The following is a 67,840-nucleotide window of genomic DNA, read 5'->3' on the forward strand; positions in this document are numbered from 1 at the left end:
TATAGATCTATCTATATCTATGGCAGGATGGCTCTTTATCAGGAGAGCTTTGATTGTTTTCTTGCTCTGGTGAAGGGAGTTGGTCTGGATGGCCATAAGGCAGGATTTCTCAACCTGGGGGTTGAGACCCCTGGGGGATCATGAGGGGGTGTCAGAAGGGTCGCCAAAGACCACCGGAAAACAGTGTTTTCTGTTGGTCATGGGGGATTCAATGTGGGAAGTTTGGCCCCATTCTATCTTTAGTGGGGTTCAGAATGTTCTTTGATTATAAGTGAACTATAAATTCCAGTAACTTCAACTCGCAAATGTCAAGATCTATTTCCCCCCAAACTTCACCAGTGTTCACATTTGGGCACATGGAGTATTTGTGCCAAGTTTGGTCTAAATCCTTCATTGTTTGAGTGCACAGTGCTCTCTGGGTGTAGGTGAACTACAACTCCAAAACTCAAGGTCAATGCCCACCAAACCCTTTCAGCATTTTCTGTTGGCCATGGGAGTCCTGTGTGCCAAATTTAGTTCAATTCCATCATTGGTGGAGTTCAGAATGCTCGTTGATTCTAGTTAACTATAATCACAGCAACTACAATTCCCAAATGACCCTGGAAGGAGGGCCAAAATTGGCCCAGGCCTGTGTATGTATATGTATGTGTGTGTGTATACGTATACACACACACACACATACACACACATGGAGCAGCACAGGAGTGAGGAGGAGGCTGCTGCCAAAGAGGGCCTCAGCGGCGGCAGCTTCCCCCTCACCCCTCTGTTGCTCCGTCATCCTTCCTCCCCAGGCTGGGCGCCAGGCTTGGGAGCCCAGCCTGGTGAGGAAAAGACCCTTTTCTCCATAGAGTAGCAGAGGGGCGAGGAGGAGGCTGCTGCTGAAGAGGGCCTCAGCGGCGGCAGCTTCCCCCTCACCCCTCTGCTGCTCCGTGCGCCTTCCTCCCCAGGCTGGGCGCCAGGCTTGGGAGACCAGCATGGCGAGGAAGGGACCCTTTTAGACACGGAGCAGCAAAGGGGCGAGGAGGAGGCTGCTGCCGAAGAGGGCCTCAGCGGCGGCAGCTTCCCCCTCGCCCCTCTGCTGCTCCATGCTCCTTCCTCCCCAGGCTGGGCGCCAGGCTTGGCAGCCCAGCCTAGCGAGGAAGGGACCCTTTGAGCCAGGGAGCAGCAGAGGGGCGAGGAGGAGGCTGCTGTCGAAGAGGGCCTCAGCAGCAGCAGCTTCCCCCTCACCCCTCTGTTGCTCTGTCCTCCTTCCTCCCCAGGCTGGGCGCCAGGCTTGGGAGACCAGCCTGGCGAGGAAGGGACTCTTTTAGACACGGAGCAACAGAGGGGCAAGGAGGAGGCTGCTGCCGAAGAGCGCCCCTGGGGGAAATGAAGTGTTCCGCAACGGCTTACTTTGCGTAACGGTTGAGCCGCCCCTGGCGAAAGAGAAAGATATTTGCCTTAAAACGGTTTGTAAAAGGATTACAGTGTTTTGGGTAAAACTTCTTCGATGCATATGGCATCATACATGTAAATAGTTCTTGATACATTACTGAGATCTATCACAATAGACAGTTTACTTCTCTGTGTATAATTTGGTAGTTTTGTCTCAAATAGTTCTATTATATAATTTTGTTAGAAATCACAAAGTTGTGCTGATATCCTAGAGTAGGAGTGTCAAACTCATTTTCATTGAGGGCCACATCTGTGGAGAGGGCCAGCTATATATATTTTACATAGTGGCCAGTACTCTTTAGTTTTTACCCAATTGATGTCCCTGGGTGTTATTGAACAACAGCTCCCATCACTTTTGATTATCTACCATGCAGACTGGGAATAATGGGAACTGCAGCCCAATAGCACTTGTGGCTCTGAGTTTAAAGAACATTTTGGAGTCAGACATCATATCCACAAGCCTTGTATCTAAATTCAAACCCTACTTTCCTGACTAAACTGAAGCCTTCCAGATATTACTGTATCACAACTCCTATCAACTCTAGCCATGATGTTTAATAGTTACAGAATCATAGAGCTGGAAGAGACCACATCTAGTCCAATCTCCTGCCATTCATGAAAAGCACAATCATCCCCAAGAGATAGCCATCTAGCTTCTATTAAAAACCTCCAAAGAAGGTGCTGCCACCAAACTCTTAGGCACAGAGTTCCACTGTTGGGCAGCTAATATGGTCAGGAAGTTCTTCCTGATGTTCAGGTGGAATCTCCTTTCTAGTAACTGGAGCCCATTGCTCTGAGTCCTAGTCTCCAGGCAGCAGAAAACAAGCCTGCTCCCCTGCTCCCCTACTCCCCCTTCAGGAGTTGTAGTCCAGAATATAGAACAGGCATGGGCAAATATTTTTGTCCTGCGACCACATTGCATGCCAGGCCGGGCCAGGAGGGAGGATGGGGTGCGCCTGGGAGGGGCAGCGCGGGGCTGGGAGGAGGCAAGGCATGGGATGGGGCCAGGGGCAGGACGGGGCAGGAGTGGATCCCCTTTTCGCTTTCCTCTCAGCATAAGGATGAGGTTGCTTGCCTCATCATTATGCTGGGAGGAGGGTGAGGTTTTGGAGCTCCCTTGGCCCCTGCTTGCCTCTTCCTTCTGCCAGCACCAGGATGAGGCACACTGACTCTAGGAGAAGGGAGACAGGTGGGGGCTGAGGGGGTTGGCATCAGGACAGGCCTGCAACTCTTCCTGATGCTGGGAGAAGGCAGAGGTAGGCGGGAGCTGAAGGGGATTTGGAGCTCCTTCAGCCCCTGCCTGCCTCCTCTTCTGGGCCAGGCTTTTCCCAGCATCAGGACGGGGCCACACTTTGTCTTGACGCCGGGAGAAGGGAGAGACAGGTAGGGGACAAGGGAGCTTTTGAGCTGCCTAGCCCACCATCTGGTTCTTCTCCCAGGCCGGGCTTCTTCCAGCATCCAGAGCTGCTTATTCTTCTTCCAGAGCTGCTTATCCCATCTTTTTGCCAGAAGGAGGGCCCAACAAAGGCATGTGGTGGGCTGACAGGACTCCAGAGGGTTCCCAGCTGCCACATGCCACATAAGGATGAGGTGGGCCGCCACTTCCTTATCCCAGAGGACAGGGAAAATTTGGAGTGCTGGGCATAAGCATCCAGAAGCCAGTGTCCATCTCACAGGCTTTAGTTTGCCCATGCCTGATCTAGAGAGCCACATAAAATGACATGGCAGGCTGGATTAGTTTGATACATGCATCCCAGAGAGTCCATGTATTTGAAATGCATTTGCATTATATCTATTGTACACTGCCAAGATCCATTCGAATGCCACATCACATGGGTTTGATCTCCAGGAAATGAAGCCCAGAACATTTTATAATAGGGGAACCATATCTTCACTCATTGAGATTATATTCCTGTCTGCAACAGTTATGTCAAAAAGAAAAGCTTTATCTCCTTCTCCAAGGATAGGGGAATTTTGGCCCTCTAGTTATTTTATGGCCTTCTAGTCCCACAACTCGTGATTACTAACCCTAATGAGAGTTCTACGCAAAAACATGTGGAGGGCTAAATCACAATTAAGCTGAAGACAAAATTAGCCATTTATAACCTCAGAACAGTGTCCCCTTTGAGAACTTTGATTTTTTTTTCCTCCAGGTCCTCTAGGGCTGTATCTATACTGCAGAATTATAGTGGTTTGATAGCACATTAACTGGCATGGATATGGAATTATGAGATTTTAGTTTTGTGAGATATTTCTTCTTCTCTGTCAAAGGTAGGATATAAATGCAATAAATGAATAAGACAGCAAATAAGATAATACATAAATGAGTGAGATCCTGCATCAGCCCATCCAGTTCCATGTAGTTCTCCCATCTCTCCTGACAACTGTCAAGCCCCAGGCGGGTCGGCAGCGGCTGCTGCTGTGTACAGGCAGAGAGGGGAGGCAGATATCAGGAAATACTTGGCTTATACCTATTTCACATACCTATATACCTGAGATTACATAAAAATCTCTTGTGGTCTCAAGTGGAAAAAAGAGTGGTCTCAAGTGGAAAAAATTAGAAGCCATGCTCTAGACAATTAACACTGCTTACAACCAGTGAGCCTGTTTCAGAGGGCGCCTACATGCTGCACCTACATTCTGCACACAACATAAGGCCCCTTAAAAGCTTTCATGATTGACAAGGGCTATAGGCTTCCTTAGAAATCATCTGTCACCTGAACAGTTTTACAAAGAACTGATTGTGGCTTTCCCATTTGGCTGCTCTATAATAGCTCAGTCTCGGTGAAACACAAAATATGGTATTCAATCTATCATCATTTCAGCAAACTGCTTCAAAGAGTCATCATCCCTTCCAGTGCAAAAGGATGAGATCATTTCCCAATATCGTCCCTAGGAAACACTTAAGTTTTAAGGCAGAACTTCTTTTTTACTCCTTTCCATTTCTATGTTCATCAGGGGGGGGGGGGGGATGCTTATTTCAAAAGTGCATTGTGGGCTTTATCCACAAGAGGGCAGATGTCCACCATCTTTCACTTTGCTTTTAATAACAAAACAAGTCACTAGCCAATCTAGCTCCATTCACTTTTGCTGAGTTGTATGGATAGTATTGTGTGATCCATTCTAGTATATGGAAAGTCAGCAATATGTGTGTTGAATGGCAGCCAAGGACTATAATATTAATGCCCTAATAATAAAGGGCATTAGTAAAAGCTCTACCATGAAATCCAGTAGACACCGTACTTTCAAGGCCATGTAGTTCTATATAAAGGGCAGAGATTTGGAAGGTGAAAGACAGTTTTCTGGAGTCTCTCAAAATTTCAAGACTAATTTGACCACATTAGGACATAATCACCAGGGCCCCATCTACAGTGACATTTCCATGCAGTTAGAAGCTACCAAGCTTCAAACTATGACCGCCAACCAACAAACTTACATAAAAAGTGAGTGAAAGAAAACCTTTATGCATTTGTGGTTTGTGTAATCGCCATCTGACTCTTAATCTGGTTTCAAGATTTCCTATGTAACCAACTGCACAACGAAACAATTTTCTTCCATTCCAGTTCCAAACTGCATTAAATGCTCAGTTTAGATGGAATTTTAGTCCTGTATCATTAACATTTAACTGAATTACCTGAGGAGCCCCCAGTGGTGCAGTGGGTTAAATGCTTGTGCCAGCAGGACTGCTGACCAGCAGGTCAGTGGTTCAAGTCCAGGGAGAGTGGGCTGAGTTCCTTCTGTCAGCTCCAACTCCCCATGTGTGGACATGAGAGAAGCCTCCCACAAGGATAGTAAAAAATTATAAACATCCAGGTGTCCCCTGGGCAATGTCCTTGCAGACAGCCAATTCTCTCACACCAGAAGCAGTTTGCAGTCTCTCAAGTCAATCCTGACACACAAAAAACCTGAATGGCATACACAGCTTGAAAATACTTAAGGTATATATGATATTTCACAAAATAAAGGTATTTAGTATCAGAATGAAATGGAGAACCTCATAAATAACAGAACAGATTATTTTATCTGTGTCAAAGATGTTGAGTGCTTTTGTTTCCTAGGGGAAAAAGGGTTTCTGAAGTGAAACAAAGTAGAATCGGAAACTTTCAAGAACTTGAAAGGATTGCTACCTGGCCCAATTGTCTCCATTTCAGTCTGGTTTGCTTTATAACTCCCTTCCTCTCTTATTACCTGTTACTAGGAGGGGCTGACAGGATATCCAGCTTGTTCCTAGCAGGCTCATTCTGAGAGTCTATGCAAACTATATTCACACAGCAGAGGTGTAGTAATGGGAGTGGGAATGGAAAAACAAAATGAAGACATTGCCTTCAAATGAAAATTCTATGTCCTTCATGAGATTTTCTTAAGTACCCACATTTCTAACTTTATGGAGACTAAAACACTGAAAATTGTTCACATCCACAACTCATATTTCATCTGTTATCAGTACCTTTGTATGTTTGCATGTCCCTTTTCTTTGGATGCTTTAACTGTATTTCCAAATGTTCTTTTGGCATTTCAAACGTATTGCAATGCTCGCAATGTAGGGTATTTATAAATGTAGAAATGACATCTACTTCCCAGTGCTCCAAGTGGCAAGTGGTTGCAGATTTCCTGGCCTCTAAGTGTAATGGTGAACATGCACCTCCCTTCCTGGTAGCACTAAGCACAGCCCCTGAGAGCTTGAAGGCCAAACCTTGTCAAGTTTAATTACCACGGAGATGACAAAGTTCAAAGGCCAAATTCTGCTGGCCTGGGCCAGGACAAGACATTTTGGACTCCCAAATTGCACCAGGTTCAGTTGTCAGTTTTGCTAAAAAGAGCTAAGGAGCAGGGAAAATGTTTGCATTTGGGGAAAAAATATTCTTTCCGGGTTGAGCTATTTCTTAGTGGTTCCAAACTGAGACACAAAACAATATATAGATAAAGTGCCAATTTATTCAGCAAGTCTGGCCCTTTTTTGCCTTGCTCACAAGGATGGAAAGACCACAATCAAGATGAAGCAGTGGCAGATTCTCATGGCATGGAATAAACTTTGGTGAGTCCAGGCCATTTAATTAAAGGCATCAGATTTAACCCATGGCTACCTTGATGTGGAATACAAATCATGGTCCTTCTCCCTACATCTGATATTTTATACACAAAGCCTTGCAAAAAAAAAAACCCCAACTTCATGAGAAAACAGTCACCTGAAAGGCTGCGATTTAAAAGGCAGTGCACTGATACGAAGAACTTTTTTGCTGGCAACTGCTAAGCATAAACACACCTGCATCCTTTTACCTGAGCTACATGCATGTTTTTGCTACACACACAGTTATGACAGAAGGCCAAAGCATTGGAGTTATTCTGGATTTTATTTTGTTGCTTCTTAGTCCACACAGTTGGTATAAAATCAGAAAAGCAAAGCAAAATAATTGCATAATAATGTCTGGAGTCTTAGCATCAGAAGGCACCGCTTGCACATCTAATATGCGGCTGCCAGTACATTTCATTGCCAGACACACTTCTGGAAGCACAGAAAAGGTTTACAGAGCATTGGGGTAGAATCCTATAGGGGTCTAGAAGGTTTGGTTACTTCCCTCCTGTCTGTGAGAAGAGGAAGGGTGAAGGGGTAGAGAGAAATACCTTGGTTATAAATGCTTTGTTAAAAAAATAATAGTAATAATATCGATAGCAACTTTCCTAAGTACAAAAGCAGTTATAAGCTATATATATATTACACAGAATTATTTATCATTCCTATTCCTTGGTTTATTTCAAAATCATTATTTGACTTTCCAGTGAGTAAAGGTTAAATGGCTTAGCAATACAAGGAATGGTAAACAGATAGCACCATTTCACAGATTTGGTATTCTATTGTGTTGAGGGAAGGGGGAGAAGGACTAGAAAGGGGGAGCAGGAAAGTGTAAGTGAGGAACTAAGAAGGCTTCATTCGTTTATTCTACTTTAGCTTATTTTCAAGGAACGTAAGGAGAAACTCTTTTTATAAAGGCTTTTGGCTACCATTTCCCAACTGCAGGAATTCTTGGCTTGTTATATAAACCAATTAGACAAACTTCTTTTCCCTCATCCCACCTAAGTGTTTCTTCCTTCTTCCTTAGCTTCAGCTTAAAATGACCTTGGCCATTTTTAAAAAAAGTGTGAACATCAGTCAGGAACCATTCACCATATGCAAATGAGCTTTAGAGCTTCCAGGTATTGACTTCTGAGAAAGACTGGTGATTAACAAATGTTGCTGCTCCTCTAAGGAGCACAAACGGGATTTTACACAGGGAATCGGCGGCAACAGTATCCAGCCTTAAGATGCACAGATGGAACTGCACTTTACATATTTAACACCATCTTGGTCATCATGCCAAGAGAATTAGAAGCTTTATACTGTATCTTGTTTTGATAGACATCCTTCTCCTTTCTACATTTTGTCATCGCCATGGGCAACCTAATGTGGGTATTCAAGAGTACTGGCTAACATCAGTGCAATGCATGCCGCATCATATTTTTTCTGCCACCCATCTGTATTTGGCTTAGGGTTCAAAGTGGAAAACTTTGGAGGAGGGGTCCATCAGCTTATGTGGCAGAAGGGGTGGTGCATGTGTATGTGTTGGGTGGTTGGGTAGAACGCAAGACCTTAATTAAGTTGTTAGAATTTAAAAGTTCTTAGGCACTTTCTTTAGGCTTTAAACATGGCGGCAGGTCAACAAACAAAAGCAAACAGTACTATGTACATATATGTAAAAAGTGTTATAAATAGGTTTTTTTAAACCATAGATACTATATACATCTTCAATAAACACAGTAACCCTTCTTTCAGTTTGGTTTTTTCTTTCCTTTCTTACTTCCTCATTGGGTTTAGGGTGGATGTGGATGTGGATATGGGTGGGGTGTGGGTGATTGAAGGGATGGATTTGATGCGTCTGGTGTGGTGGCTTTTTTTTTGTTCTTTTTGGTTAACTTCCTTCTTGTTTCTACTTCCATTTTCTATCTTCTCAGTGCCCCCTTGTCCCAAGTGCCGCTGGGTTCAGTGGCTTCAACTCCAACACTTCATTCACGCTTCCTCAAGATGACATAGATCACCCCACTGACGACAGCCAGTGGGAAGGCCACCCAGGACAGGAAGTATGTGAAACCGTAAGAGGTGTTCACTGTGTCAGGCTGCCATTCTGGATACCTCACTGTGTAGATGGCAGCTCCACTCATCACGCATAGGCCTGCGAAGTGTAGAGAAAAAGAAAATAATCATTTTGTGAGAATGAATGAACCCACCAAGACATGTCACTTCTAAAACACTCCCATCTCACTCTCAGGCACATATCTTAACAAGTTCTATCAAATTAAGAGCCAGTTATAAGCAGAACCTAGGAACGTTTCTTTTTGGGACAACAACAATCTCCCTTAGCTGATATGGAAAGGCATTAGTTTAGCTGGGGAATGTTGAATTTGTAATTTATTTTTTTTAAAAAAACAAACAAACAAAGACAATTTCCAAACCCTGTCCTTCAGACCTGGATACCCTTTGGATTTTTGCAGCATTACAATTTAGGTTCAAAAAGCCAACCAAGGATAGGACCAACATTCCATCAAAGACAACCTAGCCCTTATTTCCCCGAAACCTCAGACGTCCTGTGCTATCAAAATCATTCCCCACTCCCAGTTCTGCACAATGAGCTTTTACCTGTCACCCCAACAGTTCTCCTCAAATGGGAGGAATATGGCCCCCAGTTTGTGTGAAGAATTTATAGTCCCCCACACCCAAACAGGGGAAATTAGATAAGCACTGTCTTAATTACAGAGGCACACTAAGATAATTAAAATTCAGGGACTCCAGTTCACTTGGAAACCTGTTCCATAACTTACTCTATATAATAATTCAAGCAAAGTCTATCTTCCCTCCCTCCCTCTCTCCCCCTTCCCCCGCCCCATCCTGTTACCCTCTGTTTCCAAAGCCCTGCGATAAAGTTATGAACAGGTCAAACCAGGCCCCTTCTCTGCATTAATGCCACTAGGTTCAGCTTTCTTTCTGTATCGCTGTATCAGCAATACCAGTTTCTAAAACTATACCCACACATGCGCACACACTAAAAGCCCAGCATCAGGGCCTGCCAGGACTACACAATGACTCTTCTATTCACTGCCCAGAACAAGGCATTTTCGTTGATCCCAGCATATTCTCCAACCTGCTCAAATGTGCCACCACAGTCATCTGCGTTCCAAATCCCTGCGACGTGCCTCAGGACCACCTACACCTAACCACAGTGATATTTGAGCTGTACTTTCCTCTCCACACTGCCCCCTTTGTTTGCTGAAAAGTGCAGGAGTGGGAATGTGTTGAATACACCAAGCTGCTGATGTAGCTCACATTCTATGGGCCATGGAGAGGACACCCACGGCAACAGAAGGATCCCAACAGTAACTGCAACTTAAAACAACTGTCCCTTGATTTGGGCTAGATTTCAGAGGGTGTTGGGGGGGGGGGCAGAAGAATGGCCATGTTACTGTTCACCTTAATTCATGAGAAAGAAGAGCATGAATGGTGCTTGTGAAGATCACTAGACAGAAGCTGGGAGACTGGGGAAATTCTACTTCTACTTGTGGTTTCAGAAATGTTTTTGCAAGCCTCAATGTCAGGAGGAGCAGGAAAACTGCTTCCCAGTGCAGGGTGGAGAATTAATATACATGCTTCTTGTATTCCCTTTCTGGCATAAAGAACCCTCCTCCCCCTGCCCCCCAAAAATAACTAAAGCCAGTTCCTATTGCAAAATTATCTGCTGCACTTCCCAAGGGGGTAGTACTCAGCAGCAATATGCCACCTGGCACAACTTGACGCCCATGGCGTGAGCTGAGATTCACTTCCTTTGTGCACACTTCTATTTAATGAGGACACTGCAAAGTTGGGAGCACTATCCTAAGTGCACACAGTGACCCACTGTTGAAACACATATAACACAGATGTATCACTGAAGAAATCTCATTGCAGGAGAAAAAATGAGAGTACAAATGGGAATATACATTCCCTCAATGCCCTGTTTGACCTTCAGAACATATTTTATCATAAAGCTTATGGAGTCAACCACCCATCCAAAAATGTACATACTTAGATCAATCTTTTATATATATCATAAATATACAGCTGTATATGGAAGTGTTCAAACTAAGGAGGAGTTTTCATTCCGAGACTTAAATGCCTGCCACCTGTTTATCTACTGAAGGAGTCATATGTGGTCCTTCAGATGCTATTGGACTATGAATCCTATCAACCACAGAAAATGTAGTGAATGCTGAAAACAGTGGAGAGTTACAACTCAATATATGAAGGATGATAACTGCGCACCCCCAACTGGAGAGAGAGAGAGGTGCATATTGGAGACAGGTGTAGTTAGAGACAATTATATGTAGACAGAGATATAAATCATCTCAATCATAGAGAGCTAATTACACTGGATTCCCTGACCATTTCCCATCTCAAATAAGTTTGGTTTGTCCCCAGATGGGAAATTGTCAGAACCTGATACTCTTAGACTATGCAGATTTTAAGTTGATTTTCCTGCTGATGGGAAACTTCCACTGAGAAAGAGAACAAAAACAAACAACCCTGTTCCTTTTAGTATTGTGGTAGATGAGGCAGCAAAAACAGCACCATTTATACCACAGCTCATCTTGGCAGGAGCCATGCTGAGTCACACAGGGCAGAAGGTTGCCTAGGGGTAATATGTGTCTTCCAAAGAAAGATGAGTAACAGCTTGAGAAGTTACTCCTTCAGTGACTTCGGCAGAAGTGGGTGCCTGTGGGCTCCACCCAGCAAAAATGAGATTCCATTTGCTTACCTTCCTCCCTCCCCACCCTGTTTCTGCCAAGGATACTTTTCACAGGTAAGGCGTGAACAAGGGCCACCCTTATGCTGGCTTCTGACTTTCCACTGCTTCCAAGTATGGATCTATATCCACAAAAGCCCCAGGAATGTGATGAGGAAACGCAACACTGACTTTTTAAAAAAAGGAAACCTTCAGACACACCTCCAGGAATGCATGCTGATTTCAGCAGGAGCCAAGGCAGCTCTCACTCAGGAAGCTTTTAAACAGAGTCTCCTCTCTTTAGGGACTCGGTTGGGGAAGACACACCAATGGCTAGGCTGCTGGCAAAGAAGGATTTAAAGACACAAGGACTATTTAGGAGTCCACGGAAGTTCCCTTTGCAGCTATAACAGGCAAGAGTTGTGGACTGGTCAATTAATGGTGGTTGATGGTGCTCCAGTCCTAGGAGAGCTTGTGGCCAGCCACTGATAAATGTGTCACAGGTGAAAGTCAAATTATGAGTCCAGCTGCTTTTGCAGAATATGTTCCAATACCCTAGTGCCAAACTTCTTGGTGAGAATCATCTAAGCTGGTGGAAAGACAGGAGGCTAGACCTGATTCTGCCAGATCCATGGAATCTCTTCTCCTTTAAGTATGCCAGTCTTTGTTGCCATCTGCTACAGATAGTGTATTCAAATATTTCAAGTAATTCTTTCAATGTTTATTTACTGCTCAGTAACTGAAACCTTTCCCACACTAAATTCAGTGGTCCAGACTTCAGATCTGTGGCATGCATAGCCCAGCTTATCCACAGATTTCCTTCCAGCATTCTGTTCTACACTAATGTGAGAAGCCAGAGCTCATGGCAAATTAAGTCGTGGCCAAATTTGGAAGGTAAATCTAATATTCAGTTGGGGGAAAAACCTCACTCCCTGATTTAGCAAGTGAACCTCTTTCCTGCATAGCAAAAAGTGGTGGTAGGAAATCTTCACCTGCTAAATTGCTTTACACCAGAGAGGCCCCAAAAGTGATGTCAAGCTACATAGTGGTATTTTCATTGGAGGAAGTTGTGGGGCAGAGTGAGAGGGACTTTTGGATAACAGCAACAATTTAGTTCAGGATGATCCACGTGATTTGCATTTGCTTCTCCAATTTTGCCTGCCTCTGTGTGTAATAAATGTATAACTCAAAGGTTTGGGCAGATTTTGTTTTTGAAGAAGGCTATTACATTATTTGTCACTTTTCTGTTACTTTGCTTTTTAAAAAAAAAACCCTTAAGGTCAATAAGAAAATTATAACCACGCTGGGAAAAAAATCAACTTAAGATACATGTGAAATTATCCTCTCAAATAACAAGGAAGTAGCTAGAAAATGTATTTGTGCACCAAAAAATCCCCCAACTCACTATTTGGGAATTTTATTGGTTCCACCAAAAATCTGAAGTTATAGTCTCAACCCATTATTTTACTCCTGAAATACAGCTAAAAACATAACCAGTTACAGACAACAGGATCTGTGATCAGTTACCTCCAAGCTTGTGTATTTATGTATATATGTATCCCATATCTAGGAATTCCAAAGGTCAACACAATTCTGAAATGTTAGGAGTTTTATTCAGAAGTGTTATTCACTTTTCCTAAGTTCAAAGCACACAGTATATATAAAAGAAAACACTAGGATTCTCTCCCTCCCTTTCAAGAATGTGGGAAATATCTATGCCTATTACCCACACCAAGCTGATGAGTGGGATTTTAAAACCTATGTCCATCTAAGTGGTAAACTCCTCACTATTCTTCTTTTATCCTACATGTTATCATTAGGGCTTACTCTAACTTGGAAAATTTCCCTGTGCAATATTCCAAGATCTGCATTTCCACTCCCCTCTACTTACCAGCAAGGATCTGGAAAATGCCAGTAAGGTAGAATCGTCCACCCTTAGTGAGAGTGAACAGTTGGCAGAAGAACAGGAACAGAGACAAAACACTGAAGATGATGGAAAGGATCATCAAGGCTTGGACAGACTGCAGCCATTCTGGAAAGAAAAGCACAGCACAAAATGGTCATTAAGTATTGAATTCTGAATGTGATCTGGCAATACAGCCCTTAGATAAAAGTAGTTTGATATGAGGAAGCCAACTTTTCCTTCAGCTGTTTGGTACCTGTATTATCCTGATGGTCTGTATTAGTAATGGCCAAACACATTAAATGGTTAGATTGGGAGTAGCCCTCTTCAAGCATAACTTTAGCCACAAGCACACATATTTGTCCTAGAACTCAGAAAAGTTATTTCTGGACTACATCCAGTTGGGAGACTAAAAGTTGCAATCCAAATACACAGACACACTAGGTTTATATCTGGCTCATGCAAGAAATTTCTTTTGGCAGAAGGTGCAAGTTTTGTCCTTCTGGACCATGTGCTATTTCACCCCATGGCATGCAGGCATGCTCTCATTCATTCCATCTGACATTATAATTCAAGTGTTGTGTCCCGTCCCCACCCGATATGTCTAGTGCATATCTTTTAAACAAAACACAGAAGTTCCCATCTTCACAACACCTTATTATACATGTATCTGCAAAGACAGGTGTTCTAAAATCCAAAAATAATTCCAGCTTTGGGGTTTTATTTTTTACAACTACTTAAAAATATTTTAGCACTGACACTTTCCTGTAACAAAAATGAAGACATTCCAATACTATCGGAAACATCTAAAATTTCTAATTTTAATTTTCTGTAGCCAATCTACAAAACAGAAACAACATTTTTGTTCAATAGACCTTTCAGATCTCTCAATGCATAAGCATTTCAAGGACTATCTTCTCCTCTTGCTCTTTAATACATGTTTTGTTTCCAAAATAAAAACTTATCTAACATTTAGAATGTAAACCCACAGATGTTTGCTTGGAAGCCAACACATCTGAAAACCATATTCCCCACTTACTTTTAGGGGAACTGATTGGGACAAAAGACATTGTAAATTTGTGGTAGTAGGAAAAGAACATGTTTTGGTGGTTGTATCCATAAGGTTCCACAAACGACAACAGTTTATTTTATATTACTGCATATCAATAGTATATAATGTTTATTAGATGTGTGATGTTTCACCAAACTCAACTTCCAACACAGTTAATAAGTAGATTAATAGGATCAGGATTATCCAAACTGTACACACTATATTATACTCGGTGTTCATTATTTGTTATTGATCATGCTGGTAAGGCTATAAATAGAACTATGTGATTTCAATGAAGGATTTCTAAGCAAGGATTTCCTCCTCCTTCTGCTGATGTGGTTTGCAAAAATCAAAGCTATATTGTTGTTCCAGTACCCTAATTAGATAAGCAGCAGGGCACATATCAATGTATTTCTTGTGTCTCTACTACAAACTCACTTTGATTATCTAATAGGAACCAAATATCTGTAAAAAGGAGACAGTTTGCACTAAAATGAACAGAAGCTGACTCATAACATCAAAAAATGCAATTTTTCTAACATTCTGTCCTTTTCTAATATCAGACAAATTAAACATACAAGATATTCAAGTACATTTGAAATATTAAAGTTTTATTTATGACACTTGTGCAATTATCTAAGTACATTTTGAAGGATAAGAATTATTGTAGCTACTCCCACATGGGACAATTTCAGAAAGTATGGTATAATGAAATTCCTCCAATGGAAATCAAAGGCTCCTATTTTTTTAAAAAAACGAATCAAGAAATGTTTGCTTTGAATCAAATGCTAGTCAGAGGAAGTTTTATTAGAGGATGAAAAAAGACTGAATGGTGGTGCTTTCAGAGAGAGCTGTGAGAGGATAGGTTCACACACAGCTACATAGAAGGCAAGTTGTGCTGGAAGGGTACAACAGTGTGAGTGGAGCAGGCTGCCTGGAGACTCCCTTTGCAATCCCTACCATATATACACATACATATATACAATCTCCAGTTGGAAGCAAAGCCTTAGAAGAAGTAGCCTAGAAAACTGGGTGTGTCTAGCTTAGAAAAGGGAAGGTTATGACATGTTAACATATTTGAAAGGACATCATATTGTTTTCTGCTACTCTGGAGAGTAGACTCAAGCTTTAGGAAGAGAACTTCCATATAAACATGAACTTCCTGGTGGAATATGCTGCCTAAGAGTGTTGTGGAGTCTCCTTTTTTGGAGGTTTTAAAACAGAGACTGGATGACCATCTGCCAGGAATACTCAAGATCAGTAAGATCAGTAAAACTTGTCCAGATAAATCCATGGTCTGGTTCCATATAATACAACCTGTTATCTGAAAACACTTTGCAAAGAAAGTGCACAAAAATGAGGAATTGAATGAGATTTGAAATTAATCAGCATTATAAATACATCTGAATAGACCCCTTAGAAAGCCATCTTATTCATTTGTTTGAACCAAGCAGAGAAAGTAAAATATTTACTTTCGCGCAACGACACATCTGGCATTCTAACACAAAACTCAAAAAAGGTGCCAACTCATATTGACCATGATAAGCAGAAATATAAGTTTTTTCCAAATATTGAGAGGCAGAACAGACTACCAGAGCAAAAATACTGGCTTCAAAAATATATGTGACATCCTGATAAGATAAAAGAAAATATAGCATTGAAGTCATAGGTGGAAAGAATGTATTACAGCTTAGATTGGTGCCGACGTCAGTGGACTTGGTTAACAATGGAAATAATGCTATGTGTGGAATGAAAATAAGTAATAGAACTGGCATAAGCTACTTTTGGTAGCATAAACAGAGTGCATTGGGGCGCTGTATTTTTTAAAAAGATACACGCAGTAGGCTGGATCAAGATATTTGCCAATGAAGTGGGCAGAATAATTCTTCAACTTTGTCATCCTCTAGATGCCCCTCCATGCTTCCAACAAGAAGGGTAGAGAACTCTACTGGGAGTGGTAAGATCCTGTGGTATAGTGTCTGATCAGAAACAGTAAACATAGAAACACTGGGCTGATTTTCTGTGCTCTGTTTCTTCTGCTGCTCTGTGCAATAATCAGCAGAGTCCTCTGGCCAACATGGGGAGCTTTTTGGCTCTCCTCATACTATGGGTGCATTCAACTCAGTATATGGCACCAAATTCTGCTCAACTAGTCAACATGAAAAGTGAAAAGCTAATCTTATTTTTTTCTTGACAATATCTAAATTTCTTTTTAACAGGGATAGAATACTGAAGCCTCATCTACACTGCCATATAATCCAGTTTCTGAATCCAGATTATCTGTTTTGAACTAGATCATATGCAGTGTAGACTTATATAATCCAATTCAAAGCAGATAATCTAGATTCAGAAACTGGATTATATGGCAGTGTAGATATGGCCTGAAGGCCAGTGGGGTGTAGTGGAGTAAGTGTTGGAGACCACTTAATCCATTTAGAAATGCAGGAGACTAAATCCTTACTGTGTCATAGAAACCCACTGGATCACCTTGGGGAACTCTTTCAGATGAAGGCAATGGAAGGCCTCCTCTGAAGAAATCCTGCCCAATAAACAAACAAACAGGTTTGGTTTGCCCAAATCTGAATCAAACTGAGGGCCCACTATACCAACAGGTGGGAATGGTGTAACTATCAGAGATAGAGTTGTTGATCTGCACATAATTTCTCACCACTGGCGGTGATTCCTTGGATTGATGGGAATTGCAATTCAAAATCATCTGTAAGATTCACTCAATACACTTATCAAGCAGGCAGTCCCACTCTGCTTTCTAAAGGAGCAACAAGTAAAATGGTTTCTTCTCTCATTGTTGTTTTTCTTTAAGAGGTTTCTTTAGGGCTTGACTAACATGATAATTTACTAGACATGAGGATAATTCTGATCAGTAATTCTCAGGAGGCAGGAGGAAATTAACTGTATGCATCACTCACATTTGTGGTATGCCTCTCAACTTTGAGGGTTACCTGTTCAAGACCATAAGGCAGACAATCACTAAAAGAACATACAGGTAAATCTTCTGCTCACAACATGTATTGGATGATCAAATCCTGACTTAATAAACTAGATTTGTATGGCCTCCAAACAAGTGTATGAAGGGTTTTCAACATAGCCCGCCGTGTAGCTATATACAGACCATTGGGTCCCATGTAGATAAAGAATTAAATGAGCCAAAAGACTGCAGGTGACCAGAGTTCCTCATTTCGTGCCCTGGTTACCAAAGAAGTCAGAATGCAGAAGCCATTTTTTTAGACCCAGAAGTTGTATTCTGTCTTGCATGGGAATAATTGCTCAATAGTTCTTAGTTGTCTATGGCGTAGAAAGCAACCACTGACTACTGCTTCCTGGCTTCTCTATTCATACAAAAAGGTGAACCAGCAACTAAGGGATTAGAGCAGGGTCATTAAATCCCTGAATCCCATTGTGTAACTGCAACTAAGGGCAAAGATAAGCCACTGAAATACTACTATTTGATCTCCTATTTATCCTACCTTGATTTCTCTTTCCTGCCTCTGTCATCTTCCCTATATATATTGAATGGTAAATTATGAACCTACTGGAATCTTTATTCTGGTAAAATCAATTGATGAAGTCAAGTCACCGAAATTAAAGGATTATTTCCCCACAACTAATTTGTCTTGACTCACTTGTATAATCTCATTGTGGTTTGTGAGATATTATGTGACTTAACAGAACACTGCCACTTATATACCAACTTGTTTAAAGTTTTGCAAAGATGCTCTCATACCCACATAACAACAATATCCTTGAATTTCTATCACATGTCTCATTCTACTTTGGCTTATTCCACGAGTAATGCCAAATTTCTGGCAAGGTTGGCTTATTCCAACAATAATGCAAAACTTTTGTTATCTAAACAGGCAAAACAATATGAATGGATGATAATTACATTTCCAGTTTTTGATCTACATCTTTAAGAATGGCTTGCTAGATTTTCATTGTTACCCTGAGTTTCAATCCAAAACATGCATAGCATTTGATGCACATGTATGAGGGAAGTATAAAATGACTGCTCTGTGTTCTTATTCTAAAGGTAAAGGTTTTCTCCTGACATTAAGTCCAGTCGTGTCCAACTCTGGGGGTTGGTACTCATCTCCATTTCTAAGCCGAAGAGCCAGCATTGTCCATAGACACCTTCAAGGTCATGTGGTCAGCAGGACTGCATGGAAGCACTGTTACCTTCCCGTCAGAGCAGTATCTATTGATCTACTGAAATTTGCATGTTTTCAAACTGCTAGGTTGGCAGAAGCTGGGGCTAACAGTGGAAGCTCATGCCACTTTCCGCATTTGAACCTGTGACCTTTCAGTCAACAAGCCTATAAGCATATTGTTCTATATGCTTTCAATGCAGTGCCTGTCTAGTAGATTTCATATATATCCTTTAACCCCCAAACTTGCTCACTACCTCCTGGCAGTTCCCTGAAGATTTTTTTTAGTAGAAGTGAAAGCAGCTGTAAAATATAAAGAATGCAAACAATGCACTTGGAAACCCTTCTTCATATCTCTATGTACCAGCAAAATATCTACAAGATTTCAAACAGATTGCAGTTGGATGGCTCACTCTCCTTCATGGGTTTTTCTACCTGGCGACTTCTCCTTAAGAGAAAGAGGAGAGTGCCCTAAGAAGAGGCCTGGCACACTCAAGTCTTTCTGATTAGGGATGCATCTACACTGTAGAGTTAATACAGTTTGACATCACTTGAACTGCCAGAACACTTATTGGGATGAAACAAAACAATCCCTTCTAAAGACTGGAAAAGGCCCCACTGCAACAAAATATGGTCTTGCCAACTTTTTTCAACTGGCAGCAATTAGGCAGCCGAAGAAACACTTCTTGGCATGGAAGGTGTATGTGGCCAGAGGTCTTTGTGCTACTGTAAAAGAAATAGCAAAATAAAGAAAGGCCAACTTAAAGTCATTCAAATTATTCTGTTGCTTCTGCCAACATGATGCCTTCCAAGTACCCAATGCAAGATGGCCACAAGTCAGATAGGACTGGATTGGTAACTTACAATATCTGGAGAGCACAGAAGGTTTTACAACATGCAAAATTCTCTGCTGGAGACCTCTAGTGCCGAAGCTCAGGGGAGATAGCTAAAGCCCTCAAATAATTATGGGTACCTTAACAAACTGCACAACTCTATATCATAATTACAGAATTCCCAGCAAATTCCAGAATACGGTTACGAAGTTAATGTGTTAACTGTACAGTGCACACCTCATGACCATCCCCCAGATATTTTTTAAATACTGGCTATATGCTTGAATACAGTGTATTTTCTGACTTTAATAAGCATTCCAATGTATTCCATGGTATAAATATGCATAATATCCAATGGACCCAAAGCCAGAAACATGTTCATGTGAGGCAAAACACTTGTCCTGTCTAGCTGTTGGTATTCTTTGTCTATAAAATAAACCTATACTTACTAGCTGGTTGAAACTTACTAAGCAGTGTCTGGGATCTTGTATTAGTACTATGATAAATAACTATGATGAGAGAGCTTCATGACTGACACAATATACGCTAGCCAACCACAGTGCTGCACAACAGGGCATCACATAGTATGGGACTGTTGTGCAACAAGAGATGTTACAAGTTACACAAGATCTATGATACTCACTACAAAGGTCCCAATGGCATAGCATCATCTCCACTCCCCTCATGAGAATATGAATGCTGCACAACTCAATTCAACTTCATAGCATCTTAAATCGGTTTCAATGACATAACTTCTCAACAAGGATGCCAGCCCTTACTTATAATAGCTCATGTGACAACACCATAACACTTTTCCCAGGAGGTTTGGAGCCATGTGAGTTTTGCAATGGAATGTGCCCAGGGAGATCAAAACTACTTGGGTGGTGCACAATTGTGGAAATCCCTACTTCACGGCAAAACATGCTGAAGCCATAAAAGGCCTCTGCCAAAGAGGTCATGAAATATGTTCCCAGATGGGTTCTCCTGACACCATTCTTATGTGGTCTGCTCAGCTCAAGATAAAAGGTAAAATTCATGCAGGCAATTCAAATAACTCCATTAGACAAGACGTTTCACTTTCTTTGATTCAGGATGGTTCTTCTTATTTATGATTTCTGCTGTATTACTGCTGCCTTTTTTGTTTTGTTTTGTTTTTTAAAAAAATATGCTTATTTATCATAAGTCACTGCTAGAACTCTCTGTTCTGAGAACACCAAACCAATATCATAAATAAGTAAAGAATTGAGGGAATACAGCTGCTATATTTTGGAAATAACAAGAAGTTCTGGAAAACCTTGATTCTCTGAGAACATGAAGAATAATTGAAAAACCACCCAGAATACACAGAAGGAGGGCTCTAGTGTACTAAAACAAAGAACTCTGATACTCCCATTAGCCAACCAGATTCTTGGGAGAAAACCAGCACAGGACATATTGTAGGCCATAAAGAGCACCAACTAAAAACAACAGAATGTTGAAGACAATGGCAATAATAAGGTATCTGGTATTCTGAGAAGAAGGAACTGGTCAAACCACCTCTAAGTATTACTTGCCTTTAAAAAAAACCCATTAAAACCACGAGGCCACCATAACTAGCAAGTTGATTTAAAGGCAGATGCATATGCACACTCACATATATTCTGAGGCACCTATACACAATTCTCATGACTTGCAGTCACAATAATCTGTATCCCATTTAGACATTCCGAAAATGAACTATCATCCTGTCTTTGGGCAGCAGATTCCATAATCTGGTTATGCATTGTGAGAATAAATATTTCTTCTGGACTGTTCATATTAAGATATAAAAGCAAATGACTGCTCTCTTTTACTCCACCCTTTCCCCTGTAGAATAGTCAAAGAATTACAATAAATAAAATGCTTTATAATATTATAATACTAGGCTGGGTTTAGAAATCCTGGATATGGACTTGAAGCTGAATTCCTGCATCTAGTTCCTGGTTCCAGGACACATACACCTCCCCACTGATACTAGTATCTCTAGATGCTGAAGTCCCACTATATACAACAGTGTAGTAAAATGCCATTCATTATAAACCAAAGTTTCCATTTTAGGGGGGAAATAATATTTTCAAGACGTGGATAGTGTAATCTGTGGATGCTGAATCTGTGGATTAAGAAGGCCCTACTTTTTGGGGGAGATATAAGGAGGTTCTGAAATAGTTGGCCTCAACAGATGATTACAGCAAGCATATTATCAATAGAAAATAGATGCAGACAGGAGTTGACAATCTCATGTTTTTTGTAATAGTGGTAGGAGTGTCAGATCCACAAGGCAAAGCCCTTCCTAACACTCAATTGTGTAGGAAGACTTAATGGCTGATTTCTTCCAATTGTGAAACTGATAAAAACACAGGAGCCCTATGTCCTCTTTCCACTGAAAGTTATTGCACAGAGTTTGCATTAGTGTTGCAATGATATTTACTGGCTTTGCTCCTAGACTTCAAATACAATCTGATCCATGGAAAATTGCTGAATGAAACTTTGCTGCTACTGATCTTCCACCTTCTGTATCAAAGCTGGGAATCATGTGACCTTTCAAATGATGCCAGATTGCAAGTCCAGGTAACCTGGGGGAAAGCTGGGAGTTGCAGTCCAAAAATATCTGGAGGACCACACATTACTCAGTCCTGTGTTAAAAGAGTAGGGGCAACGAGAAAAGGTAAGGATTCGGCCATTTTAAGAGTATGCAGGACTTCAGGTTCAGCTTTTCCGAATTAAACACATGCATGGTAGAGCATCAAAAATATAAAGTAGAGGAAGGGGGGAAGCAGGGATGCACTTCAGCCTCCAGCAATGCCATTCAAAGAATGTTATCTAGTCCTGATGAAGAGCTTGCAATTCCATGGGGTCTCTGGCACCCGTCCACCAGCTCTTGCCTGGTGCTGCTTCCATGGGGAATCTGACCAATAACCTTTTCATGCACAAGTGGGATTCAGTCCTGAATTCCAGAGATAAGTCTGCACAAGGAATGTCTGGCAGGACAAACCAAACTATGAGAACAGCGTTTGTACTTGTAATTGTGGCATTCTGATCAGTTAATTGAGGAGTGATTCTAACGGGTAAGAATGTACTCAGTCCAAACAAGTATGTTCCAGACGTGAAGCCTAAGGGAGGGGGGCATTTCACTTTTAGTGAGCCATTTTTGATGCCAGAACACAACAGCAGCATTTCCCCACCCCAGTTTGCAGAAGTCAAGTCTCCTCAAGAATGCTGAATTACTGAAAAGCAGAATTACAATAAGTCAACTGTAACCAGAAAATCAATTTCTGTGGTTTCGCTTACCTGTGCTCAGGGGGGAAATTGTCTCCCAGGTTATTTTATGATAGATATTTCTCTTTCCCCCTCCCCGGGGTAAGTTACCAGAGTTGCTGTGGAGAAGCTATTAAATTCCAAGAAATGACACCTTTAGAATATGCTATATTATACTAAGTGAGGTAGTGGTGTTCATTCATATCCATGGTTTCACATAAGCATGGCCTGTCTGGAAATCTACCCTACAGATATGTGGCATTTTGTTGCATAAATTCTTAAAAGGTTTAATATGAAGAGGTTTTTTTTCAAATACTGGTCTTAATATAAATAAACATAATGCCAAATGCTTACCTAAATTCAAGAGGCCTTACGCCCCAGCTAGGTTCCACCAGAGCACAGCTCTAGATCTACATCAAAATCTTCAAAGGAAGACAACACTTTTCTCACAATACTGAAAATGCTGTTGTTATTGTGTGCCTTCAAGTTGTTTCCTATACCTTGTGACCTCAAAGCAACTCTATCATCGTATTTTCTTGGCATGGTTTGCTCTGAGAGGGTGTGGCACTGAAACCCTCTGAGGCTGAGAGAGTTTGACTTGCCCAAGGTCACATTGTGGGTTTCCATTGCTGAACTGGGATTCAAACCCTATAGCCCAACTCTCAAACCACTATGCTGTGCTCTTTGTGTTTTGTTGATTCTAAATCATTAAGATTCAAAGACTTATCAAACTTCATCAACAAATCTCAAAGATTCTAATACCTATTCTTACACAAAACAATAAAATGATTTTATTTAAATCTATTCAAGATATGTTTACACAACATAGAGCTTGAATAAAGTGCTAAAACATATGACTGGCTTTTCTCTGAGAAAGAATATTTATTTCAAATATGTATTTGCCTCCCTCAGACATTCACTTTTTGACAAAATAAACAAACAAACAAAATGTGTTTTTCAATCACCAGTTGTCTGAACCTTATGTTAACTTGCATGCATGCTCTTCACTAGTCAGCCCTCTACATTTGCAGGTTTTGCATATTTATTTGCAAATGTGATTAATAAATTCTCTCTAGAAATCTCTAGGTCCTCCAGAGTGACTCAATGGCTCACTTCCACTAGAAGTCGCACTGGAGGATTTAGATTTCTAAAAAGAGCATTTCTCTGTCATTTGCAGGTTCTCCAATGAGATTCTGTATTCAACTTCAGATGAAAATTAACCTTTGGCCTGTACTGGAGGACCCTGAGATCCCTTGCTAGGTGTTCTCTTAGCTTAAAAAACTGTGGGTTTTAATCATGGTTTTTCACTTTCACAGGAACCCTGTGCCCCTGACCCCAGCAAATATGGAGGGCTGGCTGTACTCTAACTCCGGGCACTTCAGTATCTCCCTCTAAGTATCATGATGATAAAGTTACAAACTTTATTCAAACACAATTCTGTGAATGAAAAGCACCATTAAGGAACACTAACTACCTAATGCATTCTTAGAAACACATGCCAGTATTACAGCTGGCTTCTGAAATCTCAGCCTCTTCCCAGTAGCAGTTCTTCAAACTAAAAACAGCTCCCAATTTACAGCAGCTTCTTGGAAAAGGGCAGCATAGCAGAAAGTATTCAGATGCTACAGTGAATCAATTGTCCGTAGAAATGCTGCCAACCTTGCATTAGCTTACCTTGGTTTTGACAGCATCGGTTCTATATTTTTAAGTGCTATATTTACTTACACTGAGCAGGAGCCTTTGAAAGGCATAAGCATTCTTCACAAAACCTACTGTATACTCATCTTCTTCTGCAGTTGGTGTCAGCTCTGAACTGAATCATATCCAATCACTGGAGGCTCTTCTGAACCTCAGTCTGGGGACCCCTTCTGCTCCAAGTCTCCTATCCATCAGGAGTAGTACCACATCCAGTGCCCTGGGGCAAAGATGGGGCATAATGCTCTATACCCAGAATGGTCAACTACATCCACAATAATTATGGGAGCTGTATTTCAGGAATACAAAGAATGCCACTGTGGTAAACTCTTTGCCTGGTGCACAGATGTTGGACTCAAAGCTTGTGAGTATGACATTTGACTTTAAAATGCCCTTTAATCTTTCCCCAACCTCATAGTGGCAAGTGCTGTTTATTTGGAATCTCCATTATCCCTAGTCCACATGGCAGATAATCCAAAGTGATGGTAGTTGTCATTCAATAACATCTGGAGACCCAAACTGGATAAAAACTAAAGAGCACTGACCACTACGTTAAAATATTATACAAGTAGTTCACCCTCTATATCCGTGGATTCCATGACCTTTTGAAGGCAACCATAAGGCTGATGTAGGTAGCCCTTGATTAAAATGGGTTAGACACTCCTGTCCTAATGGGTTCATGATGTGTGTTAAGTGGTGATCTTGGCATATCAGAATGCTGAGGATAGGGTAAGGAGTGACCGGTAACAATACCAGAGTACAGCCAATTCATTTACAGTGCACACACAAGCAGAAAACATTTAGCTATTTGAGACTTGCAATACTGTAGCTTTTGTTAGACTCCTAAGATTCAAAAGCCTTTCTGTGTTCACCACATGGTGGTAAGTCTGATAGTAGCAGTAAAGAATACCACTTCCTGACAATCAAGTTCCTGGAGTAATAACAGAAAGAAGGAGTGGGTAGGGTAAAGGCCCACTTTTGCAGTCTTCTTCTGGTTCTCATGATTTTAACTTCCACAAATGATTACTTCAAATGAACCTAATAAGACAGCTGTGCTAGATTTAGTGGCAGAGGAGTACTAAATAGAAATCAGCCTCTTCAGCATCAGAGAGAGTAATGAAATTATGTAAAATGGGCTGTATTACCACACCTACTTTTTTGGGAGTAAATCCTATTTAATAGAGGAAAGCTTGCTTTTAAGTGGGCATGCTGAGGATCAGGGCATTAGCTCCATAACCTTTTCAGTCCATTTTTAAATTAACTGTTTAGTGTTAAAACAGATTGCCCATTGTTTCTTGAGAAAATGCTCCACTAGCAAAATCCAGACATAAGTAGGACTAGCTTAATAATTACATACATGTTATCCCACAGCATGACTCAAGTGATGCTGGAATTCACAATGTGGTCCAGTTCTTGGAAAAGCCCTAATGTGTGCTTCTCTTACTCCTTGCACAGGTTCGATTGGGATGAGAATAATATGTACATACTTATACTTACAATCAATAGAGCCTCACTGACTTAAGACTTATTTCCATGTGGCCATGTAAAAGAGAAAGCAAAGTACAAGTCCTTTAAATCAGTTCCAAAAGATCCCAAAATATATCTACACAATAAAATCTAAATGGGAGATACAAATTAGAAAACAAACAAGTAGACAAGCCTAGCAATGCTGCAAAGAATAATAAAATGGTATTGATTCATCTACCAAAAATCTGAGCAAATTGAACAGCTGCTCATAACAAGAGTATGCACCAGATATCTATAGGTGTGTCTGTATGTCCAGAACTGGGAGTCAATAGAAGCACAAAAAATATGTTCACCTCAGATGTTTCCTGGATAATTTCTGCAGCTAAGCATTCCCAGTTGAATTCACACAGCTTCCACACAGGGTTCAAAACTCCATTAAAACTGGTGCTATTCAACTGAGAACATTGATCTATTCTTTGAACAAAATGATGAGCAAAACATTTTTGAATTCAAAACTGAGCTTAGAAAAGTTACTTTCTAATGCCTCCAATTCTTTCTGCTTCCATCAAATACTGTTTGTAAAGCCTTTACGCATCAAAGATTGAGTATTTCATGGTGGTTTTTTCTGAGATAAGACATATACTACTTCTCTATATATATGTGAAGTTTGGGTCTTTTCAATTTCACTTCTCAAAGCAATCCTAACCTCTCTTTTCTGGTGCAAACAAGTTCCACAATTCACAGAACAACAATTATGAACAGCATCTATAATGTGAAATACAAGCACAGCCAAATTTGTCCATGCATGAATGACTCTGAAATGGCCTGTCTACCCCTGCATTTATAGTCAGTACCTAAACTAATACCACTAAATGCTGATTAAGGACATAGCTGCCAACATATAAATCTGCTGTATTGTTAAAAAGATATATCCAGGCTCTTGCATACTGGGGAGCTACCGCTAGGGGCCAGCAAAGAGTCACAAAAGAGCACAGGCTGTACACACCCAAGTTCCCTTTTCCTGAAAAAAAATGGGAGCTATGGACTTTTCAGCATTTGTCATAGCTGAAATTTCCCAAAATAGCAGAATCTGCTCAACATGGGGCACTCATGGTTTGATTACTGAACTGTCTAATTAGGAGCCTTTGGAACCTAAACTATTGTAGGTCTCACATATATTGAATTAAGTTTGTTTTACCCAATTATCTCAAGTTCCTTTAGAAATTTTTGGATTTAAAAACAAAATATTGCAGTTTAGGGTATTCCATTATCTGGATGGAGGCCAAAAGGAGGCAGTAAACAGAGAAAGACAGTTCATTTTACAGGGAGAGGAGGATTTGAAGGAGGAAAACCATTCCCCAGTTTTCACTGGTTATTTCCCCTCCCCACTTCCCATTTCATAAATGAGGGTTGTTTCCATGATGGGGACATGGATGAGGGGGTTAACAGGAAAATGGAGAAATTGTTTTACTCCTTCAAATCCCCCTCCCCCTGTAAAATGGACTGCCCTTCTCTGTCTAGCGTCCCCTTTTGGTCTCCACCCTGATAATGGAACGGTAACCAATTCAGGAATTACTCTCTACTGGCCACCTTCATACCCAGGAGGCAAGAATCTATGCAACTAAAAAATGTTCCCAATTATACTTTTTACAGACAATACTAAGTAAGTTTAGGCAGACAACATGAGTCAAGAGGAGGCTCAAGTTACACTGAGATATACATGAATTAAATAAGCAATGACCAGTAGTTCCAAAATATCCTAAGTGACAGCACTGCCCACTATTTCAGATTGGTTCCTGATTGTCATCTTGGATATGGCAACAACTGGTTCAATGGGAATGTACTGAAATGCCCTTAGCCCTTTTAGGACCACAGATTTTTCTCATTCCCTAGAAGTCCAATACCTTTTGCTGGATGAAACGAAAAATAAAATGGCACACTCTTTCCATTCCATGTCAAAAAGTTGACTGAACTGAGAGTTTAATTTTTCTACTACACCAGAAATGGGAAAGCCTCCTTTCAGGCACTCAAACAGGAGAAGCAAGTTCCAAGAACACACAACAGGCATTGTGTCCCACAGCAATGTCCTCCCAACTCCTTACTGCCACCTCCTAGTATCCATCACTTGAAGCTGTCACTTCATTCAACCAAATGGTTGGGTAAATCTAATCTCCTTCCTGCCCCCCCCCCCCCACACACACACACACAAATATGGTACTATGACTGAATTCCAAGTCATTGTGAGTCTCAGCTGGGAGAAAAGCAGTGTACAAAGGAAATAAATGGCCAAACAGAGTTTTATGGAGCAGAAGAGGTTCCTAGATGAATTCTGACTGGCAAATCCAACAAATGTTGTCACTAGCCTTCATTTAATGTACAAGAGCAGGGTATTATTTACAGATTAAACAGAAAGCTACCCTATGTTATAGCATGTGAGTCTACAAAACTATTATGTAATGAAGAACATAAGAAATGGCATGACCACGTCTACTTCTTCCCAAAAAAATGGGTATTTTTAAGCTTCCAAGCTTAACTCTCTGCTTGGAACAGTACTACGAGCAAACAAGATCAAGGGGATGTGAAGATACAGTGAAATCTTGATGGGTTAATTAATTCATTAAATCAACTACAAATGTTCCTTCCAAATTCAGTTTATAGGTATTAAGAATGTAGAACTCCAGTGAAAGTGACAAATTGAATAAAGAAATGTCATTTTTTTAATTGAGAGAATACATCTCTAGGAATTTCCCAAATAGGAAGGAGAATAACTTTTGCACTGGCCCAAAATACAGGCAAGAATCCCGTGACTTCTCTTAATGTGAAAATGCTTAATGCTGGACACCACATAGTCCATTCCCTACCACCACAACTGCACCCCTGGGCCAATTCATATGGCCCATGTAGAGGGGCCCTGTGTCTCTTGTTAAGAGTGCTTAGTAGTGCAGTCCTATTTGGTCATACAAGTTGAATATCTCTGATCCAAAATACCTGAGACCAGAAGTATTTTGAATTTTGGATTCCCCCCCCCCCCCCAATGGATTTTGGAATACTTATGCCTGAATATACATACATAATTAGACATCTTGGAGATGAAGTTCAAGGCTTAAAACGGAACACTTTTATGTTACATGTACACATTTTGCACATAACCTTAAGGTAATTTTATATATTTTAAAATAATTTTGTCCATGACATAAAGTTTGTATACACAGAACCATCAAAATATAGAGTTGTCACAATAGCTGGCACCTATATGGGCAGTTTTGGATTTTGGAGTATTTCAGATTTTGGAGTGCTCAACTTGTAATAAGAAACCAAGTTATATTTGTTGTTTAGCTCCTCCCACTGATGGATCATTGTGACCATCTGCAACATTTTACTTCCTGATAATTCTTTAATCCAAAACTTCCAGATGTTACTCATTACACAAGGCGGGGGATGTGCTGATAAATGTGGAACTGAATTCTTTCAAGGACATTAATTTCACATTGAGCATTTTGGTAGAGCTTTTCAAAATATGCAGCATTCTAGTGGAACAGAGCCTTTAACTCAACTTTTAGCTGTGAATAAACCTGAAGGGCTTATTGAAGAGATTCAAAGGAAATGCCTTAGGCTTACATTTCATGATGACTCAAGCTGAGGTCATTCAATGAAGTTACTAGTTTAGATAATTTAAAACTGCGGGGATTCCATCTTCAGTATAGTGATGATGAAGAAAAGAATGTTATATTCAAGTGAAAGCCTTAGAGACATCATCTCAGAAACAGGAACAAGGAGAGGAAACAATGCTTATGGTGCCGGTGTGGACCTGGATATATTTCTTTAATGGCATCTTCAAGGCATCAAATAAATACAAGGAGAAAGGTGGGTGACAGCTGACAATATACTTAATGTGTTGATATGCCACACATTGTTATGTTCTTGTTCTCTATTGACAATGGCTGGCAAAGATGTAGAAGGGCCACCTCCTTACCAATGTTTTGCCCCTTCCCCTCCCCATCACAATTGTTTATGCTGTAGCCCTGGATATGGCTTATTTCCCCTACTCACACACTCCCTCTCCAACCTCCCCCAAACCTGCATCTTCTTTGGTGAACAGTAGGAACTAGGCCTGGGTAACAACGGAAAAATTTGTTTCTAAAATCGATTTGTATTTGGGGGTTTTTTTGTTTCGATATTTAAAATAATTACAAAATTTTCCTTTTAAAAAGTTTGATATTTACGAAATTTCGTAAATGGTAAAAAATTAACAAATCGATTTCCGAAACAATAACGAATCGTTTCGTTAATGGCGGACGCGACCGCGAAATATGCTAAAAAACCTCCAAAACCTTCTGAAGCTTCCCTCTCCCTCTGTTGTTGACTGTTGGTGTGATATTATAATTTTTTTCACTAATTAAACCATAAAACTGGCCCAGACATGCGGAAATAATAACGAAACGACCTCAAAACAATAACGAAACGAATACAATATCGAAATACGAAGCATTTACAAAACGTTTTTGAAAATTCGTTTTTTTTAATAATTGCTCCAGAATGGTTCGTTATTGTTTTGTAATTGAAAAAAATAACGAATTATTAACGAATTACGAATTAACGAAACGAAACCGCCCAGCCCTAGTAGGAACATATGCTAACATTTTCTCCATGAACAATTCATCTAAACCAGTTACCAAGAAATGTAAGAATTTGAGTTGGGTGGAGTATATAACTGCTGACAGAAGAACCACCTAAGGTCAGTGGGTATTTGTAAAGAACAAATTGAAAACAGTTAAGTACAGGTCACAGCTCGGATGTTTATTTCCTCTCTTCCTCCTTTCATGGTCAGCATACTGCTTTCAGCTACATGCCTGTCTCATCTTGATATAAGATCCTAACTTATGGCTATGCTTTCTATTTTGTACCGTACCATTTTAAGTTATACAAATGAGGAACAACAGCCTTACTAAATCAGAACAAATATCTGTCTAGTTTTCTTATCAGCATTTTCCAGCAAGGTGACATCAGTAAACTTATATCTCCATTTGAAATAATATGGCCCATGAATTACAGGGTTCCATTCTTAGCCATTATGGCTAAAACAGAAAGGAGCTCATGTGATTCCTCCTCCATTACATTTGTATTTCCCAAACTGCTATCATAACCCCAATACAAGAGACCTGAAACTCTTCAGCATTTGGGCAGCACTTCAGGGTTCCTGGTCAAGCTGGTTAGAGCCTTCAACATGAGCTTCATGTCAGTGCAGATACATTGTAACAATTTGTGTCAAGCCCTTGAAATGGCTAACAGGAATTGATACATTTGTCTTCCACGGAAATGATGAATGTAGCAAAAAATATCACAGCACTGGATGTACTGAAGGAATCCATGTTTTAGTAAAGCTTGATAACAGAAAGACTATTCTACCAGAACTGGACCTATTTTCATGCAAAGGAAGATGGCAATCCAAGGCAGAAGATACTTGAGAGCAAAGAAATGCCAGGATACAGGGCTATGAGCATGCCATATAGCCTGACTGTTAGCTTTAGGTGCTGGCATGCTACCAGTATTGATCTGCTAGCCCTCATAATTTCTGAATGTAAAATAGGAGGCATTATCCTTTGTTGCAAATCTACAAATATTCAGCTTTCCATAACTAATACATATTCATCGGGTTTTACTTGTAGGCTATTTTGGAAATCTAACCCATGTACTAATCTACTCAATATGGATTACAATTCCTTCAGAATTATAGAAACAAAGTGATTTTGATAATGTATGGAGAAAATTTATTGAAAAAGGATTAAAAAATAAAGAAGGAAAGTTACCTCCACAAGAAGAATTGAAATTTTGGACAGATGACATGTAAAAGCTGTGACTTGAGAGGGGGAAGGGGAGCACAGTGGTGAGGGACAGAAAATATGTATAAGCAGAAAAAAATAACACTAGATGCCAAAAGTATGGCAGGTTGTATCAAATAATATGTATCTGCTGTAAAACAATGTATAACAAATGTATTAAACCATGATAAAATAATAAAAATATTTTTTAAAAAACAATTCCTTCAGAATTTTAGTTACCCTTTTTGGTATCTTCTCTATCCTGATATTTTTGCATTGGGATGACCAAAACCAATGGAGGAAAATGTCACACTGAGTCTAATCTGCCATTGGAATTTTTCAGCCTTTTGGGGGAATTCTGCTACCATGAACTTACAACAGTTTTCTAAATACATGCTTACCTCATAGTTCACTTCTCCCTTGTCTCGTGAATTAAAGTAAGTCAATATAGTTAATGAAGCAACAGATAGGGAGGAGAAGCTAGAAACATCTTTCTTGGTAGAGAAAATTATATGATTTATTCACATCACATGTGTCATATCTTCTGAATAAGCACTAGTCTTTTGCCCCATGGATACAAAACTCATTTAGGGAAAGTCAATGAAAAGCTGTCTAGCCCTTCCTAAAATTAAAGAAGGAAACACAAAGTAATAAAAACATACCACACAAAGAAAAATACTGGTATCATCTCATGAGAAATCTTTTAGCCCCTTATATTTGTCAATATCAGCTAAAATACGAAGTTTTTGAGAAGAGAATATTTTTTGTTACTAAACAGGAAAGACTAATTTAAAAGGACCAGTTCCTAAGTTGTCAAAACAAAATGCTGGCATTCTCCAACCTCTAATCTCAGATGTTGGTGGCCGAGAATTGAAATTGTGAGTAAATATACACAGGACTGGAATCTTGATTTGCCAAATACTACAATTCTCAGTCATTTGTCTGCAAAACACCAGCAGTGATCCAAGCTATAGAATATTAAGACTCAAGAACATTATTTTTCCTTTATACCATTAGAAATATTCTGCCCATAAAGATACCACAATCTTCCTTCTGTTGTCAAGATTTGGAATGCAGTAACCAAGTTCAGAATGTGCTAATAGTTAAAAGAAATATCAATTGTTTTTAAAAGCCATGGACAGCTATTGAGGTAAAGCAGAAGGCATCAGCCAAAGCAGACCAGATATAAATTCATGATTCAAGCAACCATTTCTGAATTAACCACTCCCTTCATGTGTAACACTTCACTTTCTTCCATCAGCAAATCAGATCCCAAAGGGTCCCATGGTCTTTAATAGATGGCATGCAGCCACTTCTTTTGGCAAGTGAAAAGAGCATATGCCAATAAAACCCAGAGGTTCACAGTGCAAATCCAATCACCAGGTTTGCTGCAAGGGTTGTAAATGCAGATGACCTGCGAGTAGTGGTTTTTTTTAAAGAGTGAGGATAATACTACAAAGTGCACATTGTTGTGGGAATGTCTGCAAACTACATGGAGACAGAATGATGTAGTGGTTTGAGTGCTGGATTAGGATTCTGGGGGACCAGTGTTCAAATCCTTCCTCAGCCATGGAAACATATTGGATGACCTTAGATATGCCATATTCCCACAGCTTCAGAAGAAGCAAACCTTGCATAGAAAACCTCATGATAGGCTCACTTTTGGATTGCTCTAAATTAGAAAATAATTTGAAGATATATAGTAACAACAAATACAAACAGCATTTTAAAATACTAGCTTATTGTCACATCAGTCTGGAGGAATCATAGTACAAGAAAGAAGGGTAGTGAGAAGGGTTTTTCATCACACAATAAATCAGAACAACTGCAACTGAAATTCTTACCATTTGGAGATGATGTGTTACAATGAAATGAACTCAGGGCCGTCTGTGTGGTGCAGTTCTGCCAAAGATCTGCCACGTGACCACTTCCTACAAGCCATTGCTGAAAGAGAAGCACAGTATCATGAGAATTGGGAAGGTCCAGAGCCAATCAAAGCACAATGGAAACTTTGCACTACATAGATGTATTTCTCTCCAGAGGAGGCTTCCATGCAAATTCAGCTTGACTTAATTCCCTGATGTATTAAGGAATGAAATAGATTAATCCAGGGACAAAAACACTTATAAAAAGTTTTTTAAGCATCTATATGCATAGCTAAAGTTCCTTTCCCAAAGTGAGCACATAGTTGTACACATTCCTCCTTTCACTGACCACAAGGAGAATATGTCACTCCTTCATTCCTTTGACCCCAGTAGGGGAGCAAAATATTAACACCACCACTTTGAGAAGAGGAAATCCCATTCCCTTGAACTACCTTTTCCAAAAGCAAAGCTCTGGGAACTCTTTTGTAGAAATGCTCCTAGTACCTCCATTATGAAATTTATATGCATGTGCAAGACATTTTTTTGAAAATCATTTAAACAAAAGTTGCTAAAGTTGCTGATTGCACAACAAAATACAATTGGATATGGATCCAAATCCACTGCCATATCTCTGCATAAAGCAACAGAATGATTGCTTCTAATTTTAAAAGAAGACCATGGATATAAAATCTCCATCAGTCTTGGAAACTTTTTTTCTGATGCTATACAATGACTAAGAAAAGTAACTTGGTATAAGAGGAAAACACTTTTCACATCCTCAAACTCTAGCTCAAATTAATCAAATATTTTCAAAAAAAATAAAGTATTACATTTAGTGTCAATTACCAAAAGATGAGTAATATCTGAAAAATCAGACTTATCTTTGGTCAATTATTTAACAGACAATATAGCTATCTTAACTGCAACAGCCTCATTCTTTTTTTATAAACTAACAGGGCTTATAAACCAATCAATTCCTTACTAAGCAAGACAGCCCAATCCTACACTTCTTGAATGAAGTTTCCTTCCAAACCAACTAAATTTAATCCCTACCAGCAGATACAGGACTGAAGTTTTTAAAATATTTACATTGAAACAAGCTCCTATGTTTGAAAATAGTTTCATGGAATCTTTATCAGCTTTCCATGACTATTAAACCCTAGAAGCAATCTGGGAGAAGTAAAAATAAACCAAGAGTGCTATTTGTACTTACGCTGACAATTGTAGAAACGAAGAGAAGGACAAGCACGGCGACATGGAGCACAATGATTACCAACAACAAGAGGAGCATTTTGACAGAATGGTTGGGTTGATCTAGGAGAAGAGAAACACCTTTGAGTAGAAGAAAAGAAGTCTGTTACCTGTGGTAAGCTATGCTATATGAACACAGACAAGCCTATCCCTCAGAAGCGAACAGTAGAGGGTGCCTCTGAGGCAAAATAAACTGAGCTCAACGGTTCACTGTAAAAAGACTAAAGCATTCAACCAAATTATACATTCACTTTATGAAAGGAAGGTGGCTTAAGACTATGTGTGGAAAGTGATTGAACGTTTTTACTTCTTAAAAGAAATAGTTGAGGAAAGGATGGGGGGGGGGGGGGGGCTTTGAAAGATTCAACCAATCTGGCAGGTTTGAAAGGGAAGGGGGAGTTAAATTAAACCCAACCCAGGAAAATGGGGCACACTCACAGCACCATTAACCAGAATTTACAAAGTTTTGAATAAAAAAAACCCCACACCTGCCCACTCCCTAAAATATATCACCTTTGCTTATTTCCCTTCCCAGAACTGCATTCTATTCCTCCCTCCCCCACCCACTCAAATTTGAAAAAGTTTATGATGATTCCTGGAATATGGAGGAAAGCAAACATTCTCACATTCCTCAAAGTTTCCATCTGGGGAAAGGGAAGGCGCTCTCTTCTGAAAAAAGTAACGGACACATTTTAAAAGTTCCTCAAAGGTGTGCTCAAGAAAGGAATTTTCAGTCAAAAGCTAGCGAGGCATAAATGAAGTAGAAAAACAGAGTGGCCAGCCATGGGCTCTAGGGACCTGGGAGGCGGGAGTGGAAACCGTTATGCCACAAAGCCACCATTCTCCTCCCCTGAATATCCATCAAGAGTCCACTAGCTTGGCCTGCCCCACTCTTCCCCCTTAAGGCTAGGGACAAACAGAAAAATACACACAAAAGGTTGAGGTGGAGGGGGACACTTTTTAAAAGGAGACCAGTTTAGGTTACGTAGGACTAGTTTGGAAGGGGCACACAAGCCCCAAACATTCAGAACTATCACAGCAGGAGATGTTTGCAATATCCTAGGAAATGCGCAAGAGCAAAAATAAAGAGTGCACCTACACTGTAGAACTAATGCAGTAAATTCTTGGGAGTTGTGGTTTTACAAACCTATTCTGCTTCACCAGCTCCTGTCGTGCATCTACTACACTATAGAAGGAATGCAATTTGATACCACTTTAACTGCCATTGTTGAATGCTATGGAGTCATGAGTAGCAAGAAAGGGCCTTCCACACGGCCATATAACCCAGAATATCAAGGCAGAAAATATTACAATGTCTGCTTAGAACTGAGCTGTCTGAGTCCACACTGCTATATATTCCAGTTCAAAGCAGAAAATGTGGGATTTTATTCAACTGTGTAGAAAGGGCTTAGGTTGTAACCCTTCTTCTTCCCATGAACCTTGAGCCCCTAGCTCTTAAACATAAAGCAACTACATTTATTCTAAAGTGTAGATGCACCCAAAGCAAGGAGGAGTGTCTTTCTAAGGCCCCTTCTACACAGCTGTACAAAATCCAGATGACCTGCATTGAACTGGCAGTATAGACTCAGATAATCAAGTTCAAAGCAGATAATCCAGATTATCTGCCTTGATATTCTGGATTCTATGGCAGTGAAGAAGGGCGCTAAGACTGGAGGAAAGGCCCAAAGAGAAGAGCTCTGGTCTTTCAAGAAATACAACAGAAGTAAATGCACACACCCAATGGGCCAAGAGCATTCCATGCAAAGGGATGCCTGGGGAAGCTAACGCTCCCTCATTCTGTCTCTGGGCCCTTCCACATACCCAGAATATCAAGGCAGAATAACCCACATTATCTGCTTTGAACAGGGTTATCTGAGGGCCCTTCCACACAGCCCTATATCCCAGAATATCAAGGCAGAAAATCCCACAATATCTGCTTTGAACTCAGATAATATGGGACTTCATACCTTTATATTATGGGATACAGGGTTGTGCAGAAGGGCCCTCAATCCACACTGCCATATATCCCAGTTCAAAGAAGATAATGTGGGATTTTGTATTGTGGAAAGCTTTCATGGATGAAATCACTGGGTTGTTGTGACCTCACAACCTCTGAGGATGCTTGCCACAGATTCAGGCGAAAACATCAGGAGAGAATGCTTCTAGAACATGACCATACAGCCCGAAAAACCTACAGGGGAAGGGGACCTATATGCCTGGATCTAATTCCAGGTTTTCTGCATTAAACTGGATTATGTGAGTCCTCACTGCCAGATAATCTGGGATGAACAGAAAACCTGGAACCATATCTTGGAATATAGGGCCTGTCTGGAAGGGCCTTCCAAAGTGCGACAGGCTCCCTTTGGAGGCTGCTATCCCGGTCTAGCATGGCCATGGGGCTTCTCCTTCGACACAGACGCACACCCCTCGCAGGGCGGCCCCAGGCCCTTCCTCAGAGGCGGGCTTCCAAGTCTGCCAAGTGCCGGGATGGAGGAACTGAACTCCAGGGAGAGAGAGGGAGGGAGGGGAGGGGAGGGGAGGGAGGGAGGGGAGGGGGGAGACCTACGTGCTCAAATGTTTCCAGCCGTTTCTAATTATATCAGCCCCAGCGCAGCGCAGAGTAAACGCACTCGCTTTCCTCCCCGACGAGGCAAAGCCCACCCCGCAGCCCTCCCCACGACGCTTGGCGCCCGCTTCCCTTCTACACATTGTGCCGCGGAGGCAGTTCGAGGCCACTTCGCGCTGCCCTGGCTCCGTGCTGTGGAAAGGGCCGTCTCACCCAGTCTCTCGCCTTCTTTGGGCGCCTCACTGAAGTCCAACTCCCATGGCAAGGAGCCAGGGCAGTTCTAGCGCTAACTCGACATATTAGCTACAGATCTACATCCTCCGCCCCCCCCCCCTTCTCCCACCCTGGACCTTCCACAGATATATAAACCCAATTTCCCAAGTTTCCAACAGACCTCACAACCTCTGAGGATGCCTGCCACAGATGCAGGCGAAACGTCAGGAGAGAATGCTTCTAGAACATGGCCATACAGCCCGAAAAGCCTACCACAACCTCCCCTTGGCGTTCAAAAAAGGCGGGAATGGATGCCACTATTACTTACTGCTCTTCAAGGAGAGAGACGCGTGTGTTCCCCACTAGGTCCTGGGCTGCGTCGGGAGCGCGCTTCTGCTCCTCCTTCCTCTGCTGCGCTCCCTGAGCCGAAAAGCGCGCCTCCCCGCCGGCCTCTCCCTCCCCCCCTCCCTCCCTCAGCCCACGGAGGGGGCGGGGCCCCAGCGCCAAGCGGGGTGGGCCCGCCTGCCTGCCCCGGAGGGCTAGAAATACTCCCACGGAGGGAGGGAGGGAGGGAGGCGAAGAGAAAGGCAGAGCGTGCAGTTGTGAGGAGAAAGGGAAGCCCCCAACAAGGCCGTTCTCTGGCGCCCTGGGTGGGGAACTCAACCTGCCCTCACCCTTGCATTGCTCCCCTGGCCACGGAAGGGAGGTCGGCAGGCAGGCAGGCAGCGGGTTTGGAGGAATGAATGGTCGAACCTCGGAGGCTGACTCGAAGGGATGTCGGAGAAGAGTTTCCCTAGTTCAATCTGAAGTCTAAACCACCCTTCATGCCCACCACGAAGCAGGAGAGGATCACTAGGTAGCCCAGCATGGGCAAACTGGAGCCCTCCAGGTATTTTGGACTTCAACTTCCACAATTCCTAGCAGCCTCGGGCCCTTTCCTTTCCCCCTCAGACGCTTAAGCGCCTGAGGGGGAATGGAAAGGACCCGAGGCTGCTAGGAATTGTGGAAGTTGAAGTCCAAAACACCCGGAGGGCCCAGTTTTGCCCATACCATTTATTTCTCATGTCAGGAGCGACTTGAGAAACTGCAGGTCGCTTCTGGTGTGAGAGACTTGGCCGTCTGCAAGGACAGTGCCCAGGGGAAGCCACCCATGCCTTTTTCTTCCATATCAGGAGTAACTGGTGTCGTTTCTGGTGTGAGAGAATTGGCCGTCTGCAAGGACGTTACCCAGGGGACTTCGGGATGTTTTACCATCCTGTAAGAGGCTTCGCTCATGTCCCCATGCCTGATCTAGCCCCATCTCCATGGATCATTTTATGCAGTTCTGAGCTAGCTTTAAACTGCGGTGGCCAAACCACAAATTCCCGCCAAAGTGTGTGGAAGGAAGGAAGGAAACTCCCAAGGGAGGCGCACCAGTGCTCTGTGGGGCGTGTCCGCCCCACCCGGGCCTCAAGTTGGGTCCAGAATTTCTTCTATAAACATCTGCATGACGAAAACAGTATCTTCGGGAGCAGCTTGAAACAACCTTGAATGACACGCATTGGTGGGGCCAGAGAAGGTGGCGCCTATTAGGGGAGACCCTACTCCTCGAAAGGAGGAGGAGGAGGAGGAGAAGATTCCATTCCCCGAAGTCCCCCCACTCTCTCTGTGTGTGTGTGTCAGAAGCGACTTGAGAAACTGGAAGTCACTTCTGGTGTGAGAACTGGCCGTTTCCAAGGACATTATCCAGGGGACGCCCGGATGATTGATCATCCTTATAGGAGGCTTCTCTCATGTCCCCGCATGGGATGCTGGAGCTGACAGAGGAAGCTCAACCCGCTCTCCCCCATTGAGGGCTCGTTCTCTCTCCCTAGCCTCTGGACGCCTCTAGACCAGTCGTTCTCAACTTATGGGTCCCCAGATGTTTTGGCCTTCAACTCCCAGAATTCTTAATAGCTGGTAAACTGGGATCCTAACAACTGGTAAACTGGGATTTCTGGATTTGTAGGTCAAAACACCTGGGGACACACAGGTTGAGAACCACTGCTCTACACTGTCACCACCTTCCCACGCCCTAACCTCGCTCTCGAGCTGCCAAAGGCTCAATGGGAGCTGTCATTAGGTGAGGCCCCAGCACTCTAGTGAGGCTGTTAAAGGCTCCTCCCTAAATTACAAACCCAGAATTCTGCAGGAGGCAGAAACCGGATTTTAATTGGGGTTTTTTCTCTAGTGTGATGAAGTAGTAGGAAAGACTCCTTCCATACACCAGTATAAAATCCCACATTATCTGCTTTGAATTTGGTTATATAGCCGTGTGGACTCAGGGCCCTTCTACAAAGCCATATAACCTAGAATATGAAGGAAGAAAATCCCACAATATCTGCTTTGAACTGGGTTATCTGAGTCCACACTGCCATACATTCCAGTTCAAAGCAGATAACGTGGGGTTTTATTCAGCTATGTGCAAGGAGCCCCAGATAATTCAGTTCAAAACAGATATTGTGGATTATCTGCCTTGATAATATGGCTGTGTGGAAGGTTATGTGCCCTTGAGCTGAGAAAGTTAAAGCCTTGTGAAACTACAACCCCCAGGTCTCCATAGCATTGAGCCCCGGCTGTTCAAGTGGCATGCTGTACCAGTGTTTCCCTGATCAGTGGCTGAGGCACTGGGAGCTGAAATCCAAAACACCCGAGAGTCAGAGTTTGGGAAACATTGGGGGCCCTTCCACACAGCCCTATATCCCAGAATATCAAGGCAGAAAATCCCACAATATCTGCTTTGAACTGGGTTATCTGAGTCCACAGTCAGATAAAATGGGATTTTCTGCCTTGATATTCTAGGACATAGGGCTGTGTGGTCGGGCCTTGAGTCCATACTCAGATAAAGTGGGATTTTCTGCCTCGATATTCTGGGCTATAGGGCGGTGTGGCTATAGGGCCCTGAGACTGTTGCTACATCATCAGCCAACTGGTGTCTCTCTATCCAAGACAGAAACACAGAGTGGATCTACTCTGCCCTATATCCCGGATTATCTAGCAGTGTAGACTCATATAATCCAATCCAAAAGAGATAATAGATCCAGTCACACTCCAAAGCAGACAACAAGGAGCCGCGCCCCGCCTCGCCTTCGCCTTGCGGAGGATCCTTGCCTGCCCGCCTTGGGCAACCAGAAAGCAGCCCCCGCTGACTCCTGAACCAGGAAAGCTGGGCTGCTCCTCCTTTCTGCCTCACCTCCTTGCCCCTCCCCCCAAAAAATCCGATCTCTTTCGATTTGGTGTATGTTTGTTAAGGAGATAAAGCAGCGAAAAGCAGCGCTCCTCCTTCGAGCGATTCCGCCCAGTCGGAGTTGCCACTTCCAAGACTTTCTGTCCCCGTGTGAAACGAATGCAATCTGACACCACTGGAACCAATCTGGCTCCTTGCTAGGCAGTCACGAGAGTAGTCGTTTCTGACCAAAGTCCTTCTCCTGCTCTCCTAAAGAGCGCCGGTGCCGAACTATAAACCCCAGGATTCCGTAGCATTGACCCCTGGCAGTTAAAGTAGTGTCAAGCTGCGTTAATTCGGGATCTTCCTCAATTTGCGCTACTAAACTGGAGCCTCACTCGCAGGGCTGCCGGGTCCGAGGGGGGGAAGGGCCCGAGGGCTTCATTCATCCCAGCCACTTCAGGTTGGATCTACACTGACCATATAATACACTTCAAACTGCATGATGAGTGAGACGGTGTAGATCCAGACTCAATGGCAATCTCGAGCTGGAGAGGTTGGTGCCAATGAAGCGGGACTTACCAGGATCCGCGGGGTGAGCGAGATTCCCTCAGAGAGCCAACGCCAGGGGAGATGCAAGCCTTCCAAATGCTAGGTGCCCGACCCGAAAGAGAGCGGCTGTCCTCCCAAAGTCTTCCTCCTCCTCCTCCTCTTCGCAAAGCCTTACTCCTCCTGCCTGGCTGGTGCCAAATGCCCGACTGCGAGCGCCGGTCTCGTGCTGGTCCGGTTTATCCAAGCCCCCGCCCCGACGCCCGCAGAGGACCCGGTGGCCTGAGAGAGAACACCCGCCACGATTTAAAGGGCCAGCGCCTCGGACTGTAGCCACAGCCAGGACGTCCATGCCTATTGAGAGGAGAGGGGAGCCAAGGGATGGCCCTGCCGGGGTTTGGTCCTCTGCAGGGTGCTTTACTGCTGGTAAGCGAAAAGCCTCGCAGACCAGGCAGCCCCAGGCGAGCAACAAGTCTTGTCGACAGGTTTGAACCCTACTCATTGCGGGACTCAGCCTGGATCTACACTGCCATATAATATAGTTCGAGACTGCATTATTCGGTCAGTGTGTAGATACATCACACTACAGAAAAATATCCACTTAAAATCTGGTTTCTGCCTCTTGCAGAATTAGTGAAGTTGTTAAAGGCTCCTCTCTAAACTACAAACCCCAGAATTCTGCAGGAGGCAGAAACCGGATTTTAAGTGGATTTTTTCTCTAATGTGATGAGGCCCTAGTGCAGTTGAACTGCAGCATATGGGCGTAGATGACACATATAATGCAGCTCAGTGCAGTTGAACTGCAGTATTTAGGCCCATGCACTGACCAGATAATGCAGTTCCAAATTGCATTATATGGCAGTGTAGATCCGGCCTCTTAGGAAGCTGAAGTGAGGACAAGAGATGAAATATGGTCTGGTCTTCACAGCATAGATCCATCCCTGGTTTTCCTTGAAGCAGTAGTCCCCAGACTCTGGTCCCTCAGGTGCTAGGAACCTCTCTCTCAGAAGCCAATTTGGTCAACATTTCAGAATTCTGGAAGCTGAAATCCAAAACTTCTGGGAAGCCTATGCTTTGGGAGCCACTATAAGTGCATCTTCACCACTGATTTCCAAACTCCGGTCCTGCTAGTCTTTTGGACTTCAACTCCCAGGATTTCTGACTATTGGCCCAAATGGTAGCTGGGAGTTGAGTTCTAAACCATCTGAAGGGTCAGAGTTTGGGAATCACAGATCTCCTTCACAACACAATTCATGCAGTTTGGCATCTCTTGAAGTGTCCTATATCAATGCTAAGGAAGCCTCGGAGATGTAGTTTGGCAAGATCTTTAACTTTCTCTGCCCAAAAGTGTTGGTGCCTCACCAAAGTACAGTTCCCAGGATTCCATAGTATTGACCCATGGTGAGTAAAGTGGAGTCAAACTGCATTCCTTCTATCATGTAGACTCCCCACATAGCTTTGACTTCAATTTCACTTGCCTGGATGGAAAAAAGAGTGGAAGCTCATATCTGTGTCTACAGATAACACAAAAAAGAGACATGGATGCTACATTTCTGGTGACCTCCTGGTACAAAAAGATAGACCAGTGGTCAGAGTTTGGGAAATGTACTTTTAAAAAAGAACCTAGAGCTTCCCCACTGGCTATGCTTTCTGTGAAATTCCAGGAATTGTCCTCAAAGCATCTTTCCTGACTGCATTTGTTAATGATCCCTCTGGTTTTCAGATGGATATCCCTTCAGTCCATAGTTGATCTCATGCTCACTGAGAGCTCAGGGAAAACCAAATTTCCGCCACTTCATCAATGATTTCCCTTTCTCCAGATTAGCATCAAATCACTTCCATCTACAGGGGTAGCTATACTAGATAAATCACATCTCTGTCCATTCCTACTAATAATGTGACACAAAACTATGAGTCCTTTTGGATTCCCTGGTCATGATATGGAACTGAGAGATTCCCTGTATTTATGTTTGAATGAGACTTACAAAACACAAGCTTCCAGAAATGCAAAGAGCCTGCTGCCTCCCTATAATGAAATTACTGATCAGTGACTGTATCCATTCATTTTACCAGCCCTGTCTCATGATGCAAAACAACTCAGTAAAGTCCCAGCTCAATGAGTCTCAGTTTAGAACCCAATTGAAGCCTGCTTCTGTTGTACACATATATCTAAGATCTTGTACTATATTGCATATGTCTTTTAAATAGATAATTGCATTACTTCATACCTGAAATTTAGTTGAATAACTTTCTGTTTCTCTCAGAAGTGGTTCCCAAGGTATTAATCTCAGATGCTACTGGACTGGAAATCCCAGAATCCATTTAATCTGGCTGAACATGGACCTTATAATTGTGGAGGAGCAGAGGGGCTCCAACGTCCTTTATCCATGATTAGGCTAGGATGATTGACACATACATACACAGAGAGAGGGAGGGAGGGCGGGAGAGGATATGGCAGCACTTCCTCAGGCCTGATACATAAGACTGATACTAAATCTATGCTGCTCATACTATCAGATACAGTGAATCGTCAATCCTTTTATCTCCTAATGTACTCTCCTCCACCACCACCACCCACCCTTATGTATCATTTTGTCCATACAACTCTTTCTTTTCTGAAAATGCACCATGGGTTGAAAGCTGATGGCTCAACAACTGGCACTGATCCACAAACCACCACTCTGAGTAGCATTGTAGTCAAGCTCAAGAAAGCACACTCAATAAATGAAAACAGCAATTATTTTTGAGTCCACTCAGGAATAATAACATCTGCCTGCAATGTACACTGATTTGAGAGAGTAAGCTACGCCAGTCACATTGTGCTTGTAAGAGTCTTCCTATTTAAGGCTGGCAAAAGTAATTTGCCCACTCACTGCAAGTAGTAAAAGGAATAGCAACCTGCTTGCCAGAGTTGAGGCCCCTTCCACCCAAAAATAGCTGCAGTGTCCTATGGCTGAGAGTTTAGGGAGATGAAGTCCACCAACATTTAGGGAGATGAAGTCCACCAACCAGACTTCAAAAACACTCTTCCAAAATTGGTATTTCACTAAAAGCAGTTATTGTTCTGTCATCACCAGTTTTACATGTTTAAATTGTTCCTTTTGCTTGTAGCTGAAAGAATGATACTTATTTATTTATTTATTTATTTATTTGATGCATTTATTAACCGCCGCTCTCAGCCCTAGAGCAACTCGCGGCGGTGTACAACATATAAAAACAATTTACAATAAGCTACAACGACAAAAACCAACATATCACTAATACACAATCATCTAATTACACTAAGATAATCCGCTCCGTCTTATCATAGAATCATAACCAGTCTCGTAGTCCATATTCCGTTCCAGTTGTCATTTCCAGTTACTGTAGCAATTACTGTAGCACTCAGTTGAATGCCTTCTCGAATAGCCATGTCTTCAGGCTCTTGCGGAAGGACATAAGGGAGGGCGCCTGTCTGATGTCAACAGGCAGGGTGTTCCACAGCCGGGGGGGGGGGCACCACCGAGAAGGCCCTTTCTCTCGTCCCCGCCAGACGTGCCTGTGAAGCAGGCGGGATCGAGAGAAGGGCCTCCCCAGACGATCTCAAGGTCCTCGTGGGCTCATAGGCCGAGATGCGGTCCAAAAGGTATTTTGGGCCGGAACCGTTTACTTGTGAAATTCAGAAATGAAGGGTTAGAGAGGATGGTTTGAGTGACGAACTAACTCATTTCTAGACTGCTGTTTTATGATCCTATGAAATAGTATCTAAGATTTCAGAACTAGGCACACTTCCTTAGGAACATCCAGTCTAGTGAGATTTGCATCTCAGTTAGCATCTATAGAATTAGAGTTGATGTCAGATACTGAGGGTGAGGCAATGAGACTGGGGGAGTGACTGTGGTTGCAGCCCCTATCCTCACCTAAACCCCTACTTGGTATGTTTAGGAATGGCATCCACTATGTTATCTCATGTCACCTTTGATTATTTCATTCATGGTATTTACTAGGCTTGGGTAACCACGGAAAAATTTGGTTCTAAACTCGTTTAGTTTTTAGGAGGGCCCTTGCGTTTCGTTTTTTTTAAGAATTCCGAAATTTTCCTTTAAAAAAGTTCAAAATATACGAAATTTCGTAAAATTACGAATCGATTCGTTAATGGTGGACGCGATTGCGCAATATGCTAAAAAAAACCCTCCAAATGGGACAGGGGGAACTTCTGAAGCTTCCCTCTCCCTCTGTTGTTGACTGGTGGTGTGATAATTTATTTTTTATCACTGATAAAACAAACAACAACTATAAAACTTGCACCAGACATACGGAAATAATTATGAAACAATTTCGAAACAATTTTGAACCAATTACAAAACAATTACGAAACAATACGAAATAAATTGGAAAAATTGTTTCGATTTTTAATTACTCCTCACAGTAGTCCTGCATGGCTCAATATTGGATCGTAAGCTAATTTAAATACGAATTAATAACGAATTACTAAATTAACGAACGAAACCGCCCAAGCCTAGTATTTACTTCTTGTCAGGAACTTTGGTTTGAGTGCTAGAGACAAATTAAAAGAAACTCAAATGCCAAGAAAGCTAAACACTCTCCGTGTTGCTTAAGTGAAATATTATTACTTAGAGTTCTCATAAGACATACAGTTGAATCAAGTGTTCATCAGTGGAGAAATGGGTTAAGATCTGACTGATGAATCTGAAAAGGTTCATTGATATACACTGGGAATGTAACTGAATTAGAAGCTGGTTCTCTCCTCCTCTTTTTCCCAAACCTATTTCTGTGTGTGAACGTGCACATGCACATACATGCGCACGAGTGCATATGCAGATGTATGCACATTCACATACTTTTCACTGAAAGTATTCCAGAAGGCATTCCAAGTCGGGGACATTTTTTTTTCAAGGAGAAAAGAATTCAGGCCTTCTTAGTTTGTGATGGTCTGCAGATAAAAGTGTAGTTTGTTTCAAAGACTGAGTGGGCACTTTGTTCTTTGCACACAATGCCCACTTTCTTGAAGCTAGCGTTGAACAGACTCATTGCCTTCTAACTTGGAGTCCAAAGTAGCTGCCTAACAGACAAGGGATGGCATCTGTGTAGCAGAGGTGAACAGGGGCTGCCTCCAAAATAAAGACTTAATTGAGATGTGTATGACCATGTGTACCAGTGAGCATGTGGTTCACTCATCAGGGCAACCACACCAATATTTAGATCCCAGTTCAAATGTCAATGCTTTCTTTTCTGATAAGTATTTCCATTTAATACTCTCATTTTGGCATTAAAATTTGCTCAATTCACTGCTTGAGACAGGAAACCTTTCTGTTGTATAGTAGGATAGGATCACATTGGGTAATCCAGCACTGCATTTTCAATTTGGCTTTGTTTTTGAATTCTTCTTGATTTGTAAAAAAGCAAAATCTGTTTTTTTTTTTCAGACTGCCCATACAAGACAGAGCCAAACTTCTTAACCTGAAAATTAGGCTTCTAGGATTATTTCAAGTGAGGGCCCTTCCACACAGCTATATAATCCAGAATATCAAGGCAGATAACCCACCATATCTTCTTTGAAGTGAGTTATCTGAGTCTACACTACCATGTAATCCAGTTCAATGTGGATTTTATACAGCTGCGTGGAAGGGGGCTGATTAGGATTAACAAAGAGCAAGTGACCTCACTAATGATAGGCCACCTGTTTTTTCTTTCAAATCCTGATGTTCATCTTTCATTTTGTTTGGATCCAAGAACTTCACAAAGAACTGCCTTCACTGTCAGATACTATGTAAGCATCAAAGTTGAATGTCCTCCATTTGCTGACCTAAAGCAGGGATGGGAGTTGTGCAGCCCTACAAAATGTTGGACTATTGATTCCATCATTTCTATCATAGGCTATACTGGCAGGGACTTCTGAGACTTGGAGTCCAACAACAGCTCGAGGGCTGCCTTATTCTCACTCAGAATGAAAAGCAAGCCTGATGGCTAAATTCAATTTCAGGTATGTTCCCAGGGACTACTTCATTGGTGCCAACTGGCTATGTTTTTAACCCCATGCACAGGGAAATCACCTAAAACTTCTCCCAAACTTTTAGAGATACAGTCAGCCCTCCATGTTCACTGTGGTTAGAGACAGAAGACTATGATGAAAGTGGAAAGACTGCAAATAAAAATGATAGCTGTTACTTGAGAAAACACCTCATTAGGAATTTTGATGGTCAATGTCCACTGGAAGCTGACCATAGAAGCTCACTGGACAGTCCAGAGATTCATAGGACCTCATCACATGCAAACCCCTTTCCCCATTTTTAAACACTCCTAAATTTATTTATTTATTTATTTATTTATTTCTTGCATTTGTTAGCCGCCGCTCTCAGCCCTAGGGCGACTCGCGGCGGCGTACAGTACAAAAGACACTTTACAAAAGAATCAACAACAATTAACATCACTAATACATACAACAACTATACTAAAAATCCGCTCCGTCATGTTTAAGGAATCATAGTCAATCTCGTCGTCGTAGTTCAGTCCGGTTGTCTTTACCCGTAGCATAGCACTTAATTGAAAGCCTGCTCGAAGAGCCAGGTCTTCAGGCCCTTACGAAAGGCCATGAGGGAGGGGGCCTGTCTGACATCAGCAGGGAGGGAGTTCCACAGCCGGGGGGCCACCACCGAGAAGGCCCTCTCTCTCGTCCCCGCCAGACGTGCCTGTGAGGCAGGCGGGATCGAGAGAAGGGCCTCCCCAGATGATCTCAAGGTCCTCGTGGGCTCGTAGGCCGAGATGCGGTTCGCAAGGTATTTTGGGCCGGAACCGTTTAGGGCTTTGTAGGTTAACACCAGCACCTTAAATTGGGCCCGGTAGCAAATCGGCAGCCAGTGGAGCTGGAACAGCAAGGGCGTTGTATGCTCCCTGCGTCCTGCTCCTGTTAACAACATGGCTGCCGCGCGCTGGACTAGCTGCAGCTTCCGGGCCGTCTTTAAGGGCAGCCCCACGTAGAGAGCGTTGCAGTAGTCAAGACGGGATGTGACCAGAGCATGTACCACCGTGGCCAAGTCAGACTTCCCAAGGTACGGGCGCAGCTGGCGCACAAGCCGAAGCTGTGCAAATGCTCCCCTGGTCACCGCTGAAACCTGGGGATCCAGGCTCAACGATGAGTCCAGGGTCACACCCAAGCTGCGAACCTGCGCCTTCAAGGGGAGTGCGACCCCGTCCAGCACAGGCTGTAACCCTATACCCTGCTCGGCCTTGCGACTGACCAGGAGTACCTCTGTCTTGTCTGGATTTAATTTCAGTTTGTTCGCCCTCATCCAGACCGTTACAGCGGCCAGGCACCGGTTCAGGACTTCGACAGCCTCCTTAGTAGCAGGTGGAAAGGAGTGACAGAGCTGGACATCATCTGCGTACAGATGACACCGCACCCCGAAACTCCGGATGATCTTACCCAGCGGCTTCATGTAGATATTAAACAGCATGGGGGACAGAATAGAACCCTGAGGAACCCCACAGGTCAAAGGCTGTGGAGTTGAACAGGAGTCCCCCAATAACACCTTCTGGGTACGGCCCTCCAGAAATGACTGGAGCCACTGCAGAGCAGTGCCCCCAAGACCCACTTCCGCAAGGCGCCCCAGAAGGATACCGTGGTCGACGGTATCGAAGGCCGCTGAGAGGTCCAGGAGCACCAACAGGGACACACTCCCCCTGTCTAGCTCCCGGCGCAGATCATCCACTAAGGCGACCAAGACTGTCTCAGTACCATGCCCCGGTCTGAAACCAGACTGTGCCGGATCCAGATAATCCGTGTCTCTCAAGAGTACCTGGAGTTGTGAAGCCACCACGCTTTCCATGACTTTGCCCAAAAAGGGAAGATTGGAAACAGGCCGAAAGTTGTCGAATTTAGTGGGGTCCAGTGATGGTTTCTTCAACAGCGGCTTTATAATAGCCTGTTTTAGGCTCGCTGGAATCTTGCCTTCCCGAAGGGAGGCATTAACCACCACCGTTACCCACTCAGCCAATCCCCCTCTGGCCTCCCTCAGAAGCCAGGATGGGCAGGGGTCTAGGATGGACGTGGTGGGCCTCATTCCTCCAAGTATCTTGTCCACATCCTCGGGCTTCACAAACTGAAAAGAATCCATCAAAATGGGACAAGCAGGCGCTCGTGTCACATCCACAGAGACTGCATTTAATGTGGTGTCCAGCCCAGAACGGATCAAAGCGACTTTGTCTGCAAAGAACCGAGCAAATGCTTCACAGCGCGTTGCCGAATTGTCAGGGCTCCCACCTGAAGTGGTGGGAGTCAAAAGACCTCTGACAATCCGAAACAACTCCGCCGGACGGTTCTTTGCAGACGCAATAGTGGCCGCAAAGAAAGTTTTCTTTGCAGCTTTTATTGCCACGGCGTATGCCCTCAAAAAGGACACAAACCGTGCTCGATTTGGCTCGCTTGGGTCTGAGCGCCACACGCTCTCTAGTTCCCTCTTCCTTCGCTTCATCGCTGCCAACTCCTCAGTGAACCAAGGAGATGGTTTAGCTCGGTTACTCGAGAGGGGACGTTCCGGAGCGATCGTGTCAATTGCCCTGGCCATCTCCCCATTCCAGAGAGCGACCAAGGCCTCGACATGGTCACTTGCCGAGGTGGCGGGAAACTCCCCAAGAGCCGTCAGGAATCCATTCGGATCCATAAGCCTCCTGGGGCGGACCATCTTAATGGGTCCTCCACCTTTGCGGAGGTTAGGGGGCGCAGTGAGTCTAAATCTGATCAGGAAGTGGTCAGTCCACGGCAACGGAGAGATGGACAACTCCTCCACACCGCCACCCTGCTCCCATCCCTGGCAGAAAACCAAGTCCAATGTATGTCCAGCGCAGTGGGTGGGGCCAGTTATTTGTTGGGACAGCCCCATGGTTGCCATGGCGGACATGAAGTCCTGAGCCGCTCCTGTGGGGGTCGCCTCGGCATGGATGTTGAAGTCCCCCAGCACAAGAAGCCGTTGGGACTCCAACGCCAGGCTCGAGACCACCCCCGCTAGCTCAGGTAGGGAGACTGTAGTGCAGCGAGGTGGACGGTACACTAACAGAATCCCTATTCTGTCCCGGTCACCCACCCTCAGGTGGACGCATTCAAAATTTGTGGTCTGCGGGATGGGGCTCCTGGTCAGATGGATGGAATCTCTATAGATCACTGCGACCCCGCCTCCCCGTCCTCCGGATCTAGGTTGGTGCTGTACGGAGAAACCTGGAGGGCAAAGCTGGGTCAGGTTTACCCCTCCAGCTTCATCCAGCCAGGTCTCCGTAATGCACGCCAGATCTGCCCGCTCCTCCAGGATTAGGTCCTGGATCCAGGTCGTTTTTCCATTGACAGATCTGGCGTTCAACAGCACCACCTTCAATCCCGAGGGCCCGCTCACCTGGTTACACCAATTTACCTTAGGAGACCGATTGGGAATTTTTAATTTAGATAAACGGTCCGAATTAGGCCGAATTCGAGGTCTCCTTCTTCCGCATCTCCTCCTTCCCACCACGACCTCTATGGGGGCCCCTCGGCTAGTGGAACACCTCCCCCCCTCCATGCCGCGATCTAATATCAAGGACTTAATTCCTGCTTCATCAGCTGTATGTTTTGTTGGATCCTGCCAGCATCCTTTCTCCCCTTCCTCCCTCCTCTCGGCCCCATTGGGCTCCAGCTCACCTCCCCCCCTTGCCTTTCCGCTAACTAGTAGTAACAGAGAAAGTATTAACAGGGGGGTGGGGGGCCACATGGATGACAATAGCTTCAGGTGTTAGGGCGTTTCAGCCACACCCGTTAGACAGTTTGTAAAGTGCGAGAGTGCAAGAGTCTTAAATGCGATACAGGCAGTAGTACCACTCAGTTAACAACACTGCTTCCAGTTGGGCACATACATACATAAAGTGCAAGATCTAAAGTGCAGTAAGTACCTGAACCTGAGTCTCAGCATTCACTAAGGTGCGGCATAGAGGGATAAGAGAGGGGTGAAAGTGCAAGTGGTGTTTAGCAGCAAGTGGCAGGCGCCTTAAAGTGCTATTGAGTTCTTATATCAACTTAGCAGCGAGGACAACCAGGAGTGTGTTATGATAGTAATATATAGTCACACTCTTACGAGACTGATGGTAATAATACTTAAATAAAGATTACTATGATTCAGGTGTACCTCTAGACGGTTGGTCTAAGAGCGGATGGGGCGTCCGGAGGTGGTATACACAGCGGCGGTCAGCGCCGTTGGTCTGCTGCGTATCTATCAATCCAAAGTGGGCCAACTCAAGGGTCTACACAGTATTAGGCCGGCACAAGAGATCTACACAATATTAAGGTCTACACAATATTAAGCCAGCACAGAGGTCTACACAAATATTCGGCCGGCACAAGAGGTCTACACAGTATTGAGATCTACACAATATTAAGCCAGCACAGCGTTCTACACAAAATTCGGTTGGCGTAGGGATCTACACAATTAGGCCAGCAGAGAGAGTTTGCATAGTAGTAAGGCCAGCTCGAGAGATCTACACATTAAATTGAGGTCTGCACAAGGGTCTTTTACAAATCAGGCACATACAAGTTCTACACAGTATGGTTGGTTAACACGGCAACACCGTCGTTGTTATCTGGTGGTAAAGGCGAACTTAAGCCGCTGTGGCAGGATGGCGGGCCATATGGTGAAGGAAGGCGGCCGCAAAAGCGAGGCCGCTCGGACGCTGCAGCGGTAGCAATAGGACGCCCGTAGCGATGGTGAGGCAGCGTCACAAAGGCGGCTGCAGCAGCGGTGCTCCCGTGCCCTGGCTCGGCCCCGTGGCTCCGCGATGGTCCTGCTGCGATGGTCCGGCTGCGGGAGGGCGGTGGCGATGGAGACAGGATGCCAGAAAATGGCGGCTGCCGCAGCTGCACTCTGCGCTTTGTTTCAGCCCAGTGGCTCGGGAAGGCCCGGCAGCAGCGGCAGCGGCGGGCCACGCCAAGGTTGCGGCGGCAGCTACAGCTAGCGGTGGCCTGGTCAACAAGGCTTCAGGAACGCTTCGCCGCGGCCCGGTGGTCAGCCGCGGCCCCACGAACGATCGAACAGCCCGAAAGGCTCACCAGCGCTCCAAACGGCAGCCGCCGCGGTGTTGAACAGCCGGTGACGAAGCGCCAAGATGGCGACCGCACCAGCCGCGGCGCGTCCGGAGGCAGCAACGGCCAGCGGCAGCGGCAGCAGCAGCGACGGCCAGCGACAGCGGCAGCAGCAGCGGTGGCGGTGCGCAAACAAACCGCCTCAGAAGCTCGAAGGTCCGCCAGATCCACCAGCAGTCCAGCGGCGGCGGCGAACGGCAGCGAACAGCCAGATGGCCGGCGCCAAGATGGCGGCGCCCACAGCGCTCAGCGTTCACAACAGCAGCAACATCAACGCGGTGACAAGGCGGCAGGGCGACAAGGACGACAAGGAAGCCCAGCAGCGGCAGGACCCACAGATGGCAGAGCCCCCCAGCAAGCTAGGTAGATCTCCGCGTCTCCGCGTCTCCGCGTCTTAGGGGAGCTGCAATGGCGGCGGCGTTCGCAGTGCTCGCTTGCTCGCTCACCTCCGTCTTTCTAGTCCGCGCTCCTTGTGATCCGGTCCTTTGGGCCTGGAGAGGTCGTAGGAGTGCTGACCCTCATGCACCCCCTATTCTGGTGGTCGTAGGGGGGTGGATTCTCCCGGATTCTTTGGATTGTTTTCCTTCAGCGGCGCAGCTCCGCATTGTTGCTGCTGACCGCCATAACCGGAACCTTATGTGGAACCTTAAATCAGTTTCCTTATGTAGCATCACAAAGCCCATCAAATGACACAGACAGATTTCCACTTGTTGTCTATGATGCTTGGTCAGTGAATTGTTTTAGAAGTGTTTTAAAGGGGGGTGCAGAGGGGAAGGAATATGTGGAGAAATCACCTTTGGGCTCACAATTCAAGTGAAAATGGGAGAAAGTGAGGAAAAACACATGGGATGGGATCTGTCAAATTTGCCTATGTTGAATTGCTTAAGCAACATAAGAGGAATGGGCATTCTTATGGGCTGTCTCCTACGTACCCTTTCCCAAAATCCTGCTTCATGAACCTGACATGGTAATTTTTTTAAAAAATACTTAAGTCATTAGAAACACCAACATGTCAAAATATCACACCTTTGTCATTTCTCCTCCAAATTAATCTTGGCTTCCAAAATTGTGCTACTGCTAGTTTTTTTAAGTTTCAGACTTTCGCTGTTGAGAGTAATGAGATTGTGAGGAAAGGAGGGGAGCTCAGAAAAGCCTTAAGAATGATGTCTCCTGACTCCTCTAAGCAGATGGTTGAGCTGGGAGGAGGCATTCCTGTGTGATGGGGATAAAGAAATTCTCCATCTTCTTTAAAGACAAAATGCCACACAAAGAAGACCAGTTTCCCTGCTTTCTCCCATTTTTCCTGCAGCTTCATCAGATGAAGTTTTCAGCTTCCATAGAAAGTTGACAATAGAATCACCCTGGATAGCCTAGAAATTCCTAGGGATGACATTTTCCTCAACTCCATGAATAATCAAATCCACAAAAATCCAACTAGCAAATATGGGGGTCCAACTGAACAGTTCAGGTGCAATGAAAGGTGAAAGCAAAGATACCAGGGAAATGCATATACAGTAAATATAATGTTTTCTATTTTTAAAAAAATGAATTTGAGTGTTCCACTCTTTGTAAAGCTTGAACTATGAAGGAGATTTTGTTTGGGAGCAGAATTCTTATTTGGGGGCAATGCCCTCATTCTCTCTTCTTGGTGTGCTTTAGAAAAAGAAAGAAAAAGTGGCGTACTACATTGTTAACTTTGTGTAGGCCTGGTTCAATTCACCAAAATAGAAAGGAGCATTATTTGGAAAGTTGCTAACAAAGGGTTTGGTGCATCTCTATCTGATATCAGAGATAATCTAGAATTAACAAGCCATTTAGTACACGTTAGGTTAATTAGCTTACTTTTGATAGATACTATGGAAGAAGAGATTTTTAAAATACTTGTAAAAACTCTACTGAAACTATCTCTCTTGCAGCAAGTTGGCGTTGGAACACATTGTGCATAGCTGGGTTTGCATTCCTTCACCTCCCACTTCAGGACTCTGTGAACCAGGCGGAGCTGCTTCACTGATTTGCAGTTATCATACTAGTTAACGTATCACAGATGCTCCTAATATGAAATGTGTTCAATTTGACCATTTCTCCCTCTTCCTTTCTCTATTCAGACAAACCACCAAAGGATGTGAATTGTTTAATGTCCCCCACTTTTTATGACTCCAAACATGGCTGGCTTTACCATGAGACCAATCAAAGCTCTCATATCAGGATGGCTAGCTGAGAATTCAGTTTAAAGACAGTTTTCTTTAAAAAAAACAAACAAACTCCAGGTGTGTAGTCCTTGGGCATCTAAAAACATGTAGCCACTTCTAGTTCAGGGTGGTTAAGGTTTGACCTGGGTAAAGAAGCACAAAAGTGTGCCACACATTATTGTAAAGTCTTTGAGTCACTGCTCATTTCTATATTAAGAGTGCAATCTAGAGAAAGTGTACTGAAAAATAAACTTCATTATCTTTAGTAGCCCTTGCTTCCTGAAAAACACCAGAGGCAGCTGGTGGAGTCCAAGCCAGCTCTGCGCTTTAGTCCAAACTTCAAATGTACTGTTCATGGCACTGAATCTATTCTGGGAAAAAGGGTTTGTCACCTTGGGTTACTGAAAGAACCATCCAAGAAGCAGAGCCCAAACATCCAAATGCCGTAGACCAAAACCTCAAACAGATTCACCTTGTTGATGTCATTAAAACCTTTAGCTGACTGTATGGAAAATGCTATTTTTGGACTTTCATTATAATGAAGGTTCACTTTTTTGAACTTTGAATCTTAAGAAATACTTGGTTCTCAAATAAATAGTGCCATGGATGAGAGCATCCTGATTGTGAAATATTGGGATCCTGATTGAGCCATTGTGAAGAAGACTATTGTGGGAACTGGGACTGGCATTTGCTGGGGCCCTTCCACACAGCTCTATATCCCAGCATATCAAGACAGAAAATCACACATTATCTGAGTGTGGACTCAGATAACCCAGTGGTGGGATTTTCTGCCTTGATATGTGTGGAAGGGCCCTAGATCTTCCTTCTATCCAGCAGAAACAGGCCTGGGTGAGTCCCTTTGTTCCACAGATGCCAAACATAGCTTTGAAAGTGCAAATGATGCAAAACATAAACACAGGGTCAGAGTAGCCTATAGCTGAGGAAGACTTTTCTGGCATGTACTTGTAGATTAGGAAACAGGGAGGAAGCACATACGTGAGATCCCATCCTGCCAGTAATCCTGTCTCCGAAAGGGTTTTGTCTCATTCTTGGAAAGAAAAGCGGTCAAAGCAGACTGCAAGCCTTGGACATACTTATTGAGCATATGGTTTCCATTATAGCTCTGGAATTTTTTCTTTTTGAAAAAAAAATGCTGCTCCCAGTCATGTGAACAAGGCACAAGGAAAACTATTGTGCTTGCATTCTGAAAAGAGAATGTATAAAGAGCATAATATAGTTGGATTTTTCATGGACAATAGAGGGAAAGAGATTTTGCCTAGATATCTAAGAAGAAGGAATTTACTTCTTTACAGCAGCAAACTCCATTAAGTGGAGTAAGACTTTCTTCTGAATTTGTTGTTATTTCAAAATTATGATGACCTCTGTTATTAGATTTTCTTGGGAAGATTTATTCAGAGGGAGTTTGCCATTGCCTTCCTCCAAGGTGGGAGAGTGTAAATTCCCAAGGTAATCTAGTAAGTTTCATGGCTGATCTGGGATTCAAACCCTGGTCTTCAGAGTCATATAGTCCAACATTCAAACCACTGTACTACACTGGTTCTGGACTTCAAGAATAAAAAAGATGATTTCTACAGATTTTCTCTGTTGCACCAGAAGTAGAAGTGGAATTGAGACAGATCTTACAAAGATTTCTATTAAGCATTTAAGAGAATGTGGCCCCACATTTCTTCACTGGGTGTATTTAAGGAGAGACTGCACACATATATCCCAGGTATATTTAATTATACATTTAAATTGATTAATTTAAATTAATTTAATATTGTGCATTTAAGAAAATGTGTAGGCAACCAATTCAAGGAGCCATTTCTATTTTTCTCAAACATTAGTTTCTCCCTGCATGTCCTCAGTACAGAGCCAGGTCCAGAATCTTATAATGCTTCCTTTCAATCTAATTATCCACTACATTTACTGACATAATCATAATGTATCTGCACAGGATATTAGGGAGTGGTGTAAAAATACAAAGTGTAACATCTGCTTCCATCAAAGATACATGGAAGCTGAGCCTGTGCAGATGCTTCTCACTGACCCACCTACACCGCAGATTGCAGATGTAGAGGGGCTAGTAAAGGCCAGGCAGCCAAATGGGAGGCTTAGTTATTTCACACTAACCTTTATTGTGACTTTTTTTTCCTGTAGAGGCTAATTCGATTCACAATTTCTCTGTTACTGGCAGTCGTTCCAATCATTGTTTGGTACATGGTAGGATGCAGAAAATGATATGTGAACTGAATGATCACTGATACTGTTACCCTGGGTTACTGCCTCTGGTTATTCCACACATCTTTGTCACAGGGAATTGCCATTGGCTGTTGTGTGATCATTCACTATGCACATTTTTCCGTTATGGAAGCCTGTGTCCATTGAAAACATGGCAGATATTTTATTTATTTATTTTGTATCAAAAGCATTGCATAAATTAGTATATTAATTATATATACTAATTTATGGCAGAAATTATATATATACAGAGAATTATAGATACTAATTTATGGCATAGATTGAGAGATACAAACAGTGCTGTCTGACTAGGGTTTCCAGATCTCAGGACCTGGCACCTCTTCTCTGGGCTGCAGCCATGAGGGAGATATCCCAGAACAACAAAGGTATCTTCAAAGCTATGTGCATGCATTTTCTTCACTTGTCCTTGGTGTTTCTTCTTTGAATATTGTATTCTGGTAATCTGCAGTTAATATTTAGCACATTATACCTAATGACTATATGAGGTGACTGTCCTTGCAAGATCATAAGTGCAAACCATTCAACAATTCACAGAAGGAAAAAATTACATTGTTGGGGTTTGACCTAGCTGGCCCTAGCTGGCACTCTGATACTTTATGTGCAAAGTGCATCAGAGTGCATCAAGATCTCAATACAGACAAAGCTCTGTTTAAAAAGCCTCTGACAAAGAAACTCTTTTAATACCCACTATTATCTGCCTAATTGAATGTTTTGGCAGAACCAGCATAAAGAAACATATCAGTTTGAAGTTGCTGCAGCATGTCTGCAATGAATAATGTCATAAAACTTGAGCTGGGAAAGAATGGGATTCTCCTAGTGTAACTGTGTATGCCTTCCTGCAACAGGAAAAGTAAACAGTACCTGCCTCCAGCATGCTTGGACAGCAAAACAGAGAAAATTATTTTTGCTTTTCTCCCCAGCTACTATCCAGCATCTTTAAATAAGTCTATAAGTCTATAACTTTGACCAAAAGGGAAAGTGTATGAAAAGGGCAGGCTGCTGAAAGGGGGAAAATTGCCTGGATGCATTTCAGGAGAAGCCTTCTATTGATCACTAAAAGGTTGTACATATTTCTTATTTAACTTATGCAAGACATACCTGCCCCGATTGTTTCATTTTATGCACACAAATTGTTAGTTTGGGATAAAAAGTGTGCTGAAAATGATCGAACTACTTTTTCTTTCTGTAGTATAAGGACCTATCCCTATTCTTCCTGTGTTATTTTTGTCTCAGCCCCCTTCCACACAGCTGAATAAAATCCCACAATATCTGCTTTGAACTGGAATATATGGCAGTGTAGACTCAGATAACTCGGTTCAAAGCAGATATTGTGGGATTTTCTGCCTTGGTATTCTGGGTTTCATGGCTGTGTGGAAGGGCCCTCAGGCACCATATTTTCTGTTAATGAAATCATATCCAGTAATACATCTACTTCATTAACTGAGATGTGCCTGTAGCTCAGGTTCCTTTCACACTACACACTTGCAGATCTATGGTTCCACTTTTAACTGACATGATTCCATCCTGTGGAATCCTGGAATTTTTGGTTTAGGGAAAGACATTTAGAATTCTTACCCAGACCTCAAGTGTCTTTTCCAACTATAAATCCAGGATTCCATAGGATGCAGTCATACTTCTTGAAATGGTTTCATAATGCTATATCTACATAGCTTTAAAAAATCTCTCAGCTTGCAGCAATTGCAATAAGCCAAGAGAAAGAGAGAAACTGAAGGTTCATCTACACTGTTACTGGTTCATCTCCATGGTGGCTAAACACCGCAAAGGGCTGAACCAGGAAAACCAGGACAAGGTCACAGCCCTACCCCAGGTTAATGCAGCCTTGCCCCAGGTTAAGCCAGGTTAGGTGAAAAATTGAATCTTTGGCCAGGATACAGACTTTCCCCCAATTTAAGGTCTGTCAAGACAGTTGGACCAGAACAGGCTGCAACTATCTTGACTACCATCCTATATTCTCAGACTCAGGTGGCATGGGGACATGGGATGGCAGTTCTCTGTTGTTGTCCCTGTGTCATGATCTGCAATCTGCCTTGTTCTTGTTTTTTTGGCTCACAACTGCCAAAAGGTTAGAGGAAAGATGAGCTCTCCCCCCCCCCCCCCACCCACCTCCTCAGCCTGGTGATGCTCTGTTTGATGTCAGCCAAAACACAGAGGAGCAGGTAGGTAGTATGTTGTCTCTGGTGACTGTTGTGGCACAAGTGTGTGGGGGGGGGGGGGGCTATGGTGGTTGCATCTTTCCATCTTTGAGGCAGTTGAGTGAGTCCATTCAGGTCTGATCCGGCATTTGGTACTTAAGACATTTAAGAAGAGCCCCAAGATTTTAAAAACAACTAGAAAATGGGACAGTAAATGGTTAAGCATGCCAAATTAGAAAACGTAGAGCTTATGCCTGGGATCACCCCATTTCATCATAACTTCACACATCTCATGGTCTAGGGTAGATCTGATCTGGCAAACCTATGTGTGGGACTACCTTTAGCTTTTGTTTAAATGCTGTATTATTGAATGAGGTCAATGGGGAAACCTGCATGGAAGCCCTCTTATCTGTCTTCAGGGTGTAGAGGATTTAATCCTAGAAAATTGACCCAAAGGGTTGGTCTTTGTTTCTTCAATGGAAAAAGTTTTAACTTAATAGCCTTGATCTGCCACCAGAGGAATGATTTCCCCATTTCCTCTGCTGAGGATTAAAACCATGCAAAGTGTGGAGGGGGAGGGAAAGAATGTGCTTGAGGAGGGAAAGTCAGAAGTCAGGATTTAGCTCGGAAAACATGGAATTCATAAAGGGCTTGGAAGAAAGGGGTGTAGGAATGGAGATTGAGAGACTGTAGGAGTAGTATTTTGTTTACATATCTGGGCAGGAAAGAATGTATATACAGCAATGTGTGTTTCAAATGCAAAATAGAAATACTGATAAGAGTTTGCTTTATGTTATTTCTAAAATCTGTTTGGAGACTAGCCCATGATCAGGGTGAGAGTCCCAGGATCTTTCGTCCAAACTGGTAGAAACTAGAAAATTACTGTTTAAAAATAATTTGTTACAGTTGTAATGTTAAGGTTCCCAAAGAAGCTATTTCCTGTTGGAGTTACATTTGAAAAGTAATCCTTAGTTCCTTTGTTATCTAGGAACTGAACTGATCAAAATTGCTACTTCAAGTTGCAGGTTGTATTTTTTAAAGTAGTGATAGAAGTTGCTGGTCTATATTACAAAATGTAGCTTTGTTCCATCCGTTGCCTCAAAACCCACAAAAGAGCATAAAGCAGCAGCATCAGGTTCATAATGAGCCAGCACTTCAACCATGTGATCTTCTCCCTCCACAGAGGAGAATACTAACTGATAGTGATTCCTTTTTGAGTGTCTGTTTACTTTCATTTCTGAGCCTTTTCTCAACATCACCCAGAAGAGCAAGGTTCTGGCTCTTCAGCTGTTGCTAAACTGAATGAGTCATGTCTTTAAATTGTAAGCCTGATGACAAATTAAGGACTTGTAAACTGCTCTGAAAGCCTTTCTGACTGAAAAGCAGATAGCCCAGATACTAAATGCTCCAAATCAATCAATCCTTCAATAAAATAAAAAAATTAATTTGCTCAGCTCTCATTAACCCTTACCCCTGGCATCACTGGAATTCCAAAAATACTTCTTAAGGACACTTAAAAATGATTCTGAATTAGTGTCTAATCATGCACTTTGAAATTGAGATAGTAATATAATTTCTTCCCTTCATAAGCATCAGGATAACCAAAAAGAAAAAGGAAACTCTTGTCCTTGGCAAAGTAAACTCCACATAGTTGTTCAACATTTAAAAAATCCCAAGCTTAGGTTGAACTCATTGCAAACCTCACTCCTTTCTTGTGGAATGCAAGAACTTGGATTTACCTCTCACAATTCCCTCTAGGCATGTTGTTTACTTTGATGGCCATACAGAAGCAGCTGCATTGTTTGGAGGCACAGATAAAGAAGATACTAGCTAAGGAGATAAGAGTTTGGGAGAACTGGCTGAAGGGATCCCAATCTCATGGGGTCAGGCTTCAGCTCTGTTTTCAGATTGATCCTAATCACAAGGGGGTGGATGGTTTCCAGCACTCCAGTCTCCAATACAGGCTGACTATCCCTTATCTGAAGTTCTTTCAAATTTTGGAAGACTTGTATTTGCATATATATAATATGAGCCGCCGCCCCCCCTCCCCGGTGGTGCAGTGGGTTAAAGCACTGAGTTCCTGAACTTGTTGATCAAAAGGTCGCAGGTTCAATTCCAGGGAGTGGCATGAGCTCCCACTGTCAGCCCCAGCTTCTGTCAACCTAGCAGTTTGAAACATGCAAATGTGAGTAGATCAATAGATACCACTCTGGTGGGAAGATAACGGCGCTCCATGCAGTCATGCTGGCCACGTGAACTTGGAGGTGTCTACGGATAATACCGGCTCTTCAGCTTAGAAATTGAGATGAGCACCAACCCCCAGAGTCAGACACGACTGGACTTAATGTCAGGGAAAACCTTTACCATATATGTGTGTGTGTGTTTGTGTGTGTACATAATGAGATACCCTGGAGATGGAACCCAGTTCTAAACACTCGATTATTTATATTTCACATATAAACATTATATACATAGAATGAAGGTGATTTTATACTATATTTGTATATAGGCTTTGTGGTGTTCCGCATCTGAACATTTCAGACAACCTGTACTACTGGGATGCCAGACCAGTTGGCAGATCAGAGCCAGAACCTAGGTTACTGCTGTTATCCTATTGTTTTTATCCTGTGGCTGGATAGCTCAAATGTAATTAAATTCTGTTTGTAATTCTTCCACCTACTTTTTTGAAGAACAAAAATAGAGGTGTTACTCTTAGGGGAGATCTTTGACTGTACTTAGTTTTCTCTGACACTTTTGAAAACCTGTTTGATTTTCCAAGGAGTAGAAAATTGTTCTCACTGAACAGGAAATTTTGTGCAGTGTGGAATTACATGGAAATATACTGTTGCACAATTATCTATTGTTGGTATGAAAGTAGGTTGGGTATTTTGGTAGCAGCTGGGATAATGAGGATGATAATGACTCAGAATCATTTCTGATGTGGGCAGTTTTGCTATACATAGGTTTAGTGGGGTGCTTAACAAAGTAGGATTGCTACAGCAGGACTTGCATGGTTTCCACTGCACCTAGTCCTTCAAAAACAGTACCACAGCCCACCATTTGTACATATTTGTGTTTTAAATTTTCAACAAAAAGGTTTTGAGGATTTTCTAGCAATGAAGGTATACTTCCTTTGTTGAGGAGGGATAGGTGCATGATTTATACTTTCCTTCCAATGACATCATCCCTGAATATGCTGCACAATGAACTGAATGTCTCAAAGGCAAGCCAAGATGAACTCATACATAGCAGAGTGCTTATCAGTTGTCAGCATAGTGATACTGCACCATCTGACCTTGTGTTTAGAAAAACTATCTGAATCAGTATTCATCCAAACTCACAGGAGGCTTTCAATCTTGACGCATGCACTTCGTACAAAATATATACACAGATCAGTATCCTCTGATCCCCTATCAGTCAATGGCATATATAGTGATATACTCAAGATATAGGAAACAGATATCAGCAGCAGATGTACAGCAAAAGACACAAAGTAATAGACACATGGCAAGAGAAAGAACATTTGCTTCCTGCCTTCTTTTATACCCACCACTTGCTCATTATCAACGAGGGACATAAGTGAATGATGCAATCCTTGTCATGAGTGTCACATGGTCTTGACAGCCTTTTCAGCATATCCTTCAAGTTACATCATCACCCACTTAATCATTCAGCAAGTGTGTGACCACGTGTCTATTAGAACTGTATTTTCCATCAGTTGTTACACAGTAGGGTTACAGCCAATGCATTCCTGTCTAACAATGCATTATCTATTTTACACCCCTTTGGGTATGCATGATGGCATAATATATTGTTTACTAATCCAGCTTTCAATACAGGACTCATGTCTCATCAGCCATTCCAGATTCTCACATAAACAAATTGTCAATCAAAAATTGATTGGTGATCTTGCAGAGGACCATGGCCTAAAATCTGCTAACTCCTATGGTTTAGAATAATGTATCCCAGAATTCCTCAATTCTAGTAACCTTCTGATATCAGGGGTGCCAATCATTCTGGCCAAAAGTAAGCAAATATGGGAGGAATAGGCAAAGGACAGTTTGGTACTGGGAATTACTGCTTCGGAGCAATTTGATCCTTATTGGAAGCAATTGTATAGTCTTGAATTGTAGTGATAACAATTTTCATTTTTGTTTTGCATGTTTTGTTTGTTTATCCCCTCTCTCAATTTCCATTGTGTCAATGCTCTCTTTTATTGATTTTGAGGCAGGTGGAATCCCATAATTCATCATTGTATTAGACTGGGAGAACACCGGCTTCAGTGTTGTTTGAATAACTTGGGTGATCACCTAAGGCCATTATGACTGCTGTTTTGGAGTTGTATTATATGCATATGACTTGAGCTTTGTATCAAGATAATAAACACAACTTTTCTCAAGAGTTTTGAGGCTAATCTATCAGTCTTTGAAGTAATTGGTGAATTCCATGTCACCCAACATATTGGCGGCTGGTTCAGGGAATCTGCTCTGGATTTAACTCTTACTCTTAAGGGAGCTATCCAAGGTAGCCCTATCCCCCAAACAGATTCAGAATCTAAACCCCATCATACTAAACTATTGTAGTGCTAAGTTCCATATTATTTATCAGTGTAATATCTCATGTAATCCTGGGGTTTGTAGTTTAGGGGGATAAATTTATAATTCTCAGCCAGAGAACTCTTGGTCCTCACTAAAACTACAAAACCTAGAATTCCACAAGATGTTGCCATAACAGTTTAAGTGGAACATAGAGTAGTAATAGTGTGGCATGGTAAGGATCTTACATAACTCTTTTAAAGTTCAAGCTAAAACCCACAGTGAAATCATTGTTTCACTAACAGTGAAATCATTGTTTCACTGACAAGGAAAGTAGCATCCAACATAATTTTTGACAAGTCCCAGACTTCATTAAGAGACCATAATACAATAATAAAAAATGTCATTGGAGAAAGAATTGAAAGACAGTATAGAGTAAGGCTCAACATGTTGAACCTAATTCATATTTCCCCTGAGGGCAATGTCAAATCTCATCAGATGCGTGTGGAACCATTGTCCCACCATGGAAGCAATTGACAGTGCTCCTGCCTGGCCACAATGCGGCCCGAAACTGGTGTGTTTCATGATACATTTTGTGTCTGCGTAGGGAGAATCCTGTACCTCAATAGGGACCCCAGAAGAGAAGAGGAAACAGGGATTCCTGGAACATCTGAGAAGAGAGTAAAACCAGGAAAGGGGTGAACAGACATCTAATGTTACAGAGGGATTAAGAATGAACATTTTTTGGGTAATGAGGGGAAAGGGAATAAAGGGTATGCAATAAGAGGGAGGAATAAATATTTCTAGTCCTATGGGAAATGCATGAGAAGGAAGAAGAAAGGAGCTGTATCTGTGTAAGCTTCGTTCCTTAACAGTAGGCTATCAAAGGCAAGCACCCGCTCAATAAAGCTTAAGCAGTAGTAGCAGCAAGCAAAGAATTTGTTTTGACAATGTCATGATATACATTAGATTCCAGTGAGAACTTGTTGTCATACTCAAACCCAATTTATGGCAGCCCTATCCAAGAGTTTTCTTGGCAAGCTTTGCTCAAAAGAGGTTTGTCCTTACTTTAACCTAAGATACTATTATTTGCACAAAGTCAACGAGTGTCTTTCCATAACTTGGCAGGAATTTGAACACAGTGTACAACAGAAAGGGTCCACATGAATTGCCATGACTGCTCCTATGGAATGCTGGGGCCTGTGGCTTGGTCAGAGGCACCAAAGGAGCTCCTTGGTTGAGAAATCTAAACGGTCCTTTTGAAACTGCAAATCCCAGGATTGCATAGGATATGCAGTAAGTCTATAGTTGTTTTTTAGTTACTCTTTTGTGGATTCTGTCTTCTGAGACCTTAATGACTTGAATTTGCTATTAGAATGAATGATGCAGAGAAATATGCTAAAGAAAGACTGACATTTTATGAGACCTAAATGTCTTAAAGATATCGAATCCCATCTGATTTGAAGGGACACAGCAATAGCAAAAAAAAAAAACAAACAAACAAACCCTGCCCTTTTTTCAAGAAGAATACATTATATTTATATACTGCTTTTATGCCCAAAAGTACTTTTAAAACACATAAATAGTATTAACATTCAAATACTGTATAATTCAATGGAATTAAAATAAAAAACAGTGCTGCTGCATTATCTGGATGGAGGCCAAAAGGGGGTGCTAGACAAAGGAGAATAGTCCATTGGGGGGGGGGGGGTGTTGAAGGTGTAAAACCGTTTCCCCCTGTTCTCCTTTTATTCCCCCCACCCATGTCGCCATCATGGAAACAACCCTCCAGATGTTTTGGACTTCAACTCCCACAATTCCTAACAGCCAGCTGTTAGGAATTATGGGAGTTGAAGTTCAAAATGTCTGGAGGGCTGAAGTGCCCATCCCTGTTCTATACATTATCCAAAGGTTCTATACATTATCCAAACCCAAATTGTACTTTTGGCCAATTACGAAATCTAGGTGAATGTGTTCAGGGCTAAATCCAACCCAGCCTGCAAACCTGGGATGCCCTGGATATGTTTGTCTTTTCTGGTTGAAGCTTCTGTTTGTTTATGCTCATCCAATTTGTTGCCCCAACTTTGCTCTCAGGTCACTATGACAATGCCACAAGAATACACCAAATCATGTATCAGCAGGAAGGGTGGGAATAGGGTTCGAGGATGAAAGGGAATTTCCATAAACTAATTATATCAACCTGGCCTGCTGCTGAGTATGTTTGCTCTCTCAGTGGCAATCAAAACAGCCTGGTAATTCCAGGAATTGTGACAAGAAGGAGAACAGGAAAGGTTAAGGAAAACATTTTGTCTTTGAGAGGGAATACCCAAGGTTTGGGAAAACTGAGTTAAGTGTACCAAAGGAAGTATGAGTCAACCCAGTATTTCTTAGAGTTATTTGTGGACTAATCAAAACGGAGGTGGAGATAGTGATAAAATGAGCATACCAGCACTTACTTACTTACTTACTTTTTACTTACTTAGGCAATCTCTTGTAGTCCAAGGATGATAGTCCTGCAAGTCTGGTGTCTTTGCGGTGGGTTCGTAGGTGGCTGTGGAGCCCTAATCTTGACCTGCATGTTCTCCCACAGTGAGGATACTGGCTTCCAGGTGGACGGTGATCCCAATCAGGATTGGCTTGATCTACCTTCCTCTTGGCACATTTCTCTCTTTTGCCCTCCATTTGTGCCTCTCCTAATTCTGTAGCACTGTTAGTCACAGCTGACCTCCATTTAGAGCACCCGAAGGGCTAGGGCTACCCAGTTCTCGGTGTCTATGCCACAGTATTTAAGGTTGGCTTTAAGCCCATTTTAAATCTCTTTTCCTGTCTACCAACGTTACTTTTCCCATTCTTGAGTTGGGAATATAGTAACTACTTTGGGAGATGTTGATCGGGCATTCAGACAATGTGGGCAGTCCAGCGGAGTTGATGGCGTAGGACTCTACAGACTGTCTATAGACATCACACTCAACTCCTTGAATGATTCCATCAGAACTGCCTCCAAAACATCTTGCTAATCTCTTGGGGAAGACAGGCAGACACATGTCAGCATGCCAGAAGAAGCAAAGACCACTAGCATTGAAGCAATGCTCCCACACCATAGCAGCACTACTGAAAGGTAAATCAGATCAATCACTGCACACTAAATCCAATCAAGAGAATATAGGTTTCAATCCGAGTGTTAATCCCAGCTAGAGTAGACCTACTGAATCAGCAGAACTCACACAGAAATTTTGAATCATCACCTCCTCAATAATTCAATACATTTATCCTGGTTATGACTAATACATGGGTTTCTACCCATATCTTCTCATACCATTAGATCTCAAAAAAGTTATTTTTGATAATTTGGTTTTAGAGTTATGCTGACCTCAGAAAAACATTGGTATATGGAGTTTTCCCAAAAGCTTGAGGGTGTTAAATAACAAAGTAAAAACCATATTAAAAAAAATTGAAAAAAATTACAATCTAATATGAAAATGTTGAAAGGGTAATATTTAACTGAATGAACAGACATATTCTTCTAGAACCACAATGGAAGGTGGAGTTTTGGAATTACTGTGCAGGAAAGGGATGGGCGAACTCGTTTTATTTGTACTTGAAAAAATATAAAAATCCTCAAAGAAGAGTAAAGAAAAAAGCAGAAGAATGTATGTAGCTTAGTACACATTCTTTAGATTAGAACATAAGGAAATAATATAGGTCATAGGAAGAAACACTTCCCTTCTTCTTTCCTGTATGGCTTTTCTCCAGTGTATTGTTACACCCAACCCAATTTTAAAAATAGAGAGAAATTTCAAGAGCCTCAAAATTATTCAGGTCAGTATAACATCCTGGTCAAAATGGAGATTCATGTAGTCAAGAAATGTCCAAGGATCCAGGCAATCCGGGGACATGAGAGAAGCCTCCCACAAGGATAGTAAAATATCAAAACATCCAGATGTCCCCTGGGCGACATCGTTGCAGACGGCCAATTTTCTTACACCAGAAACAACTTGCAGTTTCTCAAGTCACTCCTGACATGAAAAAAAATCAGATGAATTCATTCATATGAAGCTCAGTTGCAAACAAAAATAAAGATGGGACTGTTTGTGCATGCGTTGTTGTGTTGAAAGAATGGCTTATGCTAACTAATGTAAGAAGAGATACTAGCTCAGAAAGAATGTGGAAAGCTCTAAGGAATATGGGAATTTTGTACAGCCTGGGAAATCTGCTGCAGAAAAGAGCAGGAAATATTTAATGGGAAGTGTATGAGAGGAATACAAAAGGAGTGAGAGTGATTCTGAGAGCCATACAATACAAAAATGTTTAAACAGGTGTGGAAAAACAAGCACTACTATTTTGAAAACTTTGAACAGGCTGACAATTTAATCTGAGAACAGCTGGAACATTTCAGTCCTGGTAGAAGTGCCAGCAGATTTGAAGGATGTGTTTCTCACTGATCGATCCTTTCAATCTGTGTATCCTGACACAGATTGAAAGGAGTATAAAACAATCAAAAGTACAATTTAAACATGTTAGTAAGCAAAATCATGCCTTGATATTCAGAGTAACA

General features: G+C 42.5%; 1 protein-coding gene across 4 annotated transcripts; it reads right to left on the minus strand.

The window, feature by feature from the left end:
- Window positions 1-6,766: 6,766 nt before the first annotated feature.
- On the minus strand, window positions 6,767-41,315 carry PMP22 (peripheral myelin protein 22). 4 transcript variants are annotated; one of them, XM_060764519.2, is made up of 5 exons: window positions 41,085-41,315; window positions 34,502-34,620; window positions 33,268-33,367; window positions 13,111-13,251; window positions 6,767-8,639 (listed from the first exon to the last, which is right to left on the minus strand). In XM_060764519.2, exons 2-5 carry the CDS (start codon window positions 34,577-34,579, stop codon window positions 8,473-8,475), a joined length of 486 nt encoding a protein of 161 aa, XP_060620502.2. In that variant the 5' UTR covers window positions 34,580-34,620; window positions 41,085-41,315; the 3' UTR covers window positions 6,767-8,472. The 4 variants fall into 4 exon arrangements, with proteins under 4 accessions (XP_060620502.2, XP_060620500.2, XP_060620499.2 ...); XM_060764517.2 differs by having other exon boundaries at window positions 34,502-34,602; window positions 41,085-41,314; XM_060764516.2 differs by lacking the exon at window positions 41,085-41,315 and adding an exon at window positions 37,647-37,755 and having other exon boundaries at window positions 34,502-34,602.
- Window positions 41,316-67,840: the final 26,525 nt, after the last annotated feature.

This window comes from Anolis sagrei, chromosome 2 (assembly GCF_037176765.1).
Source record: "Anolis sagrei isolate rAnoSag1 chromosome 2, rAnoSag1.mat, whole genome shotgun sequence".
NCBI classification, from domain to species: Eukaryota; Metazoa; Chordata; class Lepidosauria; order Squamata; family Dactyloidae; genus Anolis; species Anolis sagrei.

Bases quoted from the DNA above. Each gene is read 5' to 3' on its own strand.
- PMP22 (XM_060764519.2), bottom strand. From the start codon at position 34,579: ATGCTCCTCTTGTTGTTGGTAATCATTGTGCTCCATGTCGCCGTGCTT. The intron at 33,368-34,501 runs GTAAGTACAAAT...CTTCTCTTTCAG, and splicing joins TCGTTTCTACAATTGTCAGC to CAATGGCTTGTAGGAAGTGG. The intron at 13,252-33,267 runs GTAAGAATTTCA...TTTTCTTTCCAG, and splicing joins TAACACATCATCTCCAAATG to AATGGCTGCAGTCTGTCCAA.